This window comes from Trichomycterus rosablanca, chromosome 2, assembly GCF_030014385.1.
Source record: "Trichomycterus rosablanca isolate fTriRos1 chromosome 2, fTriRos1.hap1, whole genome shotgun sequence".
NCBI classification, from domain to species: Eukaryota; Metazoa; Chordata; class Actinopteri; order Siluriformes; family Trichomycteridae; genus Trichomycterus; species Trichomycterus rosablanca.
This window is the reverse complement of record NC_085989.1, coordinates 32,593,750-32,662,843: the sequence shown is the minus strand read 5'-3', so window position 1 is coordinate 32,662,843 and position 69,094 is coordinate 32,593,750. Positions and strand designations below refer to the sequence as shown.

Genomic DNA, 69,094 nt, shown 5'->3' with positions numbered 1-69,094 from the left:
CTCACTGTCCATTTTATCAGCTCCACTTACCATATAGAAGCACTTTGTAGTTCTACAATTACTGACTGTAGTCCATCTGTTTCTCTGCATGCTTTGTTAGCCCCCTTTCATGCTACTCTTCAATGGTCAGGACTCTACCAGGACCACTACAGAGTAGGTATTATTTAGGTGGTGGATCATTCTCAGCACTGCAGTGACAATGGCATGGTGGTGGTGTGTTAGTGTGTGTTGTGCTGGTATGAGTGGATCAGACACAGCAGCACTGATGGAGTTTTTAAACACCTCACTGTCACTGCTGGACTGAGAATAGTCCACCAACCAAAAACATCCAGCCAACAGCGTCCGGTGACCACTGATGAAGGTCTAGAAGATGACCAACTCAAACAGCAGCAATAGCTCTAACGTCTACAAGGTGGACCAACTAGGTAGGAGTGTCTAATAGAGTGGACAGTGAGTGGACACGGTATTTAGAAACCCCAGCAGCGCTGCTGTGTCTGATACACTCATACTAGCACAACACACACTATCACACCACCACCATGCCAGTGTCACTGCAGTGCTGAGAATGATCCAACACACAAATAATACCTACTCTGTGGGGGTCCTGGCCATTGAAAAACAGGGTGAAAGCAGTCCAAAAAAGTATGTATACAAATAGATGGACTAAAGTCCATTGATTGCATGTAGAACACAAAATGATATTAATTCTACCATGATGGTGTTTCAGTAATAACCCATACAATTTATATCTGATCCCTCTGTCTAAAACAGACTAACTGAAATAACATTGAAATCAATTAAATATAGTCATTTATGTTTTACAATTACTTTTACTTGTAAACACTGAGCTTAAAGCAAAAGAATAAAACCTGGACAGAGTGTTAGTCAGATCAAGACAACACACTCTCCTAAACCTAGAAGCAATGTAAAGCAGTCATTACCAAGTTTTACTAGTTTCTGCGTGCATTCACTTTTATTTAAGTGTCCTATTCAGTTCAGTAAAATTCCTCACGTGTAAGAACAGTCTTAGAAACACTATGCTTAGTTATAAAAACAAATGAATTTGGGTTCTTATTCCTCTGCTGCCATCTTGTGGCTATATATTTTGTGTTTAGACTGAAAACATGGTGGGTCTACAATAATTTCAGATTTATTTCCACCTTTAACATGACATGTAATCTGTGCAATTTAATTAAAGAACAAACTGAAATAATTAAGAGGGGAAGAAATAAAAATAAAAAAGTAAAATAATGTGGTGTAAATATAAATGTGGCTGTGTTCAGAATGAACCAATCACATTCAAGCTCATGTTAAATAAGTCAGTGACACCAGCCATCAATTAAAGTGACTCTGCTAAACCCCATATAAAGTTCAGCTTTGCTAGAAGGATTTCCTGACATTCCTGACTTTGTTTTAACTTACACCAAAAGCTATAGTCTGTAAAGTGCTTACAGAGTATCAACAGGATTTCATTGTTGAAAGGTATAAGTCGGGAGAAAGGTACAAAAACTACCAAGGCATTACACATACCATGGAACACAGTGAAAGGTGACTTACGTCCTTTAAATGTTAACAGTATGTGTGTATAACCTACAATTACAAAATGATAAAAATGACTGGGGAAGTATTGTTTACCCATTTAACCCATTTAAGTTCTCGATATCAATGCTGTAGACATCTGGCTGGACAAAGTCACAGCAAACACCTCAAACATTCCAGCTAGTACAATTGGTTTGATAATCTGTAATTGGCAAGTTCATGAAACCACAAACTGGAGCACTACAGCATATTTCTGTGCACTTGAACTAACGATAAAGGTAAAGAAGTATCATGAACATGAAAAATACAGAAATACCAGCTACACAGTGAACAATAAACAATGGACTGCACGTCATTTATCACCATTTCTACTACCTATGCAAAACTCATCTGTTTTTTATTTATTTATTTATTTAGTATCCTTTATTTAACCAGGGAAATCACATTAAAATTAAAAGTCTCTTTTACAAGTGAGCCCTGGCCAAGACAGCAGCATATAACACAAAAATTACACAATCAACAACATAGGGAGGATATATGCACATGTATACATTTAACAAGAACAAGCAAATGTATAAAAATGTGTGACTTTTACTTTAAATTCAAAGAAATAAACTGCTTAAATTTAAAATGTTTCTGTAAATCCTTCCATACAAAAGTTGCACTGTAACTAAATTCTGTCTTTCCAAATTCCGACCGAACTATTGGAACTTCCGATTGTATATAGCTACTGGATCGTAAGTCATACAAAGACTTGTTTAATGATAAAAATTTAGACAACTATGGTGGGAGCTGACCAATAATTGCTTTATACACAAAAATGACCAAATGTACTTGCCTGTTAAAAAAGAAGCACAAAAATGCATATCTGAAATATGTTGTTCATTACTGTTCAAACTTTCTGACAAGCCAAAATAGCTCGAAAAATTGGTTTCTAAAAGAAAAGGTGATTGTGCTTGCATGGCCTAGCCAATACACAAAAAAGATTGTATTTGCTTTGGTCTCGTCTGGTGTGTGCAGTGTTTTGAATACTTTTTTAGACCCTGTGTAAATCACCCTTCTGCACCCCTTTCTTTAGCCAAATTTGCAAATGTTTTAATAGAAGGCCCCATGATGGATATTAACTGCCCATATTCCCTCAACTGTGTTGCTCTGGTAATGTGAGGTGAACCAGTGCTGTCAGGAAATTAAAGGCTGGATCTTATGTTGTCAAAACATATTTTATTATTGGCATAAAATAGTTGGACATAAAAATCAGAAAATGTGCTGTATTAATTTCAGTAATCTACTAACAAGTGGTGCCAGTCTATTCCCTAGTGTGAAATGCTGTCATACAAGTTCTGAATCATATGTGATAGCATGATGAATTATTCTGCAAAAAGTTATTCTTCATTTTTAATGGAATAAAGAAATATATGAATGAACTAAAATGTACCTTACAGCCTGCACACCAAAACCACCTATAAATATTGGGAAAATCATTATGATAAAATGTGTGCATTGCGGACTGCACCAGGTTCTACGAAACCATCTCTTATTTGTCGTCTATGCAAAGCAATCATTAGTCCTAATGATTTCCATCAGGTAGCCGCTCACTTTTATGAATCCCCACAGTTTGCAACAGATATTTTAGGTTGAAAACATCATTTGGTCTCATCCAACTATGAATTCATTTAGATGTAGAACATATAGTAAAAATAGACTTATGAGTCCATATTGTTTTTTGTTTTTTTTCTATTGCTCAGGAGTCCAATTTTTGTTGGTCATTTTGCATTGCCCTTTAATACAACAGGTTAATAAATGACAGCACTGTCATGAATTTCAGTTTGTAAGGTTTGTGATATGCAATCATTGTTCAGCCTTGTTTGTAAATGTGGTCATTAAATTATGTGGTTATTTTTATAGCTGTACCTTTGGGGCAGTAAGCAAAAACACATTTAAAGTGTCATTTTGTTGCATTAATGCAATGCATTTTTGTTCATTTGTATTTGTGTATTATTTTCAAAATCGATGCCAGTGTGTACTGATGCAGTTCTGGAGGCAATTAATTATTACCTAAGATGTACTGTACAATAAAATGCTCATTTTATTCATGTTCACTGCTACAGCTGAGTAACACTTAATGGTCTCAACCAGATGCTCAACAGGCACGAATGGACAGGGAATCACCTTACAGAATAGCATCTCCTACTGTTTGGTCAAGGTGTCTCGGAGGAGGTATGTACTAGCCTAAGGCTTTCTTTGGCCAGTCTGGGTGTCATGCCAGTGTGCAATGCTGAGCAAATTCAGAACATTGAGAGCCAAGAGCTACAAAAGCTACATGAAACAGTGTTTTTGTCCAGGTCTGGAGCCTTACGATGAGTGTAAATATCAAAAACAGTGTCTTTTGTAAGTGTATGTAAACATTCGACTTTAAATGCATATTGAAAGTGATGCCAGTTGACTTCTAGGGTTGGATGGAGAAATGTGGGCTAATGGAAATCCACTCAAAGTTTCTACCATGAACAATGCACTTACCAAATGTAAAGTCAGCATTATGTCCTCAACTAAACTAAAGATGATAGTGCCCAGAACCTTAAGTGCAATACAAGACTATCTTGCATTAGCCCCCTTGAACTATTTTTACTACTTTAATCTAGATACTATGTATTGTCTAAATCAGGGGTGCCCAATACGTTGATTGTGCACAGTGCACGTTGGTAGATTGCGCCTCATTCAAATAGGTCAACGTGATTGACATGAAATGTGGCCACTATTTCTTTAATTTGCGGTTTGTTACTATAGCTACGCCTCAGCCCACCTAAAGCACCGGTAATCTAGAAAGTTTTCATTCATCAGTAGCCATTTTAGCATTTTTCCTTTTGTAACCTACACTGTTTGTGAAGATGAGTGTGCAGCCAAGCACAAAGAAACCAAAACGGTTCGATTCGGGCAAGATCACTGCAAAGACGGCTGTTGGAGAAATTTTAACTCTACAATCTGACATTCATATGAAGGCATTTAGTCGCTTGCCCTGTAAAGCTGAATATCAATATAGGCAACTGAAGCACATTTTAAAATACAGTGTATCACAAAAGTGAGTACACCCCTCACATTTCTGCAAATATTTTATTATATCTTTTCATGGGACAACACTATAGAAACAAAACTTGGATATAACTTAGAGTAGTCAGTGTACAACTTGTATAGCAGTGTAGATTTACCGTCTTCTGAAAATAACTCAACACACAGCCATTAATGTCTAAATGGCTGGCAACATAAGTGAGTACACCCCACAGTGAACATGTCCAAATTGTGCCCAAAGTGTCAATATTTTGTGTGACCACCATTATTATCCAGCACTGCCTTAACCCTCCTGGGCATGGAATTCACCAGAGCTGCACAGGTTGCTACTGGAATCCTCTTCCACTCCTCCATGATGACATCACGGAGCTGGTGGATGTTAGACACCTTGAACTCCTCCACCTTTCACTTGAGGATGCGCCACAGGTGCTCAATTGGGTTTAGTCCATCACCTTTACCTTCAGCTTCCTCAGCAAGGCAGTTGTCATCTTGGAGGTTGTGTTTGGGGTCGTTATCCTGTTGGAAAACTGTTTTCGAAGGGAGGGGATCATGCTCTGTTTCAGAATGTCACAGTACATGTTGGAATTCATGTTTCCCTCAATGAACTGCAGCTCCCCAGTGCCAGCAACACTCATGCAGCCCAAGACCATGATGCTACCACCACCATGCTTGACTGTAGGCAAGATACAGTTGTCTTGGTACTTCTCACCAGGGCGCCGCCACACATGCTGGACACCATCTGAGCCAAACAAGTTTATCTTGGTCTCGTCAGACCACAGGGCATTCCAGTAATCCATGTTCTTGGACTGCTTGTTTTCAGCAAACTGTTTGCTGGCTTTCTTGTGCGTCAGCTTCCTTCTGGGATGACGACCATGCAGACCGAGTTGATGCAGTGTGCGGTGTATGGTCTGAGCACTGACAGGCTGACCTCCCACGTCTTCAACCTCTGCAGCAATGCTGGCAGCACTCATGTGTCTATTTTTTAAAGCCAACCTCTGGATATGACGCCGAACACGTGGACTCAACTTCTTTGGTCGACCCTGGCGAAGCCTGTTCCGAGTGGAACCTGTCCTGGAAAACCGCTGTATGACCTTGGCCACCATGCTGTAGCTCAGTTTCAGGGTGTTAGCAATCTTCTTATAGCCCAGGCCATCTTTGTGGAGAGCAACAATTCTATTTCTCACATCCTCAGAGAGTTCTTTGCCATGAGGTGCCATGTTGAATATCCAGTGGCCAGTATGAGAGAATTGTACCCAAAACACCAAATTTAACAGCCCTGCTCCCCATTTACACCTGGGACCTTGACACATGACACCAGGGAGGGACAATGACACATTTGGGCACAATTTGGACATGTTCACTGTGGGGTGTACTCACTTATGTTGCCAGCTATTTAGACATTAATGGCTGTGTGTTGAGTTATTTTCAGAAGACAGTAAATCTATACTGCTATACAAGCTGTACACTGACTACTCTAAGTTATATCCAAGTTTCTTGTCTATAGTGTTGTTTCATGAAAAGATATAATGAAATATTTGCAGAAATGTGAGGGGTGTACTCACTTTTGTGATACACTGTAGCTACAAAGCTGTTTTAAAAAATGATGAGGTGAACTTTTTTAAAAAGTAGATCTTGATGACCTGTTGACCTGTTGAAAATAGTAGGCCATGAAAGTGTGGGCACCCCTGGTCTAAATTTATGTCTGCTTTGTATTTTTGCTAATTTACCTTTTTGTCTAAATATTTTGTATCCTCTAAGAAAAATCTGTCCGTAAGAAATCTCCTGAGCAACTATTAAGCAATATTTTTACCTCACATCCTCATGTACATGCTAAAGCTGCACATAACCATTAAAAGTACTGTACCATTAAAGAGCTGTAGTTTGAGAACCATGGACAGCAGCACCTTGGCCACAATGTTTTCCACCACCATCATTATTCCATTTTCATTGGACATTTTCAACATTTAGGAGACACTGTAATCCAGAGTGACTCACAGTACCCTAGTAAACAGTACCCTAGTAAACACTTTCCTACTCTAGTTTAAGTAGAAAACAGTTCAAGAACTCAAATCTGCTGAAAACCTAAAAACAAAAGTATAAGTAGAAGTGTTTTTATTTAATAAATAGTGTAAACGATTTGTAAGTGCTTAGTAAAGAAATGGGTATTTAATCATCTTTTAAAGAAGGTGAGAGACTCAGATGTTTGAACAGACAGAGGAGGTTCATTTTACCATCTGGATGCTAGTACAGAGAACAGCCTTGATGTCTTTCTACCCTAAGTTCTGAGTGGTGGATCAAGGAAAGCGAGACCTGTGGCCAGAGTAGTAATTCTGTCATAACAGATGAAATATGCCTGATTAAGACTGGAAGATGACAATCAAAACTGAAATTATTAAATGACAAGTTTATTGTTGCACAAAATGTACAAAATAACAAGCAAATGGACAGTCCTTTTCACCCCCAGTTAACCTGCCCCTGTTCTAATTCACCAGTATGAAGTTGGAGAGCTGGATTCTATGAGTAAAGCAAGTCAAATAATCCAAACCAGATGCATGGAGACAACGCACATCCAATTCAAAGTCACTGAACAATTGAAAATGAATAAAAACACTGTATTTACACAACCTCATCTGAAGTTGTACAGCATGCCATCTATTTATTTATACAGATTATGTTGGTAAACATACCCCTGTATAAAAAAATATACTGTAAGATCAAATTAGGTTAGACTAAGGGTTATAGACATCAAAAGTACAACACTGCATTTGTATCATCTTTTTTAAATAATTTATTTTTTTAAATATCTACTGATTTATATGTTTTTTTTTATTTGAAAGTTTTCTAGTTAAATTTAAGCACATCAGTCCCACAAGCTTTTTACAGCTGGTGGAAAATCCTTCGCTTAGTTACTTATTTACACCACGACCTTCTGGGTCCGATCTGCTCTACATGTTTCAATGTGTGTTTGTGAGTAATCAGAATGATCTGGCTTTTAGATAACAACACTTTGACGTGTCTGGGTCTCAAAACTAAGTGCAGCAGAGGTAAAATATTTTAATGATTTTTTTTCTGATGGTATGGTAACATTATGCTGATATATTTAACCAGCTCAGAACAGCAGTGAAACTGATATCAATTTTACTGTCTATTTTTAATGAGTGCTGCTAAGTGACTAGCGTAAGTGTCTGATCATTTGATCATGGGCCTATCGTTTTACGTATTCAGTCCACACAATCTGTAATGGACCACTAATAAAGTACAGGCCTCCAAATGAAATGAGGTGGAACAGAATGCAGCAGTGAGAGCAAAAATGTATAAAATACAATTTCATGGCTTACATAGAGTTCTTACAATCACGAGCCTCACAGTTTTCTGGAGCAAAAAGACTCCCAACTTAGTCACGAATACCTTCTGCTTATGAACCAGAACCTAGTCATTCTGTCTGGCACTAAACAGCTTATTCAACAGTGCCTTTGCAGATGGCACTAAAAAGAAGCTCACCATGTGCTTTTTAAATACATAAAGCCGAGTAAGGCGAGTTTTATAGTTACTGGTTGATTTTTCTAGAGAAATAGCATGATGTGAGCTTTTTAAATCATTGTAACAGGTACTTCATAACATAACATAATAGAGTGCCATACTTAAATTCTGCAGTATGCAATGAGTTAAGCAAGTATTAAAACTTAAATAGAATTGAATGCATGGAAACTGTGGCACTATAAACGCTATACACTATACAACATGAAGCCATTTCCAAACTCTTTAGAATTCTGGGAATTCCATATGTGCAAAAATAATCTGCAGAAGTAGATAATTATAGGAACATTATTTTTGTTTACTGAGCCTAGGAGTTTATTACATGAATTTTAAAATCTGATAAGCCATGGATTTTTGCACTTTAATATAACTACATATATCTTTATATCTCTATAATATTTTCTCATGTTTTTAGAAAATCAAAGACATGATGAATAATTGACAATATAAATACTTTTTCATTTTTCTTTCTCTATTTTTCAGGTTATTGAAATGGACATTTTTCATTTCATTTTTGTAAACAAGGGTGAAACACCCAAGAATGCTTGTTTTCATAGTTTGCTCTGTCAGTAACTTCTATCTTCCAGTTTTCTTTTTCGTTCTTGTTCAGGGTTTTCATCCCTTAAGATCTGAGCATCTTCTCTTCTCATTGTAGCAGAGCACGGATTTGTTTTGAGGTGCTGTCATCGTTTAGATGTCTTGTTGTATACCTGCAAGAAATGTTAGATGTTAGAAGGTTATTACAGAGTACACTAAATTCACAACAAGAATTGTTTGGTATTTAATGCTGCTACTAAGTATGAAGTGAATGCCATCTATGTGGGTATGATAATAGGACCCACAATTCAAGTCAAATTCAAGTCGTCAAATTTATTTGTATAGCACTTTTTACAATAGACATTGTCTCAAAAGAACTTTACAGAATCCAGGACCAACAGACCAAACAAATCCCAAGGGTGACAGTGGCAAGGAAAAACTCCTTTAAAATTACAGGAAGGAACCAGACTCAGCAGAAACCCATCCTCCTTGGGTGGCCTGGAGAATAATTTGAATGAATATGATTTAAAAGTTATAATTAGTGAAAATAATAAACAAGCAATTGTAGTTCATTATTCAGTCCAGTCTGTAATAAAGTCCATAGTAAGTTCTGGACTCTTTTGTGCAGACACAGGGAAGCTAGCACATGCCTCATTCAATCCGCCAAGGCTTTGGGCCTACAGAAATCAGGCTTCCGAATAGAATCAAATGGTGCAGACATGCAATGGAGTAGACACGTCTACTTAATTGATTTAAATCTTTGTTATATGGTCACATTTTCAGGTTACTGACAGAATTTAACAACCATGTATATGTTGCACAAACAATAAATAACAATTGGGTTATAAATCCTCTAGTTTTCATAAAACTTTATAGTCATGGGTGTGGATTCGTAGATGGACAGTAGAGACATGTCTGAAGAGAGTACAGAATTACTTTTTACATACGAATAAGGTGAAACTATGTTTATGTACGACTGTCAGTATCGTAGCTCCTACTGTTTCATTATTTGTTTAATAGTCATGTCATAGTTTTAAATCACTGCACAAGATTTGCTCTTTTACAGAAACTAAAGCTTTTAGTATAATTAAATGTAAAAATGAATTATGGGTTGGGAGAATCTTTGCTAGAGTTGTTTCTAATTCCCAACACTGTTGATACCAAACATTTCCTCATTGTAAAATAAGGACATCTTACATTGACTTTAAAAGCATAAATGTGTGTTGTGTAAACCACAAAGATGCATATGACGCACACACTGACACATTTGTATTTACCTCAGTGCATTCAGCAATCCCTCCACACTGTTTGAAGGCTGCTCTTTCAACACCTTTATGCAGCCCTTCATCTGCACAACACACACACACACACACACACACACACACACACAGAAAAAGAGGGCTTAAAGAAAGGTCAGTCCCTTCAGATCCTCACTCCTACTGTGGTAGTAAGGACCAAATTCTGTCAAAAAGTGCCCTAAAACAATATATCCATCAAGGCCTCGTCATGCCAGGTTTTTGGTTGTGAAATCCCATGTGTAAAATTACAGTAATGTCAATATGATTCCCAACAATAAGTTTGCAATACAAAATCTAAATTTGCATCTGTAACCTATAGCACAACTGTGTTCTGAAGGGGCGATGCTTTATGTTTGTACATAGTTAATCAAAAATGACAGAAGCGCTTACTATAGCAGTATACCGGCTGAGATCAATGAATAACCCGACCACAAATTAATTAACAAAAATGTAGTCACATGGTTTGCAATCAGTCAGCATGCTGAATTAGATTAAAATGTGAAAAGTCTATCATGGTTAAGTGTTTTTATTGTTTAAAGGGAGCAAATTGCTAACAGAGCCTTGTAGATGTGAGACAAACTGCAAGTTGCATTGCATTTATAAAGCTTATAAAAATAAACATAATAAATATTATAATAAATTTCCAAATGACAAGTTATGCATAACTGATATGCTAAGTCTGAGCTATAGTGGTGGACCATTGCTAGATAAATTTAACATTTTTGTGACTTGAATATACAACGATGAGGCGTAACATTATGACCACCTTCCTAATATTGTGTTGGTCTTCCCTTTGCTGCCAAAACAGCCCTGCAACTGTGATGGACTGTGTATTCTGACAACTTTCTATCATAACCAGCATTAACTTCTTCAGCAATTTGAGCTACAGTAGCTCGTCTGTTGGATCGGACCACATGGGCCAGCCTTCGCTCCACACGTGCATCAATGAGTCTTGACCGCCCATGTCCTTGTCGCCAGTTTACTACTGTTCCTTCCTTGGCCCACTTTTGATAGATACTGACCACTGCAGACCGGGAACACCCCACAAGAGCTGCAGTTTTGGAGATGCTCTGACCCAGTCGTCTAGCCATCACAATTTGGCCCTTGTCAAACTCGCTCAAATCCTTACGCTTGCCTATTTTTCCTGCTTCTAACACATCAACTTTGAGGATAAAATGTTCACTTGCTGCCTAATATATCCCACCTACTAACAGGTGCCGTGATGAAGAGATAATCAGTGTTATTCACGTCATCTATCAGTGGTCATAATGTTATGTCTGGTCGGTGTAACGTTCCTGGTATGACCAGGCCTTTACTTTACATCACTGTAGAGAAAGTACCGCAACGTTTAAAAAATGTGTTAAAATGTGTTAATAACTTATTATTATGTAGTCATGTCTTACATCAATCTTGGAGGTTTTAGCGAAGGCACCCACAGGGTGAACATGATCGTAGAGGATAATGACTCCCACCATAACACGCATGCAGAACAGCATAGTGTCTGTGTTGGTGAAACGGCAGCGGTATTCCCTAGAAGAAAAGTCAAACAAAACCAACATTTAAGGAAATTTTTTTGTTGTTTGTTTCTGTGACCTAAGTAAAAAAAAATCCTGAAATAAATTCAATTTCTTAAAGACGTCATATAAAATAATGTCTTAAGCCTTGGTTGTCTTAAGGCCTTGGTTATCAGGTAAGTTTTTAGATACTAGAAAGAATTTACCTTCGTATTTGGTCCCCATGTTCATGTTAAATTTTAGTTTTATTTTATTTTGTAATTTAAAAGAATTGACCAGACTCTGGTCTTCACTGTGGTTCTTATTGGATATGAAATTTGAACAGTAATTTGGAAGCAAAGAATAACTTTCTACAGATAACTTTGACAGCAAAGAAGACAAACCAATGGATCCTCAATTAAATTGTAACTAAACCTTTACTTAATGCCCATATTTGACGTTTTATGCTTGCAAAAGTTAAAAGAGGTGAAAGAGGAAGAGGACAGCCATCAAAAAGATGAATGCATACAATAAGAGGAACAATTACTATTCAAGCATGACTGCCCCTCTGTACAAAGCATGGTACATAAGGAATGCCTATGGCCTGTACTGTACCCTGACTTTAACCCTAATGAACATTTTTTTAATGCATTTTCTACCTTTTCCCCCCAATTTAGTGTAGTCAATTAGTCTTCCACTGCTGGGGATCCCGATTGCATTTAAGGACAGAATATTTGCCTGCTCACACCCCCTGCAACGCATGTGCAGTCTTTGCGGACCCCTTCTTTTACGCCCGGGCTTCGGTGGATTTGCACAAGAGGCTCATCCACTTTCTGCACAGGCGCCTCGGCCTGCTAACCAGGGTCCTTGCACAACATTTGAAGACCCCACCCCACCCACTTAGTCTGGTAATTTTCCCACCCAACAGACACGGTGGCCAATTTAGGTCTGCTGCAGGCACTGCCAATTGTGTCCGCTAGATGGTGCCCAGCCGACCGGTAGCAGAGCCGAGATTCGAACTCTCTGTGCTGGTGTGCTAACGGAATATCATGCTGTGCCACTTGGGCACCTATGATTATTTTTTTTTTTGACTAAAGGGATAAAAATTCATGAAGAGACACAAACAGTTTCAGGAAGTATAGACTGTAATAGCCACAGATAGTGGGGCAGCTCCATATTAATGTAGCAATGGTTTTGGGATGGAATTGTTTATGTGGAACTGATCATTAAACAACATTTGGACCTATACTATACTCCTTAAGAGCCTCAGTATTCCTCATTATTTGATTACCTTTGAACAGAAATATAGTCTTTGACTAATTTTGTGTGTTCTCTTAAAAATGAAGTACTTACGGAGTCTCCAGCATGACCCGACACACACAGGCCATAGTGCTTAGGCAATCGGTGGTGTCCTCGATTGGCAACGTCTTGTTCTACAAAAGACGTACATGATTAATGTTATACTATTAGGAGCCCTCAGAGAACAATAGCATTTAGATTGTATTATTATTGTTATTATTTAATTCATAGCTTAAATCATTTTGACTATACACTTTAAAGTCCATTAGTTTAGAGCACTTGCCTCTGATACAAACTTAGTTGTGGCATTGCTTAAGGTTTTCAGCATGGGTGTGGCTTCAGCATAAAACAGAGACATTCGATTGGCCATTTCGTTATTGACTTCGTTCTCTGCTTCTAACTGCATGAAGGAAATATTGGTTAGTGTGCAGGTTCATAACTCCCAACACGATTCATTTACATAAGCAGGTCTAGCTCAGCAAAAACACACACACAAGAGGACACTGCAGGTGAAAATTCATTATGGCACAACATCTACATAAAGCTCATTACCTGCTGATTGTTCAGGCGATTTCTGCTTATAGTCCTCCTGTAGTAACTGAAGTCATTCTGAATGGCTGGATTTGTCATCTAGGACAGACCATGTAAGTCTTTACTTTCTAAATTCACACCACAACAGCCTCAATGCATCTAAAAAGCACTTATTGTCAGTCAGCTGAGAGTAGAAAAGCGTTTTCTCACCTTTAGCTCGTCAAAGCTGAGAGTGAAGTGCAGGATCTCTGCAAACTGTTTAGCTAGAGCCTGTTCTCTCTCCAGGTGTTGCATGGGAGCATACGGTGGGCTTGTTAACGCCTCCAGCAGGCTACGCAGGGCATTTTCTGCAACATCAAATGTCATATGTCATATAAAGTTCAGTCATTTTCTAAGAAAAGAAGGAAATTCCGACTGATGGACAGACATTTTGAGTCTTTGGGAGCTTTGACTTCTGCAAATTAAATTTCAGTGGCATCTTTTTTGTAACAGAATGATGCTCATTCTACAAGTCAAAAATGAAGTGGCATGCTTGTTTTTTGACAATGAAGTTTGTGTTTCTATAGCATATGCTCTTTCATCACAAAACACAGGGTGGTAATTAAATAACAGTTGAATGTTGCTCTGTGCAAGATGTTTGATAAGTCTTTTATAGTTTAAATACATTTAATACTGTTATTAGCAAACAATGTGTTGGGCATTTTAATAACTACAAGCGTTCTTTAAAAAGTTTCCGCACTTTTTTTTTAAAACTCTATTTATTAAGAATTTCAAAAACAAATTACATTACTTTTCTACATAGTCACCTTTACCATAGTCATACATTTTCTTCCCATTTTCCTCCCAATTCAGTCAATTTGTCTTCCGCTGCTGAAGGATACACGATTGCATTAGAGGGAGCATGTCGCTGCCCACGCCTTTTACGACACGTGCACAGCCCTCCTCTTCTCGCCCTTGCATTCTGCACAGGCGTCTCTTCCGGCAAACAGGGTCCTTAAACAGCGTATGAAGATCCCACCCACACATAGTCCGGTCGTCCGGCCCTAGCAGATACTGTGGCCAATTAGTATCTGCTGCAGGCACTGCCAGTTATGCCCACCAGATGGCGGCCAGAGTTTCGAAACGAGGAGTTCAGAATCACGGCGCTGGTGTGCTAGCGGAATATCCCGCTGCGCCACCTGGGCGCTTCGTACCTTTTTAATGCCAGCAGCAAAAAATGTTTTTGGTTGATCGTGTAGCCACTGATGCACTGCTGCTTACACATTATCATCATCACATGAAAATCTTCTTCCCCTTAAAGCTTCTTTGAGCAGTCCAAAAAGGTGGAAATCAGATGCTAGCTAAATTCGGACTATAAGCTCTCAGTTTCTCAGACACGACCAATTACTACTCATCCCACCCTCACCGTTTCCAACCAAAATTTGAAAGTGCGGAAACTTTTTGAAGTTCCCTCTTATTTAAGGTGTTCTCATATCTATGGATAAACTTAATTTGCATTATTCTTGACCTCAAACATTTAAGGGGGTCAACATTTGGACCATTATCGATGTTAATTTTGTGGTATGAATAATTAGTGCCACCCGGATCTCATGGCCTTGTGATAACTGTTTTTTTTAATTAATGTAAACTATCAGCTTACATTGACATGCCTTAATTCCTTCCCCTCATGCAATATGTAGCAGCTATTCTATAAATAACAAGCTGATGTGTTTTATCTGGAGGCCTGCTGAGAAACTTGACCCCTTTGAGCTGTAAGCTGGGGTCTGGATATGCAGTGAAAGACAGAAGAAGAATAGGATTTGCTTTGAAGAGAAGGGCGGTGGCTAGCTGTGTGCTTTTTAGCAGTCTCATCAGATTGGTGTGTTCGATTAGACATAGGTTTGCTTCTATGGTCCAGATTTTATTTTATTTGTTTTAAGAACATAATGCTTCAAAGTCATGACAGACAAGAGATGGTAGACTAGAAGATATCTGTATTTGAATGTTAAATTCTTATTGTTAAGTATTGGTTGTGAAAGCTCTGCATCCTCTGCACTCAGCCAGATGCTGTAGCCATGGTGATGCTTTGGCCAGGCTCATGGTGCAGGTCCTACACTCTTTTCTCTTTGCCAGAGAAAAGGCACATGCTCCGAGCATCTCTGCACACTGTTATCTGGTTGGCCCAAGCTGTGGGCACACAATCCCACTTGTCCTTTCATCCAAAAATAAACAGCAATTGGCAAAGGAGGAATTTAGCAGCCACTCACCTAACCTGAGGGAAAATTCATAAAATCGCTTAAGCTTGGCCACCAGGGGGCAAACAGCATTCCAGGCTTTCTCCTGAAGCTGGAGGTCATTCGGGTTCTGAATAGCCTGCAGAATGAGACAAACAATATTTAGCCTAAAAGCATGTTAAGCGACCGTTACATTGCCATATGCTTAGATGCTGCTGTGTCCCTACTCCCGTGTCCATGTGATCAGCAAAAACATTAGTTCATTTTTAAGGTGACATTCTTTCTTTAGCATGTCGTTAGTAATACTGTCAGTGAATAAACTTGTAAGCATGCAGAACAGCAGGACGAGAAATTATAGAGCAGCATTCACTTTTATAAGCACCTTTTCTTCAAATAAAATAGAATGCCTTTATTTGTCATATATACATATACAGATGTACAGTAGAATTAAATTATTTCTTCGCATATCCGAGCTTGTTTGGAAGCTGGGGTCAGAGTGCAGGGTCAGAGGGTTAAGGGCCTTGCTCAGGGGTCCAACAGTGGCTGCATGGCAGAGCTAGTATTTTGAACTCTTAACCTTTCAGTTGATATCCCAAAGCCCTACCCACTAGGCTACCACAGTCCCTAGTCCCTACCTGTTCTACCCTATTTCCTCCTTACCACAGTCCCTACCTGCCAAGAGTAAAATTGGTAAGGTAGCTAGTTTTATTTTGCTTTGTTTTGTGTGTTTTCATATTTGATAAAGCAAATTCAACTTAGACACTGATTTTTATCTAAATATGCAGTACAACAAACTATTTCATTAAGCAGTGTGATAATTGTTGGTGCACTCACTCACTTTCCTAACCACTTATTCAATTTGGGTCGCGCGGTGGGTAGCTAGAGCCTATCCCAGCTTTTAATGGGCGCAAGGCATACAGTAACACCCTGGACAGGGCGCCAGTCCATCGCAGTGCAGACACACACACACACATACACACACATACACACACCCATTCACCTATAGGGCAATTCAGTGTCTCCAATTAACCAATTAACAAACCCAGGACCTTTCTGCTTTGAGATGACAGTGCTACCCACCGAGCCACCGTGACGCCCTTTGTTGGTGCAAAGAAAACATTACAATTTTTTAATAAATAAGCTTTGCGTATTGGATTGAACTTTGAGTTTAAATGGGATCTTAGAAAACAGTGGCTACATACATATAAACTATATAAGAAAGATTATGCATGTTGTGTTATGGACAACAGTGCTGTATGGGGGAACAGACATCAAAAGCAGTGAAAGTCCTTAGTCCATGATAGTTAAATACTCCTTGCTGACTTTTAAAACTTTGTTTTTAAATGTAGTTAAATTAAAGTGTCTGCCATCTTTAATCTACATGAACTAAGAGCTTGCAACCAGACATATAAACCAAATACTGTAATAGAAAAAAAATTATTTATGTAAGTTGTACTGAACGGTTAACATTTCTAATACCATGATGCATCTTCACCTCTCTTATTTCTTGCCCTGCTCCATTGTACGACTGTAACTCTGCTAGTATCCCATGAGCCTCCTCTAGCACGGCGCTGACTTGATTCCACACAGCCGTTTCTGCCTCTGTAGGCTGGGCATCTGTACGAGTGAAGGGTAGATCAAACATGGATGTCAAAATTCATGCAAGTCAATATGAATTAAAGTCACTGCCAGTGTTCTATCTGATTAATGTTCGTCTGGCCACCTGGATTATTTATAACCTTATCGCTTGTATGTTCAGCCAATAGTTTCAGGGTTAACTGGCCCTGTAGTTTCATTATCATTGATTTACATTAATGGAAGTGAGCCAAAACCACACCCATTTCCTGGTGCTGAGAAAAGCTACTTAAAAATTCTGAAGAGATAGAGTTTCCACACAGGTTTTTTATTCTGGTCATGATATTGTTCCATTACCTCTGGTTTTGACATGCTGAAAGAAAGCTTTCCAAAGGCATTAACAGTTTTTTTATTTCTTCATTTTTTTTCAATCCACAGAGATTACATTGGTAATAACGTTGGTAATTTAAAACTTGGAATTCATCAGGAGGATTTAGATTATATGAGCGTGGATGGGGGATTTGCTGTAATTTGGAATTGCTTTCAGGAGAATATAGGGAAATGAGAAAATTAACAAATTCATTTTAAAAGTCTGCACTGGGCATGACTAAAACAAGACATATGTCAGTCATACAACTTAATATGCCCACCTTTCTGTTTATTCATATGAATTCATCTGCTTTTTGGCTAAATATGGCAAAACTAATGCTGGCTAATACATTTACATTTTCAGCATTTAGCAGATGCCTTTTATCCAAAGTGACTTAGAATTGAGACTGTATACATTACAAGCAGTTGAAGGTTAAGGGCCTTGCTCATGGGTCCAACAGTGGCAAGCTGGCAGATGTGGGGCTTGAACCAGTGAACCAGTTACTAGTCCTGTACTTTAACCGCTGAGCTACCACTGCCCACATGGTACATACATATACAATACATGATTTAAAATGTATTCAGTTTCCTAAGCATTTTGCACTTAAAAAAAGAACGTGTCCTTCTAGTTCAAGTATAGTCCTGACCTTTGCAGTGTGGTCGTACTTTCAGACTTTTTTTTTGATAACTCTGTTACAAGGTGTGTTAAATGCTTTTAAATAAAATTTTCTCTAGATCTGTGCTTCTCTTTCCTGGCTTGTTTTGTTGCTCTTTGACTTTATTAATACCATACAGTTAGACATGGAAAAACAGATACTGAGTAAAATATTAAAGTAATGTTGGTTTTTAAATTGTATTCTTGCATTTCCCCCTTTTCTTCCCAATCTAGTCATATCCAGTTCTCCAATTGTAACTTCTTTTTCCATTGCAGACTACTATCATCTGCCCCTTCTGCCACAAGTGCAGTTGTCGACCACTTCTTTTCACCTGCCAGAGATGCTTTTTGCAGCTAAATGTTTATATATATATATTATATATATCATTATATTATTAAACAGTATATAGGGCATCATTGCATTGTATATTAGACATACAGTGTATCACAAAAGTGAGTACACCCCTCACATTTCTGCAAATATTTTATTATATCTTTTCATGGGACAACACTATAGAAATAAAACTTGGATATAACTTAGAGTAGTCAGTGTACAACTTGTATAGCAGTGTAGATTTACTGTCTTCTGAAAATAACTCAACACACAGCCATTAATGTCTAAATGGCTGGCAACATAAGTGAGTACACCCCACAGTGAACATGTCCAAATTGTGCCCAAAGTGTCAATATTTTGTGTGACCACCATTATTATCCAGCACTGCCTTAACCCTCATGGGCATGGAATTCACCAGAGCTGCACAGGTTGCTACTGGAATCCTCTTCCACTCCTCCATGATGACATCACGGAGCTGGTGGATGTTAGACACCTTGAACTCCTCCACCTTCCACTTGAGGATGCGCCACAGGTGCTCAATTGGGTTTAGTCCATCACCTTTACCTTCAGCTTCCTCAGCAAGGCAGTTGTCATCTTGGAGGTTGTGTTTGGGGTCGTTATCCTGTTGGAAAACTGCCATGAGGCCCAGTTTTCGAAGGGAGGGGATCATGCTCTGTTTCAGAATGTCACAGTACATGTTGGAATTCATGTTTCCCTCAATGAACCGCAGCTCCCCAGTGCCAGCAACACTCATGCAGCCCAAGACCATGATGCTACCACCACCATGCTTGACTGTAGGCAAGATACAGTTGTCTTGGTACTTCTCACCAGGGTGCCGCCACACATGCTGGACACCATCTGAGCCAAACAAGTTTATCTTGGTCTCGTCAGACCACAGGGCATTCCCGTAATCCATGTTCTTGGATTGCTTGTTTTCAGCAAACTGTTTGCTGGCTTTCTTGTGCGTCAGCTTCCTTCTGGGATGACGACCATGCAGACCGAGTTGATGCAGTATGTTGCGTATGGTCTGAGCACTGACAGGCTGACCTCCCACGTCTTCAACCTCTGCAGCAATGCTGGCAGCACTCATGTGTCTATTTTTTAAAGCCAACCTCTGGATATGACGCCGAACACGTGGACGCAACTTCTTTGGTCGACCCTGGTGAAGCCTGTTCCGAGTGGAACCTGTCCTGGAAAACCGCTGTATGACCTTGGCCACCATGCTGTAGCGCAGTTTCAGGGTGTTAGCAATCTTCTTATAGCCCAGGCCATCTTTGTGGAGAGCAACAATTCTATTTCTCACATCCTCAGAGAGTTCTTTGCCATGAGGCGCCATGTTGAATATCCAGTGGCCAGTATGAGAGAATTGTACCCAAAACGCCAAATTTAACAGCCCTGCTCCCCATTTACACCTGGGACCTTGACACATGACACCAGGGAGGGACAACGACACATTTGGGCACAATTTGGACATGTTCACTGTGGGGTGTACTCACTTTTGTTGCCAGCCATTTAGACATTAATGGCTGTGTGTTGAGTTATTTTCAGAAGACAGTAAATCTACACTGCTATACAAGCTGTACACTGACTACTCTAAGTTATATCCAAGTTTCATGTCTATAGTGTTGTCCCATGAAAAGATATAATGAAATATTTGCAGAAATGTGAGGGGTGTACTCACTTTTGTGATACACTGTATACCCTTCCCCTTTTTCAATTGTAGGGCTGAATATATTGCTTTGTAAAACAAATACAGTGTAAGCAATTGAGGTTTAAGGGCCTCAGGTACCCAACAATGGCTTGGTGGTTGGGGGGTTTAAACCAGCAGCCTTCAGATTACTAGTCCAGTGTCTTAACTACTGAGCTACTACTTCTATAATAATGCATCAAAACATCATTATGTGAATTTTGACAATTATTAGATTATCATTATATTTGAATTGACATCATTAAGCAGATACTTTTATCTAAAAAGCTTTTATCCAATGTGACCATATACAGTCCAAGCAGTGGACACCTGGCGGTGGTTCGGCTTGAATCCACAACCTTCTGATTGCTTGTCCGGTACCACTGCACTACCAGGGTTCACTATTATTTATCATGGAGCTATTTACATTTCTTTTTTTTTTTAACATTTATTTAAAAAAAGCTATGCAATTCAGAAAAGTAACTCAGAATCAGAACCTTCATGTTATAATAGGGTGTAGCTGGAGATTTTAAATTGTAAAATATTAAAGTAAATATTATGCCAAATTAGTATTTTAGTCCTTAATACGGTCTGGCATAATTACCCCTGTTATATATCACTTGTTGCTTTTCTCTTGTACTCGATCTTTGCCAGTATGAGTGGACACAGTTGGGAATAGTGTCACTGAGCTATCAGCTGTGTAAACATGTGACACTGCTTACCCAAGTGTATACACACAGCCTCCCACATAAACACAATTTATTATGCATTCTTTTACTTTGGACTTTTAATCTTTGCTGTTTGTTGTATAATTAAGAATCTTCCTAAGGGCCTTTAATTTTAACACTTTAAAATGTATTCAAAATTGGTCATATTAATTTCAAGGTGAAGTCAAAATCTTAGGCACACTTGTACAAGACATTTACAGTATGTCAAGGCAGTCTTGGAATTTTTTATTTTGTTTATGAATTTTCTCCCACTTTCTCCCAATTTAGCATAGTCAGTTTGTCTTCTGCTGCTGGTGGATCCCCGATTGCAGTCAAGGTGGGCATATTGCTGCTCATGCCTCCTCCGACCTGCGCGGAACCCTTTTTCACTCATGCACTCTGCACAGGAACCTCTTTATCTGTCAATCAGGGTCCCTAGACAGCATTTAAAAACCCCACCCACATAGTCCGGTCATCCGGCCCTAGCAGAACCTTGTCTGCTGCAGGCACTGCCAGATGCCCGCTAGATGGCGCCCAGTTGACCTGTGGCAACGAGGAGTTCGGAATCTCGGCGCTGGTGTCTTAGTGGAATATCCTGCTGCACCACCTGGGTGCCAGTCTTGGGATTTTAATGTATGTTTTATTTTGATGTAAATAATTATTTGAAACACATACCTTTTAGTCCTAATTATTATCAAATTGTAGTTATTTTATACCGACTCAAAAAGATAAATATAAAATAATTTGGGTTAATTTGACTATTAGACCTGTTCATATGGGCACAAAGATGTCGCCAGTTTTAGAACATTTATTTTAATAATATTATATTGCGGCTACAGAAATGAGACCTCTGGTCGAGGGGTCTCCACATTTAGGTCATTGTTTGTCTATCCATTGGTGATCCACCCTCTGTGAGAATCCACTGCTGGCAGGTGAAAAGTAATGGCTTATGACTGCACAGATCAGTGTGATAGTCTGCAGCTCTGCTCAGGTGGTATACATAGCATGAGAGTTGCAATGGGAAATTGGAATTAACTAGATTGGGAGAAAAAGAGAAAAATGTCCCCCCTCCCCATGTTACAAAATTAATAATGTGTAGGCTGTCACAAGATGTCATAATAGTTCCACTGCAGAAACTGTTAATAAGGAAGAAAAACATTCAAATTATGAACTGTTGTAGAGTATTTGTAATTACAGTTTATACACTTTATCTTTCAGCGAAGAGAAATACAAGCTGTCAAAGCTGTTAATAGCAGACTTTAATTTGACAGCAGTGCATTGTTTTTGTTTCTCAGGCTGATGAGTCAAGTCATAGAAAAAGTCCAGATTGTAAGAACGGAAGAAGCCGTGAGACAGTTCACTATTTTTTTGTTGCACTGGGTGGAGCACAAAACAACACAAAAACGTACAGAACAGAGCATTACCACTTCCCATGTTCCTCTTACACAATATGTGTGGTTTTACTTTTAGTGTAAATGAATAAAGAGCACAATGATGTTGAGCTAGGGCTGCAAAAAGAATGCAATTTTTATGATCACAGTTGGTGACTTAATTCAGATAACAAAAGTTATTTAGCAATTTTTTTGTTTTAAAATATTTTAAAGAACCTTGTTATTCAAAGATTTGTAAAGCAGTGTATAGTTATGATTTATTAATGATTTTAAAATGATACAGGTTCACAAACATATTGTGAGTTACACACACATTGTGAGAAGTTAATGCTGATTGCTTGTTTCAGTATTTAGAATGTGGGCTTACTTTTACTAAAGTGCATCTTAAACAATTTTGCACACAAGCAACTTAAAAGAAACATTAAAACTATGAAAATCTTCTCCAAAATGGGACATTTTTAGTTAGCCATTATTAAGAGTATTTAATTTCATATTAATTACATTGATGTAAGGATTGAACACGTGAGTGGTTTCATTCAACTGAGGTACTTTTTCCGTCTCTTGTCTATATTTCTGTTACTGCCTTACACACACTCTCAAGTAATGATTTTACATAACCTTTAAACTTTAAACAATGTTTTAGCTTTTGCAATTACAACTGTTTAAGTTTTAGATTAAAGTCTGAGGCGGGCACTCAGGGGGAACAAAGATCTATTTCGCTATCCCACCACCACTGAGATCTGGTTGGGTGTCTACACAGACATGATTGCCTATGTCTGGGAGGAGGGAACGAGAGCTGGCCGAAGCCATGCGATAGATTAGTGCACTGTCCAGCGTGTTCCTGCCTTTTGCCCAGTGTTTCCCCAGGAAAACACGTTAATGCATTGGTGCATACACTAAAAATAGAAAAGTAGAAAAATAGTATTGGTGCATAAATATACAAACCCCATTTCCAGGGACAAAAGAACACTATGTGATTTGTTAATTCTCTTAAATCTTTTAAGCAGAAAGAGAAGATTTCCAATTTTTACTGATTAACTTAATTCTGTTTTGTAAAAATATACACATTTAGAATTTGATGGCTGCAACACACTCAAAAAAGTTGGTACAAGAAAGAAATAGAAGTTACAGTGGTTTGAAACATTCCACAATAAGCAGGTGAATTGGTAGCAGGTGAAGGAACCATGATTGGGTATAAAAAGAGGATCTATATAAGCAATGATGGGTCATGGCTCACCACTTCCACCACCGAAATTTACATTTACATTTTCTGCATTTAGCAGATGCTTTCTATCAAAGCGTTCTGAGACAGTATCCTATTCAAACAATTGAGAGTTAAGGGTCTTGCTCAAGGTCCCAACATTGGCAACCTGGCAGTAGTGAGTCTTGAACCAGCAACCTTTTGATTACTAGTCCAGTATCCTAATCACTAGGCTCCAACTGCTCCAACTCTGTGTAGAGTAAGACCTGAAACCAATGATGAATGTGCTTGAACTTTAAACCCTCGGACAGCATTGCATGCTTCTGTTAAAAATATAGCCATGTGGGCTCTGGAGTGTTGTCACTTAACACAGTCTCTTGCTGCATCAAGAAATGCACGATGAAACTCTAATTCTCCAAGAGTTTACATTTTAGCTTGCTTTTGGGAAATGCAGGCATGAAGTTCTCCTTATCAAAGACCAAAAGGACCATCCAGAATGTTATCAGTAAAAGATGCAAAAGCCAACATCTGTCATGGTATTGGGGTGCATCAGTGACCACAGCATAGGATACTTGAATATGTGTGAAGGTACCATTAACATGACGGTGTATATTGGGATTTTAGAGAGCTGCCATCAAGACTTCTTTTCTTGGGTAGACCATGATTATTTCAGCAAGACAAAGTCAGGCCTTATTCTGTGCGTGCTACAACGTGTCTTCATAGACAGAGTGCTTGTGCTTAATCTGCCTCCTATTGAAAATGTATAGTGCATCATGAAGAGGAGAATCAGACAACAGTGACCACAAACTTTGAGCAGTTAAACTCTTGTAGCAAGTCTTATTGATAAAAAAGGTGATGGAACACAGTGCTCAACATGCTTCTGTCACAACTTTGGTGAGTGTGTAGCAGGCAACAAATTCTAAATAAGTCAGTAAAAACACTGGAAATCTTTTCTTTCTACTTTTGTCGTTAACAAATCACAGATTCTTCCCAGTGTCCCAACTTTTTTGAAAATGCTGTTTGTAAATGTATTATATAATATGTTCAACATTATATACACCGATCAGCCATAACATTAAAACCACCTCCTTGTTTCTACAATCACTGTCCATTTTACATGCTCCACTTTGTTAGCCCCCCTTTATGCTGTTCTTCAATGGTCAGGACTCTCTCAGGACCACTACAGGGTAGGTATTACTTGGGTGGTGGATCATTCTCAGCACTGCAGTGACACTGACATGGTGGTGGTGTGTAAGTGTGTGTTGTGCTGGTATGAGTGGATAAGACACAGCAGCGCTGATGGAGTTTTTAAACACCCCACTGTCCCTGCTGGACTGAGAATAGTCCACCAACCAAAAATATTCAGCCAACAGCGCCCCATGGGCAGCGTCTTGTGACCACTGATGAAGGTCTAGAAGATGACCAACTCAAACAGCAGCAATAGATGAGCGATCGTCTCTGACTTTACATCTACAAGGTGGAACAACTAGGTAGGAGTGTCTAATAGAGTGGACAGTGAGTGGACACGGTATTTAAAAACTCCATCAGTGCTGCTGTGTCTGATTCACTCATATCAGCACAACACACACTAACACACCACCACCATGTCAGTGTCACTACAGTGCTGAGAATCATCCACCACCTAAATGATACCTGCTCTGTGGTGGTCCTGACCATTGAAGAACAGGGTGAAAGCAGGCTAAAAAAGTATGTAGAGAAACAGATGGACTACAGTCAGTAATTGATAAGTGGAGCTAATAAAATGGACAGGTGGTTTTAATGTTATGGCTGATCAGTGTATGTTCAGCAAAATCCAGATCCTTGGCATAGTTGTTATTATGCAGTCCTAGCTCTGTCTTAAAACTAATTTGATCTGTAGATGATAAACTGAGTTTAAGTAGCCTAAAGGCTGATTAGATAGCAGCCTTTCTAATGGTGTCTCATAAACATGGAGTTGGTGTAGCATCAGAGAGATGTTAGAGGTAAGGCTGGTACAATACTGGAGGGTCTTGAAAATGAGGATTGGTTATTTGGAGAGGAAAGAAGTGTTAGGGAGTAAAAAGGAGAACAGAGAAAAAAGACATTTCTGTTGCAGTCGAGCCTTTATTCTACTTTCACAATGAATACACAAACTCGCTTCTCTTGCACACTCACACGTCCACCCACACACAGTTTCCGGTCATACAGACAATTAACCTGATAATAGATAAAAGGAAAGTATTAAAGAGGAAAAATTAAGTTACAATGGGTACAATTAGCTTGCATACATGCATCCATCTGTCCAACTATGCATGGCATTCTTGAGATATGTAATGCCTGTTTTTATATAATAGACCTGTAAGTGGTTAGAGTATTGGTCAAAAGATCAGCACACTGAAACTCTTGAATGCCAGTAATGTATGCACAGAGGAGGAGGAGGAGACCAGGAAATGAAACCTGAGATGAACACAAACGGGGACAAACAATGCGACAAAACAGAAGCAAAACTCAAAAATAAGAAGCAGATGATCTCACGTTCAAAGTCAAGGAAAACTATTTGGCCATGCTCAAGTTCGGCGCAAGCCAGCACTTTCAGGAGATTCCCCATGAGCCCCCTGGAACAGAAAGAAGGGAGAGGTATGGGTGATGAAGGGTCATGGATATACATGTGGTGCATGTGCAGATATGTTTGGAATCGGGGTGCATACAGGGCGTAGGGTATGGATGGAATGGATTCAGTAGTGCTCATAAGACCTGGAAGGCTTGAGCTTGTGGTGTGATGTCATGGTAAACAGTGAAACGCGTTTTTCCTCTTCCAAACAAATGCATGCACCAACAGAACCTTCTCCAATCCATCACACAGCCTTCTCCAATCCAACCTCGGCACATCCACCCCGATCTCTCTCACACACTGACACATGACTCACCACACAGCCGTCATCACTTACTTTCAAAGTCCAGAAAAAAATGTGGACAGTTCTCTAAATCCTTGCCAAGGACCTTAATGAGGTTCCCCATGGCCGGCAAACCTGGCAAGGAAGAGGAAAGATGCATACAGTACAAAGCCGTATAATAATTTTTTAAACAGTTTAAAGACATTTCCACTTTACATTTAAAAATAGAAAATAAATAGGAAACTTTTAGTTTCACTTCTTGTACATTTTGGTAACCAACAGTAATATTAACAATAATAATAATAATAATGATACCCTTTATACTGTAAAACACTTCTTATTTGTATTCCAAAAATAATATAAGTGCCTTATAATAAACATTTAGAAAACATTTAGCAAATAATAAAGACTATATAAAGATATAATAAAGATATAAATTCTCTGACAACCTCATAAATGTTAGAATTATGTATGATGACATAAAAGACCCAATAAATATAAAACAATTTGTTTAAATTGTCAGCCTCATGTGCTTCCAGAGATATATAAGAAATAAATAGCTAAGAGCATTTACAGCTTACAACATGATTAGCAGGACTTTGTGGTCAGTGCAGAACAGAACTGAAAGCCGAGGTCACCGATTCTGCTATTTTATTATTTTAAGGTAAGGTCACAAGTGTCAGTGTTCTAAACTAGATGAGGTTTTTTTTAAAGACATAGCAGGGTAGTCTGCAAGCAACATGTTGCATTAGTGCAATCTGAAATTTATCAATGCATGTACCAAATTTCTTATTCTTCAATTGTAATATGCCATTTTTAGGATATTAACTTGGAGTTAAAAAGTTTACATACACTTGTAGGGTAGGTGTAAATTAAAACAGCCTCCAAAATAGGCATCATAAAACTCAACTAAAATGTATTGCATATTACATGGACAAAACACAGCAGAGGCAAAAGCATTTCCATTGCAAGGGCGCCTCTAAACCAATAGCAATCTAACCTTACTAAGCAAAAACCTTACTTGACTATGGACAGCATACCCCTACGCTTTAGCAGCTTTAATTCAAACCTGTTTAGCTGGTTCCTTATTTACATTTGATCCATCTAAACAAATTTCCTCTTAGCGTAAAGTAACAGTTTATACAGTGGGGGAAATAAGTATTTGATCCCCTGCTGATTTTGTAAGTTTACCCCCTTACAAAGACTTGAACAGCCTATAATTTTTATGGAAGGTTTATTTTAACAGAGAGAGACAGAATATCAACAAAAAATCCAGAAAAACCAAAAAAACATTAAATAAAAGTTATAAATTAATTTGTATTTAATTAAGGGAAATAAGTATTTGATCCCCTACCAACCAGCAAGAATTCTGACCCCCACAGACCGGTTATGTGCCCATGAGGCACACAAATTAGTCCTGTCCCTGTATAAAAGACTCCTGTCACAGAATCAGTTTCTTCCGTTCAAATCTCTCGACCACCATGGGCAAGACTAAAGAGCTATCAAAGGACGTCAGGGACAAGATTGTAGACCTGCACAAGGCTGGAATGGGCTACAAGACCATCAGCAAGAAGCTTGGTGAGAAAGAGACCACTGTTGGAGCTGGGAGCAGAGAAATGCTGGATATGACCCCAAGAACACCATCCCCACCGGGCATTTCTTTGCCTCCAAACACGGCGAGTGGAGTTGATGCCAAAGAGCTCAATTTTGGTCTCATCTGACCATATCACATTCTCCCAAGCTTTCTCTGAATCATTCAGGTGTTCATTGGCAAACTTCAGACGGGCCTGTACATGAGCCTTCTTGAGCAAAGGGACTTTGTGGGCACTGCAGGATCTCAATCCATTACGGCGAAGTGTGTTACCAATGGTTTTCTTGGTGACTGTGCTCCCAGCTCCCTTGAGATCATTGACAAGCTCCTCCCGTGTAATTCTGGACTGACCTCACCTTTCTCAGAATCATTCTTACCCCACCAGGTGAGATCTTGCATGGAGCTCCAGAGTGAGGGTGATTGACTGTGATCTTGTATTTCTTCCATTTTCGAATGATCGCACCAACAGTGGTCTCTTTCTCACCAAGCTTCTTGCTGATGGTCTTGTAGCCCATTCCAGCCTTGTGCAGGTCTACAATCTTGTCCTTGACGTCCTTTGATAGCTCTTTGGTCTTGCCCATGGTGGTCGAGAGATTTGAATGGAAGAAACTGATTCTGTGACAGGAGTCTTTTATACAGGGACAGGACTAATTTGTGGGCCTTTTGTTTAAACCTTTATTTAATGTTTTTTTTCTGGATTTTTTGTTGATATTCTGTCTCTCTCTGTTAAAATAAACCTTCCATAAAAATTATAGACTGTTCAAGTCTTTGTAAGGGGGTAAACTTACAAAATCAGCAGGGGATCAAATACTTATTTCCCCCACTGTACATGTACAGTGTATCACAAAAGTGAGTACACCCCTCACATTTATGCAAATATTTTATTATATCTTTTCATGGGACAACACTATAGAAATAAAACTTGGATATAACTTAGAGTAGTCAGTGTACAACTTGTATAGCAGTGTAGATTTACTGTCTTCTGAAAATAACTCAACACACAGCCATTAATGTCTAAATGGCTGGCAACATAAGTGAGTACACCCCACAGTGAACATGTCCAAATTGTGCCCAAAGTGTCAATATTTTGTGTGACCACCATTATTATCCAGCACTGCCTTAACCCTCCTGGGCATGGAATTCACCAGAGCTGCACAGGTTGCTACTGGAATCCTCTTCCACTCCTCCATGATGACATCACGGAGCTGGTGGATGTTAGACACCTTGAACTCCTCCACCTTCCACTTGAGGATGCGCCACAGGTGCTCAATTGGGTTTAGTCCATCACCTTTACCTTCAGCTTCCTCAGCAAGGCAGTTGTCATCTTGGAGGTTGTGTTTGGGGTCGTTATCCTGTTGGAAAACTGCCATGAGGCCCAGTTTTCGAAGGGAGGGGATCATGCTCTGTTTCAGAATGTCACAGTACATGTTGGAATTCATGTTTCCCTCAATGAACTGCAGCTCCCCAGTGCCAGCAACACTCATGCAGCCCAAGACCATGATGCTACCACCACCATGCTTGACTGTAGGCAAGATACAGTTGTCTTGGTACTTCTCACCAGGGCGCCGCCACACATGCTGGACACCATCTGAGCCAAACAAGTTTATCTTGGTCTCGTCAGACCACAGGGCATTCCAGTAATCCATGTTCTTGGACTGCTTGTCTTCAGCAAACTGTTTGCGGGCTTTCTTGTGCGTCAGCTTCCTTCTGGGATGACGACCATGCAGACCGAGTTGATGCAGTGTGCGGCGTATGGTCTGAGCACTGACAGGCTGACCTCCCACGTCTTCAACCTCTGCAGCAATGCTGGCAGCACTCATGTGTCTATTTTTTAAAGCCAACCTCTGGATGTGACGCCGAACACGTGGACTCAACTTCTTTGGTCGACCCTGGCGAAGCCTGTTCCGAGTGGAACCTGTCCTGGAAAACCGCTGTATGACCTTGGCCACCATGCTGTAGCTCAGTTTCAGGGTGTTAGCAATCTTCTTATAGCCCAGGCCATCTTTGTGGAGAGCAACAATTCTATTTCTCACATCCTCAGAGAGTTCTTTGCCATGAGGTGCCATGTTGAATATCCAGTGGCCAGTATGAGAGAATTGTACCCAAAACACCAAATTTAACAGCCCTGCTCCCCATTTACACCTGGGACCTTGACACATGACACCAGGGAGGGACAACGACACATTTGGGCACAATTTGGACATGTTCACTGTGGGGTGTACTCACTTATGTTGCCAGCCATTTAGACATTAATGGCTGTGTGTTGAGTTATTTTCAGAAGACAGTAAATGTACACTGCTATACAAGCTGTACACTGACTACTCTAAATTATATCCAAGTTTCATGTCTATAGTGTTGTCCCATGAAAAGATATAATGAAATATTTGCAGAAATGTGAGGGGTGTACTCACTTTTGTGATACACTGTATGTATTCTTCTGAACCAGCAGTTTTCTATTTACGGTTCACTTTGTAAACCTCCCCTCTGACACAAAAGTTAGTCACAGAAAATAAACATTTTAAGCAGAGATTCTATGATACTGTAATTAGTTAATAATTAACACTTTGAACACTTTAGAAACCTTTGTCATTAAAACAGTTGGTCAGTTTATCTACAAATGCAAGTTACAACTCTACTATGCAAAGCTTTATCCAAATATCAATATCACCCAGAAATGCTGCAGACTCTTTCTGGTGGACTGGTGCAAAGTGGAAATGTGCTGTATACCTTTTACATTGTTTATGAAAATAATGGCTACTGTGTTCTGGGTGCCAAAGAGGAAAAAGCCTATCATAACTGTAACCAATGCAAATTTCAAAAGCCAAAATCTGTTACAGTATGGGTAACCTGCACATTTGTAGGCTGAGGCATACATGTGCTTTATGGGGCAGCATTTGCTGTAATCTAGATGTTATCATACTTAATGTAAATCATAACTAATATAAATTAATTCTATTAAGTGATACTTTACTGAAATTTCAACAAATTCGGACACAGTTCCGACATGTTTAGCGTTCTTCTTTTACAATGTAATTCATATACAAACAGGAAGTACCAGTAACTATCCTCCTCTACCCTCCTATTATTTAGTTAGACATGTATAAATAATGCTGTAAAATCAGCACCTAGCTGAATTTTTTGTTTTAATAAATTTAGATGATTTATTGTTGTCTTCTAGCTGTATCCAAGAACAGATTTTTACCTCTGGCTCATGCAGGTAATTTATATACACTATGCATGATCAAAATTGCATGAGAATTGTCTGCAACATTGTAGTATTAAAGCTTCCTGAGCTGGAATGGACATACAAATAAGTGCACTGTGTTTATGTGGGGCTGTTTGCAACTTTTTACTGCCAAAGATTTTAATTGTATTAAAATAATGTTATTATGTTGCATTATATTTAGTATATTTCTGTGACTACTTAAGTTTGTTGCAATGTAGCAGTTGTGGATGTGTACTTCAAAATAATACAGTAACTAATTGTTTTAAAATTGAAATTGTAATAGTAGTTTCTTAGCAATTAATACTGAGTAATAATTTTCCTCTGTAGTAATGGTAACTAATATTAAATATTCTTTGTCAGTTATTGAGAGGTTAGTATGAAATGAGTGGATCTAGGGTTAACAACTCTCACAAACCACATATGGAACATAAATAATCATACAATAATTTTTTATGTGTTCTGGGCCATATGCTGCCCACGGGACACAGGTTGCCTGGAGTAATAAAAAACCTATAAATAAAATCCACAATAAATTATATAGAGTATACTCTGCTGGGTGACCTTTTAATAAAGTCACCTGATAGCATGGCCCTACTTTAGGCCATTTGAAAAGGTCACGTACCATAAAAATGTAATTAAAGCAGGGTTAAAATGCGTTCAGATTTCTGTATTTATAAGCTTGTAAAATGATGTGAATCTAAATGCACCCCAAAAGTAGCGCTGGTACATCTGAAGCTTTTATTATTCATAAAAATACTAAGGGGGTCCTCACATCATCAAATAACTAAGTTAGTAGTTATCACGCAGTTGAGAATACACTTTACAGAAGACATTTTTAATGTTGGATATAAAAAACACAGTCATGCTGAGGCAGAGAAGTGCCTTTGCAAAAGTGTGGCCACAAAATGGGAAGCATATAATTTATATATACTGTTTTTAGCAGACTCTTTTATTTGAAGTGACTTATAATTGTGACTGATTCAATGCAAGCAGAGGATTAAGAGTCGTGCTTAGGGACCCAAAGTTAGCAGCTTGGTGGTAATGGGGCATGAACCAGCAACCTTCTGATCACTAGACCAGTGGTCTTGATAATTAAGAAGAGTGTCAGGTACACTCATACAGCCAAAAAAAATAACTGAATGTGATTTGAAGTTTGTTTTTGTTAATTTTTTGACAGTATCTTAACAAAAATATAACAGAGAACCAAAACTGGTCTTTGAAAAAAGGCACAATAAAGCCCCATTTCCATTATATATTAATACAAAAATAAATGTTATTTTTAGCAGCTACTTTGATATTCTGTACCAAAAACGTATGCAGTGTGTGGTTAAATACGTACCCACACACATACATGCACACCCAGTACAATACAGCGAAAGCATCTCCTGACCAGTTTATCACTGTCTCCTGGCAACTAGCTGTATAGGTCTGTTTCCATGGCTGTATCATTCACTGCTCTCCCTCACCCTCTCATGGCTGAGACTTTCATCAGCCATAAGCTTCCCCATCTGCACCTGCACTTATCATAGTGAAATAGTCGTAGGGCTCAAGCTGCCTTCTCCTGGAAAATGATGTCCATTAATGCTGAAGTCTAGGCTTATTGTTACATGTTAGGTTTAATTGTGGATGTACCAAATGTTTAACATTCTATTCTATTCTATTGTTTTGCGATTTGTACTCTATCGACACAGGCTCTTATTTTTATTTTATCTATAACATAACAGTAGCATACCTCTGTTCCAACTTTGTTTAAGTAAGTGGCAGGAATTAAATTCTACATGTGTTTATTTTTACAAAATACAGTTACGTTGATTAGTGAAAACTGATCATGTTTATTTAAGACTTTTTGGGTGAAAGTGGTGCAACAAGTAGTGTGGGTGCAGCACAGACATTGCCTCCAATCACTCTCTGTGTGGAGACCTTCCCTTTATATCCACAAATGCCTTACATTATTTCTGGACCCACCTAAACTCTGATAAGTGGCTAGTAAATATAAATTAATGAGTGAGTGAATAAATGTATAGCAAAATTCCAGCAATCAGTTTAGGTCTAATGTTACATGATATAACACAAAAGTGTAAGGTTCAGTTTTTCCTTGCCCACTAATAAAACTGAAACGGAGGTAGTTTAGCAACAACATGTTCTCAGTGAACTGACAGCTGTATTATATTATTTAACTAAAAGCTAACATTACGAGTTTTCACCTACCAGCCACCCAACTTGCCTCTCCCACCTTTGGTTTAACCGTTTCAGTCTTTGCTCTTCAGTCTTTTTGATAGTCTTGTGCCTCTTTCTCCTTTCTTCCTTTTTATGTGCTATTTTGCAAATTAGTTGTGCGTATATCGTAAGATCTATATCATTTACAAGCAGTTGGTTTGTGCTCAGTGTAGTCCTAAAAGCTCTGTGCACTTCCGCATGTATAAGTCGCACTCAGCATAACACTGTTTTTTTCACTTCTCTTTTCTGAATGCTATTTTAAACCACATGGTGTGAATGTGTGGTTTTTTTTTATTCTTTACAGTTCTGTGTGCTTCACAGTGATGCTGTACATGAGGTGTGGGTTATAGAGTGTGGCTTTAACTACTGTAGTTCTGGGGTTTATTAACTATGTAAAAGTTTTGTTAATTTAGCTTGTACAAAAAATGAGCACTACTAAAAGCTTCCAACATAACCTTTTATTGTAAAGTGGATATTTTTCTACAGTTTTTTATCTTTTGTTTTGTTTAAGTAGTTAGGTGAAAAAAAGTATTGTTATTAGTATTGATAATGTGCTAATGCCAACGAAAGCATACACCCACACCTAGGGACAATTGGAGTTAAAAATAGCAAATTCCAAGTAATATATATATATATATATATATATATCTATGAGAGAGAGAAAGCATACTTATATAAATAAATGTTGCAACTGTATGTAGTTTTTAGAGGAACTGTCTGAGTTCTGAGTCCGAATTAAAAGTACCTTAGCAATAAAGAGGAAGTTTTCTGGCTTGACAGTTTAAAAATTGAAATTAGAACAAATGCCTGCTCTTGTTAAAGCCCTTTACTCTGCTCTGCCATGCTGTGGTTTGTGCTCAGTGTAAATATTCACTGCATGCTTTCATACGCTGCTAGTGTAGAAACTATGTGTCAGCATGAAAATGCACTCAACTTGAATTACTAATTTTAAGTCACTAGTTTTTTAACCAACTCAACATAATTGTGTACTGCCATTAAGATTAATATTTCTACATTCCAGAAGGATTTTGAATCTTTATGGGCGAGACAAAGGAAATATGTTAAAAAGGAATAACATCCAAATGACACTTTCCTTCATATATCTGAATCTAAGACTTTTACAAGACATTCATAAGACCCTATCCTTTATAATATGTCATTTACATAATTGTAAATCATTATTGGTTAATTTCTCTGGTTTACTTAAAATGTTCACACAAAGTTTTATAAGTGTACACCGTGTGCATTTATAATATGTGTGCATCTCTTAATATTGCTATCATCTGCCTCTGTAAAATTTGCTTTTGACCAATCAACATCCTCTATTTTGGGACAAAGAAACTAATTTCTCTACATATAGGAGTATACATGTATTCAACTCACAAAAATCTGTAAATTGGGCATTGGAGAGTCCACATGGGACCACCAATCAACTTTTGAGCCATCTCAGTCAGTCTTCACCATCACAAAATGACTAAAGAGAACTTTTTAGACATGAATTCTATAAGCTTGTATCTCCAGCAGCTCAACTCTCACTGATCTCATTCTGCACCATCACAGCATGATTTGATAAGATGTTACCTGCAAGCCACATAAAACTAAACTCTGGTGTGATCTGCAGTAGAATGTGGAAAGTGCAACAGAATAATAACACTTTATCCATGATTAATGGATAAGAAAACTCATCTAATGCCAAGATCACTTCTAAGTGATGCAAGAAGTGGAAAGTCAGTGCCATCTCCAGACAACCAAAAACAACTAAGGACACACATTGAGACTTCTCCACCTACCTTCCTAAATGTTGTCATGGTGACTTAGATATAGGTAATGTTACATGTAAATGTTTTGTGTATTTCTCTATTGTTACACAAGAGTTCTACAGACTAACAAAGAAATAACTTATCTGAACAATCATATTTCCAACAAAATTATTACTATTTCATATCTACTTCATGTTATTGTGGTCAAATTAATCTTATTTTGAGTTATTATGGCCAGAGTACTGGTGTCATTAAAAGGATATAATAAATAGCAATTATTTGATATTTTGTCACACATTTACTGTGTTGCCTTTATATAAGAACGCTACATTCTTATACCTGAGTAAAAGATACTATAGGCCTACTAGCAGAATCCTATTTTACTCTTTATGCAATATGGCTTTTTTAAAGAAGAATGCACTGGCCACAGTCGGCTGGTGTTAAGTTCATACCTTGCTTGCAAGTTTTCTAAAAGTGCACTTCACTACATCCACTGGAGGCCCGTCTGCTCCTCTCCCAGTATCACAGCATCAGCATCCACCACCTAGGAAAGAGAGGGAGTAGTTACATTGTAACATCCAGCCACCTGAATATCTCATGTCATTTCCCCTGTGAGTTTGAGCCCTGTGTATCATTGGCTTTGTTTGTGCATAGAGCGTGTCTGTTAAACTACCTGAATTACTTGGATCCACTGCTGGTACCTCTGCTGTATTTACCTATTACACTTACCTGTACCTTGACTATGTTTACGCTATTGTGAATTTATTTCTTTTAAAAATATTTTCTGCAAATGGAGCCACAACTTTCTCTACAGAGTTGTTTTGGTTGCATTAATTTAAAGAATAGCAATAAGCAAAAATTCAAACATAAGAAATGCTGCCTCTGTTGCTTTTCTGTCACCGCAGATAGTCACCGTGGACATAACTGAGAAATACTGTTAATGTCCCAGCTTCATGCTTCATTTCATTTACACTTGCAGATTTATTTTTTTAATAAATGCTTCTTCCTAGTTGCAATGGTTTTGGGCATGTAGACACAAAGAGAGCATTCATAACTTCTGACAGACAATGACCACAGGCAAGGATCAAACCCAGGTCCCAAGGACCCATGTTGCCATGTGGTCCCACTCTAACCAGCCACATACAGCTTTCAAATGGCAATATGAATATATACATTCATACATTCACTGTAAAAGTCCAATTACACACAGCAGTGTATTTGTTGGAATTTCCATTTTTAATACTGTGCCTTCTGCAATTTTCTTTGTGTTCTGCAACATGACTGTGTTAAGGAACTGTGCCATTTCATCATAATGCCTTAACATCATAATTAAGAAAATATCACTGAACTGCAGCCCAGCACAACGTGAGTTTACAGAGATACACTGCCTGGCCAAAAAAAAAGGTCACCACCTGGATTTAACTAAGCAAATAGGTAAGAGCCTCCCATTGGATAATTACTGCATGGGTGATTATGTATCAGCTGGCAACAAGTTATTTAACCCTAACAGTGAGTAGCTTCTCATTTGTTAAACAACCATGTCGAAAGACACATCCTGTGGTCGTGGAAAAGATGTTAATCTGTTTCAGAAGGGTCAAATTATTGGCATGCATCAAGCAGAGAAAACATCTAAGGAGATTGCTGAAACTACTAAAATCGGGTTAAGAACTGTCCAACGCATTATTAAAAAGTGGAAGGACAGTAAGGAAACATCATCTTCGAGGAAGGAATGTGGTCGGAAAAAAATCTTGAATGATCGTGATCGGCGATCACTTAAACATTTGGTGAAATCAGATCGTAGAAAAACTACAGTAGAACTCAGGGATATGTTTAATAGTGACAGTAAGAGCATTTCCACACGCACAATGCAAAGGGAACTTAAGGGATTGGGACTAAACAGCTGTGTAGCCTTAAGAAAACCACTTGTCAGTGAGGCTTACCGGCAAAAACGGCTTCAATTTGCTAGGGAGCATAAAGATTGGACTCTGGAGCAATGGAAGAAGGTCACGTGATCTGTGGGGGCAGTGCTATGATCTGGGGTTGCTGCAGTTGGTCAGGTCTAGGTTCAGCAACGTTATGTGCCCAAAAAATGAGGTCAGCTGACTACCTGAATATACTGAACCATCAATGGATATAATGGATATTCCATCAATGGATTTTTTCTTCCCTGATGGCACGGGCATATTCCAAGATGACAATGCCAGGATTCATCAGGCTCAAATTGTGAAAGAGTGGTTCAGGGAGCATGAGACATCATTTTCACACATGGATTGGCCACCACAGAGTCCAGACCTGAACCCCATTGAGAATCTTTGGGATGTGCTGGAGAAGACTTTGTGCAGTGGTCCAAATCTCCCATCATCAATACAAGATCTTGGGGAAAAATTAATGCAACTCTGGATAGAAATAAATGTTGTGACATTGCAGAAGCTTGTGGAAACGATGCCACAGCGAATGCGTGCCGTAATTAAAGCTAAAGGCGGTCCAACCAAATATTAGAGTGTGTGACCTTTTTTTTTTGGCCAGGCAGTGTATAAAACTGCCAAAAAGTGTAGTAGTTTTTACCTGTTTGTTTCTATTAGTAAAGCACCAGGGATGGAAACCCCTAAAAGCCCTTTTATGAAAGTTCAATGTACAAACTCAACTTCCACATAAATGATTATCACAATCATGGATTTGTATTAATTAAAAGACCTTACAAAATCCAAAACATCATACATATTAATCATCCTTGTTTAGCACTTTAGCCAGCTTTGGCAGTTATTACAGCCAATATTCAGACCCATGGCTTCCAATGTTTTGGTTATTCATACTGTAATAATTGGCTACAATTGATGACTTTTCTGTTCCCATATAATGTTCCCATGTTAAAAGAAAAGTGACACTGTTATGAGCTGAAATAAGCCCCTGCCTCACAATTGGCACCTTAAAGCTTGACTAACCTTTGCTGTGTCAAACATCCCCCATACAAGCGTATGTGAACTTTTAAGATGAAATGTGCATGAAACTCAAGTGTATGCAATAATGAGGCAATCAGAAGTGGCAGGTCATTTTTTACATCTAAAAACAAACATGCACACACACAAAGCCCTCCTACAAAAAAAAGAAGCAACGGCAGTCAGTAAGCTGTATGCATAATGCAGCAGTGTTCACCTCATAAATCTGAAGGAATATGCATCAGGGCACACAGAGAGCTAGTTGCCATGGCATATATGCAGCCCACTGGCCTGATGTGCGCTGGACTCACACAAAATGCACCAAATAATCTGCAGCACTCAGCCACCATTGTTATAACAAGAGTAATAGAAATAAATGTTTTTTATGAAGGTAATGAGGGATGCATTGTATTCATACTGGGTGTAAAAGTGCATCTGTTATTTATGTCTGACTCGACTTGACTCTTTGTAGCCTGAATCTCAAAACAGCCTTGACATGCTTGACATGAGTTTCTCTATTGCCAAATGTACTGATGTGTATTGACTGGTTGGTATTGTTAATGCATGACAAGGGTCACATAGGGTCATTAGAGGGCAAAAACAGCTTCAAGATCTTGACTCGTGTATAGATCAAATGCTATAGGGCCTGTCATGAAAGTGCTTAATGGGGGAGAATCACAAATGATTAAATAACATGACGTGACTAGTCTTTAAGGTGGAAGTCTGATGCACAACGTTGCATGGCACAGCAGGGTCAGTCTGAATCAACCTTCAACTTTGATATTGGCAATATTTTAATAGGGTCTAAGAGATGTGCACTAGAATGTCCAATATTTAATAAATATTCCAGTATTTCTAAATCTATTCTTTATTCATCACATCTGAAATGTGAGCAATTAGAACACACAATAATTTAAAAACAGATAATAATACACACACAAACTGACTCCCTGAAAAATAATCAGGATGATTACTAGTCACTAAAGCACACATAAGCACTAATGTTAACTTTCATAACTTTTATTAACAAATGTTAATAAAATATTAATTCTATGGATAGTCATTTGGCTCACACGAGGAAACAGATGCTGTTTTATTAAAGTACTATATAACTTAGAGATACTGGAGCAATACAGAAAAAGTAATTTGATTAGTTGAGATTTTTTAAAGGTTTTGTGGTAAAAATCCAAAAATCATATGATCCAAATGATACTTAATGATTTTTCCTCATTTTATGGAAGCTGCAAATAAACAATATTTCTATATTATCATCGTGTTCCCAGCTAGAATACATGAATAAAGGCAAGAGATTTTCATATCAAGAGTTCAAGAGAGGCTTTATTCTCATTTCAGCTATATACAAGTACATTGAAACTAAACAACATTCCTTCAGGACCAGTACAAAAGTGCAAGACAGTACAATAAACAAAAGTATATACAATAATTACAATAAATACAATATATGTTTTTAGTTTATGTCTGGTGTTGAGAGTACAGCTGACTCTATTACTCACACACATACACAAAAACACATATTTACATTCTCGGCATTTAGCAGATGCTCTTATCCAGAGAAACTTACAGAAGTGCTTCCATATTAGACATTACCTTTCTCAGGTTTAACTAGACAACTAAATGAATAAGAGTGTTAGTAAGTAAGTACATGTCAGTTTAAGTGTGTAGTAAAGAGGTGGGTTTTTAATCGTCTTTTGAAGACACTGAGAGACTCAGATGTTCGGACAGACAAGGGAAGCTCCTTCCACCACTTGCGTGCAAGTACAGAGAAGAGCCTTGATGCTGGTCTTCCTCGAGTTCTGGGTGGAGGATCAAGTCGAGCAAGGCTAGTGGCTCGAGGTTGCGTGGTACAAAGCAGGGTTTTATTAGACCTCAAAGGTAGCTTGGGGCTGGTCCATTTTTGGCTTTGTAGGCGAGCATCAGTGTTTTAAACTGAATGTGTGCAGCTACAGGAAGCCAGTAAAGAGAACACACACACAACCCTTTACAAAATCTTCCACCTCTCTCTCAGGTTAATAAGCTGCCCCTACTACATAAAAAACTCAACATTTAACTGATAATGGGTTTGAATTATTAATGGCATGATTACTGTGGCTGATCATTTAAATGAAACCTTTTTTAGTAATGTAAAGGCTTTTTTGTGGCAGCCATAATCAAAAGAAGTTCTAGAAGAGATGAGAAAAAAAGTTATTATAATATAGAAGTACAGAAAGGTACTTTCTGAATAGGAAAGTAATAAGCTTAAGGAATAAGAACCAATATCTCCAAATAGGGAGAAAAATTGGAATAGTGTTGAATGGTTCTAGAAGTGGCCAGCCTGATAAAATGCATCATAGAGCACATCATTAACTCGCACTGATCCCAGAGGACCTTCTGTTAAACTGCAGGTCTCACATCACTATCAGAAAAAGAACAGGCAAAAATTCTGATCCATAAGAGTTGCCAGGTTAAATCTCTGCTAACTAAGAGAAACATAAAGGCTCATTCATTTACATTCCACAATAAGTACATCAGGGTCTGCGTGTACTGCCATAATTGACAGAATCATGAATTCAGCTCTCGATCATACAAAACTGAAGGTAAATGTCTGGTCAACAGTGATCAGAGGCTTAAGTACAGTTGACTTATGCAGCAAGACAACAAGCCAAAGCACTACAGCAAATACACCTCTAAATGACTTAAAAGAAAGAAAATTAAAATTTGGAGTGGCCTAGACAGGGTACCACCTCAAACCAGTGGTAGCCTAGTGGGTTGAGCTTTGGGTTATCAGTTGAAAGGTTTGTGGGTTTGAATCACAGGTCTGCCATTAAGCCATTGAATGGCTGACCCTGTGCTCTGACCCCAGCTTCTAAACGAGCTTGGATATGCGAAAAAGAATGTCGCCTAGGTACTGGATTAGTAATCGAAAGGTCGCTGGTTCAAGCCCCACCACTGCCAGGTTGTCACTGTTGGGCCCTTAACCTTCAATTGCTTAGACAATACACTGTCACAGTAATGTAAGTCACTTTGGTTAAAAGCATCTGCTGAATGCTGAAAATGTAAATGTAAAACCCTGTTAAAATGCTGGGGTAAATTAAAGTGATCTCCAAAAAGTGGGCCAAGACTACTTCATAAGTTTTTATTCAGTTCATAAAATGATAATTTTAAAACATTTTTTGTTCTCTTTGCCTAATACATTTTGTATGAGGATGAGGTGAACTATTTAGTGTGACTAATGTGCATAAACTGAGGACATCATGAGGTGCTACATACAACATATGATGTTTGTAGATAGGTACACAACATTGGCAGCAGTGAGTCCAAAGCTAATCAGAAGCATGCGCTGGTGCTGAGTAATTAGCATAAAATACTGCTTAATAGCTTTCCATTCTTCTTAAATGTCTACAGTACTGTCTTATTCATTTTGATAATTAGGTTTTCTCCTAATTCGCTGGTAAGAGAAGTGCTGATTATTTTCTCTTTCTGTTCCGTCTATTGATCCTTCTGACTCTCTATTTAAGGTATAAAAAACACATTTTATCTACTGTGCTGTGTTTTGGTGAAGCATTAGCTTAGCAGAGTGGGAGGGAAGCTACTGTAGACAAAGAACACAGATATGTAGCTGATGGGAAGTGGCAGTGTCTAGACTTGGCTGCTCCTGAATACTCCAGACTGGTAAAGCGATGCTATAGCGGATGGTGCCGTACGTCACCATTCACCACCCTTCCCCCACACTTCCTCTACACTCAGTGGCTGAGACACAATTGCAAATTGGTATTGAAGCTCAGGGCTGACAAAGGAGGAAGAGGATGGAAAAATGGGTCAGTGGTCTAATGGTTCAGCAGATTTCCATTTTATTTCTTTGATTTTGATATTTTACACAAAATGAAAGGTATTTTAGTCAAAACAGTATATTAATATATAATAATATTAATAATGTATAATGAGATGTAAATGGGTTACTAAAACAGTCACACTCTGGCATGTTTTTCTTGCCTTGCATTAACTATTGAACAGTGTAATGGTATTTGAACAACCTTTCAAAGGCTTTCTATTTCTCAGATAAGACATTTGTAGAGGATAGGATACTTGGGCTTTTGGTAAGGAGGTATTTTACAATATCAATGAAATAATGTATTTATTTTATGAGGATTTTAACGTCAGGTTTTACACACTTTGGTTATATCCATGACAGGACAGGTAATTACTGCTTACACAAGATTTAACAGTTCAAGTTTTAATGTCAAACACAGTCACAATTTTGTATCTCCAATTCATCTCACAAGTTTTTGGACTGTGGGATGAAACCGGAGTTTCTGGAGGAAACCCACATGCAAACTCCACACAAAAAGGAACCGAACCGCTCTACCTGGGAATCGAACCCAGGAACCTCTTGCTGTGAGGTGACAGTGCTACCCACCGATCCACCATGCTGCCTTATATGTGAAAGAAAAAGAATGGTTTAAATAACAGTTATTCTAAGGCCAGTCTACATATGTTTCAACCTATATCTTCCTGTTGCACTGGTCCAAGGTTTGTCAGCAGTGAGCTTTCAGCTTTGACATTTAGATGTTATAAATTGCTTTCCTGGTGATTCTTGAATCAAACTGTGGTGTGAACTTAAGTTTAACAGTTAAGTTTAAAACAACAAAAATCACAAAAACAGCACAAATGTTGAGGTGGAATAGTAAAGACCCATTCTGAGCTAATGATGGTGCTCAGAGTTGTGCAAAAACCTTTAGGTCTCCAGGCTGTAAGTCACCAATTAGCAATTCATTGACCTTGACAATTGTAACTCAAAAGGGCAGTTGTAGCCTAACAGTTAAGGTTCTAGACTAGTGATCGAAATGTCACTGGTTCAAGCCCCACCACTTCCAAGTGCCCTTGAGTAAGGCTCTTAACCTTCAATTGTTTAGACAATATGTACTATCACAGAACTGTAGGTCGCTTTGGATAAAAGCATTTGCTAAATGCCGAAAATGTAACGTAAATGACTTCAATCCAACACTTCTTAAGACTAACAATGGGAATTCCTAGCATGTGAAAGCTGTTTAAAGGAGTGTTTGTAAGAATTTAAAGCACATTTGAAACATATGTATTATGTCCCAAACCAAAAAGTATTACAATAAAAAGCATACCAACTAGTACCAACTAGTGTAACAGTCGACGTTAAAAAAAATGGTTTCTGTTGTTGCCCCAGGCTCAGAGATGATGGGCAATAGTCAAGTAATCAACACAGGGGGAAACTCTACTAGTCATGTCAGAATTTGAGTGTGTCCTGGATGAAACACCAAAGGGAGTTTGGGAATAAAGTGTTTTAACTCAGTTCGAAACCGTTTACTAGTAAACATTGATGTTTACTTGAATACATCACAGATAGAACTGCTACTCGAACTGCTAAGCGATTAAAAAGATGCTATATAGAAGCAACACTACATTTTCTGGTGGTGAATTTGATGGTGAATGTTGTTCCTGTTTAAATAAATTTCACCTTAAATAACTCCACTACTTTATTTTACGAGTAGCAGAGCAGTCTGCATAAACCATACATCTGAATTTATTCTTATAAATTATTTTATTTGCACACAGACTTTTTAAATCCATAAAGTTATGTATTCCTGCCACAATAACGGGGCTGTTTCAAAATGAAGCCTTTGTTCAGAGACTGTGTCTCTTTTTTATTAAACTACATTAACTCTAAAGAACTTGTTTTAACTCTGACAAAATGGTCCTATTATCTGAAGATTTTAACTCTATATTATGACAAAGCTGCAAGCCAAATGTACCTGTGAGCTTTGAGCTGATTAGTCCTGCTTGCATATTGCAGTGTCTGCTTTACCATCCACCATTTTGATGCAAGGTTCTTCGCACTGTTCTGATCCAACATGAACATCCATAGCTTTTAACCTGTTCTTAAATTTCCAATGTATTTTTGACATAGTATCAACCAGCCTAAAGTGAGACACAAAAGCTTCTATGTCTTACATTGTCTTCAGCCAGGTAACCAATAAACAATAGTCTTTTGTGTGTCCACTACATTTCTCCCTGTCTCTTTTATTTTAATCAAATCGACTTTCTAGCTCTATTTAAGAAGCACAACTACTCAAGGTCAGTAGCTAAAACATGAACTAGCTTCTGTTCTACACTGTGTTGTTGATGTTTTGCCAATGTTTAAGTCAGTCATTGCTTTAGTATTAAGTAATAGTAAAGTTCCAGTCTAGTACTATAGACACCTGTTCAGGGTTAGCACCATAAGGACATAAGGGTAGTTAAAGGTTTCAGCACTGTTTATTGCTGATAGGAAATATATACCAACTTACACAACATGCATACACAAACACCATAAGGTTGGTGTTTTAGCCAGATGTAGTAATTTTTTTCCCCCCAGTCTCGATTTTGTCATTGTCAGTTTGAACCCCGTAGCTGAGTCCCTCTGCTCTGCAGCTACCAACCTGGGAGAAGTAGGGTTCTTTTGAAATACATAACCCCTGTCAAAGCATCTTTAAACTGTTGCTTGTGCAACATTACAGAATTGATGATTACACTTGGAGGAAGCTGCTCACTGCCTATTTCACCCATTGTTTGTCCTTTTCCTTTTTGGTTGTGGCTCTTTAGCAGTATTGTTCTACCTTGGTTAAGCATCCTGCACATTGTGCTTAACTTTAAAACCTTGCAGATACAGGGCTTTACCTGACGCTTTAGTGGAAAGAAGTGACCCACATTGTTATACCTTTTTTAAAACATAAAATACAGTAGTATATATACAGTATTTAACATAAGTATACAAATAACAAAAATATTTAGCTCTATTTTGTCCAAAAGCAAATTTAAAAAGCAATTATTATACTTTACGATTTCAAATTTTTTGGAAGCTTTACAGCTTAAAATGTGAAATATTATAAAACTAATATATGTGTAATATTTGAATGATTTTCCTCCATCATATGATTTAAAAATTATGTTGTGACCCTTTAAAGCCATCGCTGCTACTAACACCAAGGAATATGTTTCTTTCAACTCTAAAGTGTATTCTAAATTGATACTGTGTATAATTTTAATTGAATATGTTACTGAAATATTTAGGTTTAGTAAATGAATGTTTTTGTACATTACCATTGTAACCAGGTTCTCCACTAAATCAATAATTTTAAGTCATATTTTATTTCTAATAATCTAGACGTGCTGTTTTTTATCTGCCATAATTAAGGGAAAATTATTATTAAATAAATTATCATGTTTGGCAATTTTTATAAATGAAGGAGAAGAATGCATTTATTTGTCATACATACATATTCAGGTGTACAGTACAATTAAATTCTTTCTTCACATATCCCAGCTTGTTTGGAAGCTGGGGTCAGAGCGCAGGGTCAGCCATCGTACGGCGCCCCTGGAGCAGAGAGGGTTAAGGGCCTTGCTCAAGGACCCAACAGTGGCTGCATGGCAGAGCTGGGATTCAAACTCTCAACCTTTCAGTTAATAGTCCAAAGCTCTATCCACTATAGGCTACCACTGTCCACAGTGAGAAACTGGCATTATATCATAAATCCATAAAAATGCATAATTTACCCCAAGACTACATTATTTAAGCTTAGTTTTTAAAGCTTTTTATAATAGACCAAAAATTGTCTTTATTTTTAAATAAAAAAGTAACATAGTGCAGCTTTAATACTGGCCCAAATACTATTAACCAGTTTGAAAAGCATGTACCAAATTATTATGCTGGGTTGACCCACTTAAAAGTGTGTTTGATGATTTCAAAGTGTGTGTTTGGGTTTGTTTATTTCACTAAATGCCTTATTTGGTTCTGTGCCAGCAGCTTATTCCTTAATCCACCACATGTTTATCTGATGGTGCAGTGGCATGGCTGACAGCCCCCCCCCGGGGGCCTGCCACTCGGCTGCTGTGGGCCTTAGAGATAGATGAAGAGATGAGAAGCTCTGCTCTCAAATTTTCCTTCAACCTCAGACTCATAAAATTAGTTTAATCTAACCCTTTGGCAGAGCAAGAGAACATAAATACATTAATGTTAGCAGCAGGCTAGACACCACAGTGCAGGGTAAAAAAGAGCATACAAATGAGCTTATTCTGCTTCTTATCGACTGAACTGTGTCCCTTACCAATAGTTTTTAGTCAAATTTAAAGAAGGAATCATTTATTTCTCTTCACAAAACATGCTTTAGATATATTTACTGCAAAATAACAATTTTCTATCTATTTTTTATATCAATTTATATATAACCCCGTTTATATGTCAATGCATCCAAAAACAAGATTTTTCTGGCCTTACAGTGGGACCAAAAGACCACTAGTGAACATTCTCCTATGTTGCATTTTTAATACAATGTTTTTCATTACAAATCGTATGATCAGCGTAACAATTTAACGGAAAAGATAAACCTTTAAAAAATACATACTAACCCAATTTTTTGTAGTATTTATTACTACAGAAAAGCAATTGGATGCATTTGTGTGAAACTGACCATTTCAATTCCTTTGTACAAAAAGTCATACATCCTTGATCTTTTAATTGAAGTGCATGCTCATGTACATATGGATTTAATTACTCACAACAAACAATACTTTAAATGTTTCATTTGGTCATTGCATCAGTATTAAGTAATGATAAAGTTCCATTCCAGTACTATAAACACCTGTTCAGGGTTTGCACCATAAGGACATAAAGCTAGTTAGAGCTTGCAACACTTTTTTTTGCTGATAGGAAATATACCAACTTAGATGCATACTCAAACACCATACTAAACTAAACTATATTGAATATTTTAGCTTTAAGCTTATTACATTTAATACATTTGCAACTGTTGTTCACCTATTATAAATAATGCTATTGATATAACAAGCCCACCTATCTTGAAGACTGGCAATATGGCTTGTTTATGGTCATTCCATAAATGACAAATATGCCCTTAATTGACACCTGTGCCTCCTTAATTGTTAATTTGCTCCAGGTGGAAGTGTTTTTATTTATTATGGTTTCTTTCTCCTAATTTTGCCAATCAGGTTTTCACTTAAGAGAGACCTGCATTTCTTTTGTAGTGTACTTTACTACAAGATGAAGTATAGTATACAGTACACTATACCATATTGTGTACTTTAGTGTATTTAAACCCCTTTTGTTGTAAAGCATTTAGAGTAGCTACCAATTTACCTGCTTATTGTGGAATGATTCAAAACACTGTACATTCAATATTCTATCAACTTTTCACTTATTTTGCTTCTGTCCCAACTTTGTGGAGTGTGTTCCAGGCTTCAAAATGTGTTTACAAACTACAATTAAGTTTTCTTTCTACTTTTTGTCAGTTAAATACATATTTAAGAGAATTATCAAATCACAAATCATTTTTTGAAATTTCCCAAACTTTCTTGAAATGGGGGTATTTAGATAATTTAAGATTGTCCCTAAACACTTTTATTGTATTGTTTGCACTGTCTATGTTGTACCATGATCCTGGAGGAACATTGTTTCATTGTAGTATTATAGTATATAGCTGAATTGACAATAAAGCCTCATAAACTCGAACTATTAAATTATTAACAACACCGATTTTTAAGCTTATTTTGATGATACAGACTACTGCCACAAACACTATTACAATCCTTCAGTGGTTCCTCAAGAGTACTTTAAATGGTTAATGGTTCTAGGTGGAAAAATTTGTGCAACAAATCGGATGACTAGTAGCAGTAGTTCCAGTAGGACTCAAACCCCAAGACCTGTAGCACTCATCTGCTCTGGAAGTCTGCGACAAGTCTGAAGATTAGTTTGATGCTGAGTCATTGCCTTGCATCAGACATAGCTGGTAAGGTAGCAGGCCATTGTTAAGTTTCCTTGGTAATACTATTGGAGAGCTCTCTTTATTAAAGTACTAATGCATAAATCCCTATTTCGAATCCCACATGGGTAGTTACAGTGTATCACAAAAGTGAGTACACCCCTCACATTTCTGCAGATATTTAAGTATATCTTTTCATGGGACAACACTGACAAAATGACACTTTGACACAATGAAAAGTAGTCTGTGTGCAGCTTATATAACAGTGTAAATTTATTCTTCCCTCAAAATAACTCAATATACAGCCATTAATGTCTAAACCACCGGCAACAAAAGTGAGTACACCCCTAAGAGACTACACCCCTAAATGTCCAAATTGAGCACTGCTTGTCATTTTCCTTCCAAAATGTCATGTGACTCGTTAGTGTTACTAGGTCTCAGGTGTGCATAGGGAGCAGGTGTGTTCAATTTAGTAGTACAGCTCTCACACTCTCTCATACTGGTCACTGAAAGTTCCAACATGGCACCTCATGGCAAAGAACTCTCTGAGGATCTTAAAAGACGAATTGTTGCGCTACATGAAGATGGCCAAGGCTACAAGAAGATTGCCAACACCCTGAAACTGAGCTGCAGCACAGTGGCCAAGATCATCCAGCGTTTTAAAAGAGCAGGGTCCACTCAGAACAGACCTCGTGTTGGTCGTCCAAAGAAGCTGAGTGCACGTGCTCAGCGTCACATCCAACTGCTGTCTTTGAAAGATAGGCGCAGGAGTGCTGTCAGCATTGCTGCAGAGATTGAAAAGGTGGGGGGTCAGCCTGTCAGTGCTCAGACCATACGCCGCACACTACATCAAATTGGTCTGCATGGCTGTCACCCCAGAAGGAAGCCTCTTCTGAAGTCTCTACACAAGAAAGCCCGCAAACAGTTTGCTGAAGACATGTCAACAAAGGACATGGATTACTGGAACCATGTCCTATGGTCTGATGAGACCAAGATTAATTTGTTTGGTTCAGATGGTCTCAAGCATGTGTGGCGGCAATCAGGTGAGGAGTACAAAGATAAGTGTGTCATGCCTACAGTCAAGCATGGTGGTGGGAATGCCATGGTGTGGGGCTGCATGAGTGCAGCAGGTGTTGGGGAGTTACATTTCATTGAGGGACACATGAACTCCAATATGTACTGTGAAATACTGAAGCAGAGCATGATCCCCTCCCTTCGGAAACTGGGTCGCAGGGCAGTGTTCCAGCATGATAATGACCCCAAACACACCTCTAAGACAACCACTGCTTTATTGAAGAGGCTGAGGGTAAAGGTGATGGACTGGCCAAGCATGTCTCCAGACCTAAACCCAATAGAACATCTTTGGGGCATCCTCAAGCGGAAGGTGGAGGAGCGCAAAGTCTCGAATATCCGCCAGCTCTGTGATGTCGTCATGGAGGAGTGGAAAAGCATTCCAGTGGCAACCTGTGAAGCTCTGGTAAACTCCATGCCCAGGAGAGTTAAGGAAGTTCTGGGAAATAATGGTGGCCACACAAAATATTGACACTTCAGGAACTTTCACTAAGGGGTGTACTCACTTTTGTTGCCGGTGGTTTAGACATTAATGGCTGTATATTGAGTTATTTTGAGGGAAGAATAAATTTACACTGTTATATAAGCTGCACACAGACTACTTTTCATTGTGTCAAAGTGTCATTTTGTCAGTGTTGTCCCATGAAAAGATATACTTAAATATCTGCAGAAATGTGAGGTGTGTACTCACTTTTGTGATACACTGTATATCTATGCCTTTAGTGCACACATTTAGTTAACTGAATTATTTTACCTTTGATAAACTGACATCATCATTTTTTAAAAGATATAATTCTGCATAGTCATTGCACTTTAGATTTAGCCTGGTGGTTAATTTTTACCGTTGCCATTGACCACCCTGTTACAATTAGGGCCTCTTTGTTTGTTAGCATTGACTCCAAGTACTCCTAGGGCCAATTTTCACTAGCCACCAATCCTGTACCAGTACTATTCCAGGCTGAAACTATCAGAAATTAATAATACTCTGGGCAGGAATATTTTGTTTTATTGTTTCCATTTGCATAAACCACAATTAGCAATGCTAAAAAGAAACATAGTTATTGATGATAAATTAATGTTCTACATTTAGGTGGATTTATGTTTGAAGGTTGCCTTTGAGCCATATCTACTGCCTACTGATCTGATCCAAACTGGGAGTACTTTGTTGCTTTAAACGATTTGTCATGAGACAAACAAAAAAGCCATAAACCTCAAATGCCAGATGTTGTATGCTGTAATAAGTGGTCATAACACTTATAATACTTGACATACACTAATGATCACTTGTCATCTTGTCATCAAGCATTTGGCATATCATAACATAATTACTGTCATGACTGACATTGACAGAAAGTGAAGCATGGATGTAAAACTGTTTAGGTACAATGAGTGCATTGTTAAATAGCAGTAAACATATACAGTGGTACCTTGAAACGCAACAACATTATTGATTCTGGGAGTGGCGTTGAGTTTAGAAGGTGCTGAGTTTTAAGGTATTTTTTTTCCCATAAGGATGTATGGGAAACTTGGTAATGCGTTTCATGGTCCCGTGAACTTGAATATATTTTAGGCTTATGTAAAATATATTTTATGTTTATGTAAAACACTGAAATAAAAAGCTGATTCTTACAATTTCTCAGAACCCCGAGCTGTAACACAAGTTTAAAAGTGAAACAGTGAGGAAAATCCAGCTAAACACAGATACATGTGGACACTTTTAGAGTGAATCTGATGGTTATTCGACACAAATGCAGTTTCGTCTTATATGCACACTTTGATGACATATTACCTCACTGCTCAAGCCACTCTGTTCATTGTTAATTTGAAATTAAATAAATACAATTAAAAAAAAAAAAACTGAACACATTCAGTTTAAGGGAAATGTTGAGTTTAAGGGTACAAATCTCTCAACGAAAGGCACTGAGTTTCAAAGATTTTGAGTTTGGGGGACGTTGAGTTACAAGGTACCACTGTAATAGCAGTGAATAAAAACATAAATAGCAATAGACACCAGGTGCACCTCATATTCCTCACTTACATTCTGCTAAAAAAAATTAAAACTGAAAAAGTGAAATACATCCCATGGCCTTCTCAATCACCAACTGTAGACCTCATTATAATAAAAGGAACCACAGATCCTTCAGGACTTGTATTATAGTATTCAGGATGGATTCATGCCAACATGAAAGCAAATAACCAGCTTTAAATTCTACTGAGTTTAAAGAATTATTTTAACAAAGACTAAAACTGTAGGTGCTTTACTTTCTTGCTTTTATATAATGAAAGTTGAACATTAATCGGTTAACAGTTATGACTGGCAGTTAGCTTTAATGTGGTATTAAATACTTTGCATTTTTAATGAAATGGGGCACACCAGAAATTACCATGTTAGCATCAGAATTAAAAACTATTGTATAACAGCAATTATAAAACGGATAGTTCCGGTCCTAAAATCTGATTGGCTGAGCCGCGTTCGAAGCCGTTGTAAAATTCCCGATAAACGCACACCTATGACCACCTCACATCATTCCATATTAATACGCCACTGAATAGAAAAAATTAATGTTATTTTCGCCCTCATGTTGCCTAGCAACACTGTTAATCGAACTATTTTGCGTCGCGGAAGAATGCTTTATTGTAAGTTTATACACAATAAATACATTTATGAATTAAACATTGTTGTATTTATTATATTTTATGTTGACCGCCGTTTTATAAAAGCAATAAGCCACTCGAGACCGTGCATTACTGTTACGATTTTAGCACGGGGAAAGAAGTTTAAAAACGTTTAAAAACATCATCCCCGTGCTAAAATCACAGTAATGCACGGCCTCTCGTGGCTTATTGCTTTATTTTAAAAGTTTATTTTCTTATCTTTCTGTTCTCCCTAATGTTTTTACTGGGCAATTAAAAACATTAAACAGCATAAAAGCAGCTTGCCTTTTGGATATAGCTCGTACATATATTTATAAAGACATTATAATGCATACAGAAATGTTCACAACTACCGAACTTTCATATAGTTCTCAATGTAATTAGATTAGAACTTTCATATACACCGATGAGGCATAACATTATGACCACTTCTTTGTTTATACACTCACTGTCCATTTTATCAGCTCCACTTACCATATAGGAGCACTTTGTAGTTCTATAATTACTGACTGTAGTCCATCTGTTTCTGTACATACTTTTTTTTTTACTTGCTTTCACCCTGTTCTTCAATGGTCAGGACCCCCACAGGACCACTACAGAGTAGGTATTACTTGGGTGGTGGATCATTCTCAGCACTGCAGTGACACTGACATGGTGGTGGTGTGTTAGTGTGTGTTGTGCTGGTATGAGTGGATAAGACACAGCAGCACTGCTGGAGTTTTTAAACACCTCACTGTCACTGCTGGACTGAGAATAGTACACCAACCAAATACATCCAGCCAACAGTGCCCCGTAGGCAGCGTCCTGTGATCACTGATGAAGGTCTAGAAGAACTACAAAGTGCTTCTATATGGTAAGTGGAGCTGATAAAATGGACAGTGAGTGTAGAAACAAGGAGGTGGTCATAATGTTATGCCTGGTGTAGTTCTCAATGTAATGAGTTTAGAACTTTCATATAGTTCTCAATGTAATGAGTTTAGAACTTATGTACTGTATAGTTCTCAATGTAATGAGTTTAAAATATATAGTTCACTAGCTGATGGCTCTCTAATACTGAAGAATAATTAATACTGGTGGCGTAGCATTTGCATAATGAGTTAAGCCTGAAAACTTTAACTGCAACATTTACATTCTGTTGGAGTGGCAATACTTGAATACCATGATTTGACATGCATGTCTCATTGTGGTCGACTGACATTTTTTAAATAAAATAAACAATGAAATTTAATTTCACTGCATTGGCAGATATTTTACTTATTTCAAGAATACATGGCCAGATTGCTCAAAATTGGTAACATCATAATGTTAATAATAAGAAAATGTACTTTAGGATACACTTCGTTCACCCCAGGTGGCACAGTATGGCAGCTATAATAGTGGGTGCTAAATATTTGTAGCAACATTGATGTAAATAAGTATAGAGGTATAGTATGTATTATCACAGTATCTATGCACTTCTAAGATTTTAACATACAGAATTAACACTTGTGCCTACACAATTCTTATAACACCCAGCAATGCAAACACATAGTCATACACACATGTACACACTGCAGTAGTGATAGTCAAAGCTTATTTCAAGGTTACTCCAGATCCCTTGACATCCCCCACTGCATTCCTCCATCCTGTTTGCTCCTGTTTCTTGCACTTTATACCGGCTAAGCTCAAGCTCACATGCAGGAAAAATTGCCATGATTTAATGTGTCCAGCTTAGTTCAGTTTTTTGTAAGTCTGCTGGGCCTTTTCTTAAACAATTTCAGTTTTATGTAGGGTAGTAAACATGTAGACGGTAATGAACATGGAAGTATGATATGCTACACTCCACAAGGTCTTTTTTTCCACTTAATAATGATGATTTCTGCATTAAAATATTGAATTATATAGTTAAGTCCAGTTTTCTCGTATGTGGACGCTTTGTCACTCTTCGATCAAAGAATTTCTTTTTTGTAAGTTTTCTTTGTAGCTTGATTGTTAGTGATTTTGGATTGGTGCACAATTGGTGTGGGCCATAATCATAATCACCAGATTTTCTTTATCAAAACATTAGAATTAGCTGTTAAAACCTATCATTGGCGCACCTTCAGGCAACCTAGTCCCATAAGACTTTAGATGGTTTAAAGGAGCAAGCTTTAGTTAGCCAGGTAATGCCATCTAGATCTAGACTTCTGGACTTTGCCCTTTATTGTATTATTGTATTGAATGTAAAATGTTTCCTCTTTTATATTGTAATGAATTTATTACTGCAATTATTGTTTGTTCTTGGAAATTTAAATAAAGCATAACAGTAGTGTATACTGTTTTTTCAGTCACATTGTGCCATTAGCCAATTCTGTCTGTTACATTTAATCGCAGGTCAGATGCTGGTATGACCATAGGTTACAAAAGGCATTACCTTCATTATGCTCTCGTATAAACTACAGCCTGCTATTGTTTTCTATTTTGACATTTACTATTAAATATGATTTTTAGCCTGTGAGATCCTTCAAGTACCTTTAAGCAAATCAATGTTTTTGGAGAAGTCCATTTTTTCATAATAATTGGGATTAGTCTTTGTCTTTTGTTTGATCTGTTGTTGACTTTATGACCTCACATCTGCTTTTAGTCTAGTCAAGGCCTACAACACTGTGCTGTAAAGTTCCACAGTTAGATGTGACATCCATGACACACTCTACAAAAGAAGAAGACCAAATAAAACTTTGGACTGCTGTTAGTAAACTAAATACAGTAGTATAGACATTTTCACATGTGTGAAAACCATAACCATCAGCTCAGACCATCAACTACTATTCTGCTTTACAACTAATAAAATTAGAAAGAAAAGATGTCCAGTGTTTTACTGACTTCAACTTCATTGTATTTTGTGAATAGAAACAAATAAGGAATCTGAAGCCTGCTACACACTCCAAAAAATGGAACTGCGGCATGTTTACTCCTGTGTTCTATCATCTTTGCTATTAATAAGACTGCAGTTGTTGCAGTTTCTTGTTTCAGAGGAGATTTCAGCTGCTCAATAGTCTCTGGTCATCGTTGTCTGATTCTCCTCTTTATGATGCACCATATTTTCAGTAGGAGACAGATCTGGACTTCAGGCCAGTTATGCACTTACATTCTGTGTCTATGAAGCGACAGAATGAGGCCTGCCATTATCTTGCTGAAATAATCTTCCTGGGAAAAGACGTTGGCCTGATAGCAACATGTGTCTCTCATCCATGTTGTGGGTACCAATGCGTCCTCATACCATGACAGATGTTAGATTTTGCATCTGTCACTGATAACAGTCTTGGTCTTTATTTTTGGCGCAGATAAATAATTTTTTTCCAAAAACCAAGGACTCATCTGACCAGGGCACACGTTTCCACTGTCTTTTGGGTACAGAGAAAGTAGAGGTGTTTCTGCATGGAAGTGATGTATTGTTTTCTCTTTCTGTGGTAGGTGACAATGGTTTTCCGAAGTAGTCCCGAGTCCAGGTGGCAATATTTATGACAGTAGCATGACAGCTTCTCATGTAATTTTTACATTCTATGAACAGTAGATGCTATAACTGCAATGTGTAAATATTCTATATACTTTGCCTCTATCCCAGCTTAATGTGTTTCTATTTATAAAATTCAATGATTAGTGAAAACAATGGAATTTTTGTCTTTCTAATTTTTAGTTAAATAAAGATTCAAAAGGATTAACAAATCACAGATTCTTTTTTATTGCATTTTACAAAATGTCCCAACCTTTTTTTGGTTTTGTTGTTAAAAAAATCAATATAGACTAATAAATAGTGTCTTGTATTTGGCTTATCTAATGCAAATGGTCATGGCTGACAACACATGCCAAAGGAAGGTAATATTGTTGTTGGGTATCCAGGTTTGAATCATACTTTCAGTTCTTCTCAGTGAGATATTTTGGTTGTACTGGCTATAGGATTTTTCCATTTACAAGATGTAAGGTGCGCCTAGGTTTAAGCAAATGAATATTTGGGAATGTAATGGCCTCTGTTGGACACCCTGTATGTTTCCAACCAAATTATTATTATTATTTTGAACATATAAGATCCCTTATTGCAGTGTTACACAATAATCCTGTTGTATGTAAGCTAACTAATGGCACATAATTATTGCCATTAATATGCCCAGTTAGGTCTGCTTTCCAAAGACTGGTAAATAAATGACCACAGATGAGAAGGACGGTGGTTAAATAAAATGTAAATACAAAATGCTTAATATATATTCTATACCTTTTGTTAAGATAGCAAGGGTTGTTCACCCCTCTGTGGTCAGCATTTATGTGTTCCTAGCAGCAGTGTGATTTTAAGACTGTTTGAAGACACTAGTGTAGGCAAATAAATATGAGAGATGATCATAGTGAAAGGAAGACAGACTGCCGCTAGCAGGAAAAGACGGCACTGGAAGGAAAACCACAAGCAATCATGTTTCCATGGGTGAAGGAAAGAGAATTTGGGTAAGAAACCTACATCATCGATGTCAGCCAATCAGAACGCTCCTATCAAATGATCAAAGGGAGTGTCCTAGCAACAGACGAGTAAATGCCTTTTCAGTGTCTGGAGATTTTGCATTTGAAAGGTACATATTTAAAGAAATACTTTCCTGAGCAGCATTAAATTCATATTAGCAAGAAATAGAATGCATTATTTATTAGTAATTATTAATACCTTGGCACAGGTCATTGCAGGTAAAAAAGCAGGTGATTTTTCAGCAGTCAGTAAATGAGATAAATATCAGAATAACATATCAGAGAGATTAATATGTATTTGTATATATCTATATGTATTTTATATAGTGGACACTGTGTAGGCTGAATGCCCCTGGTGCTGTGTTCAATGCTTAAATGTATTCCTGCACATCCACACACACCCACAAACACCCCCACACACATATATTTATCATTACATAAGCTCTATTACATTTTTATGCTTGAAAATCTTTGTCCAGAAAATATGTGCAGCCAAAAGCCTTGTGTTTCCACATTTAGCTATATAACCACATTCTCCTATATTTTTATTCTGACATCTTTCCCTTATATCATTGGTGATGTGAATACTTTCCTCTTTACAACAGAAACCAGTCAATTACTTGGTAAATAGGATCTCATTAATTTTTTTTTCTCCATTTCGCTCCTTGTATGCTTCTGTTCTGCTTCTATAATTCCTGTTTGCTGTAGGTAAGTGTGAGAATGCCTGAACACAAGGCTGAAACACACCCACACTTACAATAATTGTACCCATATGCTTCATGTTCCTCTAAATGTCATTTTAAACAATGGTAGAAGTGGATATGTTGCGTAAGTGATGTGTGGAGAGAACACTTGAAATGTGTATTTTCTTGCAATAATTATGATTTTAACAGAACTGCTGCATTGATTTGATTTTAGCAGCATAAATGTATTATTATTATTATTATGGCGTTCCTAGTTGTAATAATAATAATGTAACAACATTTATTATTTTCAAATGCTAAAATTATTCCCCAATAAATCGAATCCACTGTGACCCTGACCAGAATAAAGCAGTGGTAAAACAGCCAATAAATGAATGAAATATAAAATTATAGATGTGTGGAAAAATTATCATATATTTTGTATGTTAACTTTATCAACTGTATGATTTTACAGCAGAAATAGAATCACATGAATATTATGCTATTACGGTAGAATATTGGTTGTCTTCAGTATAACAGTGCATGACACCACTGGTGTATTGTGAACTACATGAATGTGTATGCAGTTAGGCACATGTGCTAATATGTTAATATGCCTGTTTGCGACCCTAAAATTCACTGCAGGGAAACAGGCAAAGCATCCATTGACCGACCTCTGTGCTGTGAAAAAAGCACGCTCCTCACTTTCCCTCTCTTTTTCCGTTCTTCCCTTAATCCCTTCCTCCGTCCCTCCCTGCATCCTTCACGTCTGCATTTTCCACCTGGCTGCAGAGAATGCCGGCATGGCAACAAAAGCGTCTGCCATCCGGTGCCATGTGCAACCACCCTAGTGCCAAGCTACAGCATCACTTTGGGAAAATGCTGCCCAAGATAATACAGTAGCTGAAAACAAGAAGCTGAAACAATAGAGGAGAAAATGGAGAGAGAGCATTTGTGATGTTGCTTACCGGCAAGATGGTTTACAATGGTGCTCCTGTTCTGTGTTCAGTTAAAACAGTAGATAAAGAGGCGCTAAAGGATGAGAACAGACCCCTGAAAGATGGACACAAAGGAAGAAAATATCAGCACCTCCCCTGCGCGACTACAAGCTTCCCTGATTGCACGACCAGTGCCTGTTTAAACCTCACTCTGAGTGTAGGTATATTTCCCTGAATGCTCTCTTACAATCTCTCTCTCTCTTTTGCTTTCTTGCTTTCACTGACTCTGTGGTTAGGACGTACTGCTCAGCTTTGAGAATCAGAACGCTGTGTACCATCATCCTCCCTCTCTTTTATTCTCTCTCTCTCTCTCTCTCTCTCTCTCTCTCTCTCTCTCTCATACTCCCACTCTTACAAAGACCAGCACCAGCCTATTCTCTTCACACCCCCACCCCCCTGACAAAAAACCAAGCCTACAGGCGTGAGTGGGGGAGCCTGACTATGTGTGAGTATCCATGTGTGTTTATGGTACGTGGGGTCTTACTCCTTACTCATGCCACGCTACATGCCAAGGCAAGAAGCTGTGATGCAACACCCAGGACCATCAGACGTGATGGTTGGAAATGCAAATGATTTGTGTCTGGCATGTTGTGTGTTAGCAGAGAGGCTATTGTTAATTCTTGCTGTAATGTCCCTTTAATAAAGGATCCCTCACATGCATTTTGTTTTAGCACATTTTCCTTTATTATTCTCCCCATTTTGGGTTTAACAGTCACAATACTCAAAATAGTCAAAATAACAATACCACTTTTCTGCTGGTACAGTGCTACGCTTGAGTTGAAGCTGGTGCCCATACTTAAAGCACAGCCAAAGTTTAATGATCAAAGTGATTGTTTATTAATGTGGACGATAACCTGACACCAACAAGGACATGAGGAGAACATGCAAATCTCAAATCATTAATTGTAATTTCACAGATTAAAGACACTGTAGATTAATTAATTTACAGTGTTTCATTATACTGTACAACCCTGTATTGTATAATGACAATAAAATTGAATTGAAGTTGAATTGACCTGAATTAAACCCTGAACATTTAAAACCATGCTGCATGGCACCAATTATACCAGCTGTGCCATTGTTCCCCCTTCATTCATTTAATTATTGTCTGTTTTACCAACAGTTTATCCGAGTCAAGTGGGTCTAATTCATTGGGGGCGAAAGACAGGAAGCACCCTAGACAAGTTGCCAGTCCATCACAGGGCAGACACATTAGCTAATTAGTAATTTTAGTAGCTCTGATTAACCTGACTGCATGTCTTTGGACTTGTGAGAGGACACATGTGGACTCAGGGAGAACATAAAAACTCCACACAGAAAGACCCTGTCTGCCTGGCTGTGGAAATAAAACCAGGCCCTTCCTGTTAGACACCAGCGCTACCCACTGCACCACAATGCCACCTTATCATTCCACCTATTAATTTTAAAGTTTTTGTGAAAGTTTATGATTAATGTATTCATCATAGTAAAAAAAAGTCACTTCTTTCAGCATATATTCACACATTATTGTATTTAATTACCCTGTTGTTCTAAGCAAACTTGCACATGGTAACATTACTCTTTTCACACACTACGCAGGTTTTGCAGGTAATGTGAGTGCCTGAGGACCTAAGTTTGCTTCTTACCTCCATTTACTATCTGTGAAGAGTTTGGCATGTTCTTACCATGTTTATGTGCCACTTTGTCCAGAGTTAAATCCGGTAGCCTAAAGCCCAGTGTTTCCAGATGGCATTGGAGCCATTCTGACCCTCGCCAGGTTAAAGACGTTTATGAAAATAAATGTATGACTAAATGAACACAGTAATTAGCAGGGGTGGCCACTAGGGGCGACAGGGCACCAAGTTAGTTAAAACATAATAATATAAAAATAATCATGTGTATTTTTACATTATTAACACACAAACGCAAAGTACTAAAGCTGGAGGTAAACTCCCCCTGGGTTAACTGTGTTCTGCTTTCTGTTGAATTTGAATTTGTGTGAATGTTCTGTGTTAAGGTAAAGCAGTAGGTAAAATGGAGAAACCAAAGGGTTACACAAATAAGCTGTGTAAGTACCTCTAGGCATCTTGGTAAAAAGCCCCAAACATGAAGACAAACTTACCCTGGGTTAACTGTATTCTTTCTGCTATTTGCATTTGAGCATGCCATATTTTCCAGTTTTGCTATTTCTAGAGTGTACATGCTAAAATAAAGTCTAAATATCAATAGCATAGATAATATGTTGTATTTAATTTTATGCATTTGCTTTTAAAATGCTGTTTATTTTCTCATCATGATTCATGGTTGCAATATTTTATTATTTCTATCATCAATCATCCAATTATCTTTTTTAAATAGACAGAAAATTGGATGAGCAATAGCAACTTAGTAGACAAGGGCTATGAGTGTAGAAGGTGCAGTGCAGAAAGGTAACAGTGGTGTAGTAAATTGCATTTTTGACTCGGTTTAGGTGCACAGCTGGTGAATCAGATGTGTATTTGCATCCAGCTCATTTATGATTCATGGTTTTATAATAACTATCTTGACAGCATGAATCCGATGGTAATAAGCCATTTACAGTAGCCTCCTGCAAAGTTATCATCTATCTTACTCATATAGAAGCAACTACGTTTTAAAACATGATTTGTCCTTCAATATTGATCCTGATTAATTTGTGTGATCGTTGATTTGTATTGTGAGTGATGTAATCCAGATAATTTTGATCAACAGTAATTTCTGTTTGCTGGACTGTGATGTTTTATGCAAAAATATGAACTCCTGGTTCTGAAAGTTCGTGTCTTTTCTTTTTTCTGAGGACTGAGTTGTCACACATGGTCAGAGCAGCCAGTTCCCAGTTCTGCGCTATCCCTGATTTATCTACTTTCTCTGTTGCAGGTTGCAGATGTTTTCTGTCTTATAATTTATACTTTGTTCCCATTATTTTGGCCACCTTATTCCGTTGCACTTGTCCCAAAATCTTTTTAGCCCCATTGATGTTAGCTGAGCAAAAGTAAAGTCAGCCTGTTTCATAAGGGACTAAACTAACAGGTTCATCTCCACCACTCACAAACTACACAGATGTTTCTTTGTGAAAAATCCTTTTTCTGTGTTTGGTAACCAGATCTTTCTTTAAAATGAGATAGGATGCTCCACTCCTCACTATTAGCAAGCAAAGATGGTTTGCACCTGGTTTGGGGGTGGACTGAACCATTTCATGTAAACAAAAGGGTGAAGGGGGCAATATGGAGGCAGACAAGAAGAAAAAAAGAAGAAGTTACATTGTATTAATGTATTAATGTTTTCAAACCCGTCAGTCAAAGGCCCTTAGAATCCTAACCCTTGCCCTCTTGCTACCAGTGCTTGACATGTGAAAGACAATTGAAAGAATCAAAATATCTTTGTACAACTGGAACCAACTGCCAAACATTACACCAAATAAAATAACTTTTTTTCTTTATTGTGAGGAGTTTTATTTTTTTACATGACTTTTTCATGACCTACTGTTAATGATGACAGAATAATATGTAACTATAGATGACATGATAGTGTCATGTTCAATACCTGGAGTTTGCCATTGTTGGCCTTTTCTCCTATTATCCCATATATCCCAAAGATAATAAACATTTTACATTTAAATTATGTCAACTTATGTTATCAAAATTGCTTGTGTATCAATAAATGTTTTTTTAGACTTTCTAGCCTATTTATAGTTTACAGCATTTATAGCTTTATCACTCTGCTGCCAGTGTTTTATTGTTAACCAGAGTATTTTTGTCTGTTTTCACATTTTAACAGTTATCTGCTAAAGTTGGATGGAATTATTACCACATAGGCTCTGGGAGTACTTTGACAAACCATCTTTAGTACACACCATTCACTGTTGCATCCACAGACTTCTCTGGGCTTTCAATAAATACACTAATGCAGTGACAGGAAGACTATATTTTTGAAGTTCTTTTCCAATTTAAGAATATAGTCTAAAGGGAGCACACCATCAGTAACCCAGACCTAGAACAGAACCAGAACTACTGCTTTAATGTAACTTTTGACCTAGTTACAATTTGATTACATGGATGCATATTAGATTGAACAGTGAGTTGAAATCATAATGTTTTTTTTCTGTGTGGTGATTTATTTAAAAAGTTTATAATTGTGAAAGATGCCACACACTTTAAATGTCACCCACTCCTCTGGTGTGATATTACAAAAGATATTAAACCTAAGTGAATCACCTATAGTGGATAATGGCTGTACGTTTTCTGACAGAAAAACTCCCACTGTAAAATGTGTGCATGATAAATGCTTTCAGCGTGTCTAATTATAACTGTAAGGCTTGTTGATTTGGTTCAGCTTAGCATAGTAGAAGAATATGCAGTCTACTTCTAGTTTTAGCTTTGAGTCAGTTTCATACAGTTATACTTAGTATACACTCAGTTGCCTACGTATATGCAGTTAACATTTTCACACACTTGTAAAGGACATGAATGTAATGGCAGTCTTCATATTTTAATTATTACTCTATTATTTTAGTGATGAAGTTATTTTGTAATTTGATAGTCAATAACTATACTAAAGAAGTGCACTTCCTTGGTATCTGCTAAGATCCTCTGCATCTGATAAAATAACCACCGTGGACAAAAGTTTGCATTTATTTTAAATAAAAAATCAAAAAAGTAACATGGTTAATTGTTAATTGTAAATGTATGTGGACACCCCTCCTTATTATAAAATAAATAATATGCTTTCAGGGGCAGCGGTAAAAGCTCCAGCACTATCACTTACATTGAGAGTTTGAATCTCAGCTGTGCTATTAGCCAATTAGACATGTACACAGACATGATTGGCTATGTCTGAGAATGGGAGGTGCACTAGTCATGTGTGCTCTCAATGGTGGTCCTAAGTTCAGGTAAAAAAGAGGATTGTATCCTGTCCTTCTGCATTGCCATTTTTGGCCTGTCTGAGGAAGCATGGAGGCGTAGATGATTAATGTGTCGGTTTCTCTTAACTGACAATCACCTGCGCCTTGTTAACATTAATTTGCTTCAGTTGGGAGTCTTTCTATATTTCATGGTTTCTCTTTTAAAAATTGGCCAGCTCCTCAGTTTGGTGTGCGATACAATCACTCTTTTATCTCTTTCAGGGAACACACCTGGTTTCACAGCATTTTACAGTTCTTACAATTGAACCGCCTTGGGAAAGCAAATTTCCCCAAAGGTGGGGTTATGTCCCTTTTCTTTTCTTCTCATTTACTGACTCTACCAGTAGATGAGCACAGAGCTTGGATGGGTTAAAGTGCTGCTTGTTTATTCCCATCTCTTGTGTTTAGTGTTCCCTACCTTTCCTTTTTTCCAAGACATGGGTTGTCACAGGTAGTTGGAGCATTACATTTACATTTTCAACATTTAGCAGACGCTCTTATCCAGAGCTTTGATGCTCATCTTCCTTGAGTTCTGGGTGGAGGATTAAGTCAAGTGAGACTAGTGGCTTGGAGGTTGCGTGGTACAGAGCAGGGTTTTATTAGACCTTGAAGGTAGCTTGGGGCTGGTCCATTTTTGGATTTGTAGGCGAGCATCAGTGTTTTAAACTGAATGTGTGCAGCTACAGGAAGCAAGTGAAGAGAAAGCAGCAGTGGGGTGATGTGGCAGTGTTTAGGTTGGTTAAAAACCAGCCGAGCAGCTGCATTTTGAGTTGCAAGGGTTTAATAGTGGACATAGGAGCACCTGTCAGGAGGGAGTTGCAGTAGTCTAACTGTGAGATTACAAGTGACTGGACAAGAATCTGAGTGGCTTCCATGGAGAGAAATGGACGAATCTTATTTATGTTGTAGAAGAGGAACCAGCACAATCTTGTCATGTTGGCTACATGACACCAAGGTTTCGCACATCATCAGATGGTCTGATCTGGGAGTCATCAAGAGAGATGACTAGGTCCTAAGTTGAAGATTGATCTTCAGGAATAAGTAACAGCTCTGTCTGGAGCAGCCTATCGTATTGTCAGGTCAAGTCAGATTTATTTGTATAGCGCTTTTTACAACAGACATTGTCTCAAAGCAACTTTACAGAATCCAGGTCCGACAAACCAAAAACCCCTGCTGAGCAAGCCAATGACGACAGTGGCAAAAAAACTCCCCTAAAATTACAGGAAAAAACCCTGAGACGAACCAGACTCAGCAGGGACCCATCCTCCTTGGACAACCAGTTCTCATTTCTGAGCTATCACTTTATTTGTTGCAGTCTGTGGATATTTTTACTTCTTTCATTTCTTGCCGTTATTATGGCCACAGCTTTTATTTGAACATATCCCCTTTTTTTGTTAGTAGCCTTTTAGCCACTGTATTATTTTACTGTGTTATTAAACATCCTGCAGTTACAGATGCAGGGCTTCGCCTTGTGCTTCAGTAGTAAAATGCGACCCACCCCATTACAGGATACAACTGGTTTACCTACAGTTATTTACAGCAATTACATACAGTCATGGCTTGGCAGTAATTTTCTCATATAATGCACAGTATGTTATTATGTTTAATGTGTTTTTGTTTCTGTTTCTGTTTTGGCCCGCTCTGCAGTCTGATATTGAATCAGCAAATCAATTGCTTAAAATCCATCCACAAACTTTAGCTCAATTCTTAGTCCAAAGTCAACTAAAATGGACAGAATAGTAGAATATCGATTAAGTCTTTACCTGACAGGATTGGTGTTGTTTTCAGGGTGATTGGAGGCATAACCGAGTATTAGAAAAGAAGTAGTTTGTCTAGGAGCATTGATTTTTAAACAACTGCATACCCTGGACTGCATTATTTGACTTCTACCATAAATAACCAATAGTTACACATTTATCTTTGTTAACAAACAAAATGTCATCAGTTTTGTCCAGGGAGTCCAAGCTAGTTGGTCATTAAGGTGGGTTTTTATCAATTTCTAAATTATGATATTGACTTTTTTTACAATTTGGAGGTATGCTGTTAAGATGACAATTACCAGTAAAATCATGGTTAGCACTATAATGAAAACACATCTGAGTTTACTATCACTATGCAACTGACACATCTCTAACAATAATTAAAAAGAATATGTTCTGTAGTCATCAGCCAACAGAAATACACATGGATTAACTAATCATCTGTATATCCTCTACCTCTCTTGACCTCTCTCTCTTTTACTCCTCTTCCTCCCTTCCCCCATTCCTTCCTCCCACGATCTTGCTCAACCCCTTTTCAGCAGCCTATTTTTGGCCTTTCATTGGGATGCTTAAAGAAGCCGTGTTACTCACCACCATCATCACTACTTGCCTCCTCCAGCTCTTCTTTACACCCCTGTAACGAGCGTGCAGATAGTACAGTCCATCTGCACACATGCTCACCCCTGTTCACTGCTCTCACTCTCTCCTTATAAGGACAAAATGCATTGAGAAAGAAAGGCAACAGGGGCCATACCAGCTTGCGCTGGCAGGTGGGGGTGGGATGTAGCAGCACTGTCAAACAGAGATAGCGTGTAAGGGAAAGGGAGAGACAGAAGGATAAACTGGTCCTGAAAGGACAGCACCCATAGAGTCCCACTGTAAAGTACTTGTAGCCTATATTCCTTTTACAGGTTCTTTACAGGTTTACCCAGGTACTACCCAGCAAATTCCCAGTTTAGCAATATGAGTAAAGCACCTCATGTTACAGGAGGTGAGCACCTTGTGACAGAGGCGCATGGTGTGACCTCGCACCTGAGATATTAAAAGATTAGGCCAAAGGATCGATCAATAAGTGTAGGAGTGTTAAAAAGTCACACCAAGAGCTGCTCAGGTGCCGCAGCGGTAAAACACGCTAGCACGCCACAAGCATAAGTATGGTTAAACACATCTACTATGTGATAAAGAACTGTTTCACTTTATTTGAAAGGTTAGTTTTTCTCGAAAGTATTAAATGGGGTTGAGGTCAAGGCCCTGTGCATGCCACTGAAGTTAAGCATTAAACATTAATATTAAGAAAGAATAGGCCTAAAGCACAGAAGTGTGTGTCACAGCCTACGAATGGACAGGCGGCACGGTGGCTAAGTGGGTAGCACTGTCGCCTCACAGCAATAAAGTCATGGGTTCGATCCCAAGGTGGGGCGGTCCGGGTCCTTTCTGTGTGGAGTTTGCATGTTCTCCCCGCGTCTGCGTGGGTTTCCTCCGGGTGCTCCGGTTTCCTCCCACAGTCCAAAGGCATGCAAGTGAAGTGAATTGGAGATACTAAATTGTCCATGACTGTGTTCGATATAAACTTGTGAACTGATGAATCTTGTGTAACGAGTAACTACCGTTTCTGTCATGAATGTAACCGAAGAGTGTAAAACATGACGTTAAAACATCATGAGCAAGGTCCCTAATAAAACAAAACAATAAAACAAGCAAATGACCTACAGACTGCAGGTCCAGAACCCATGCTCTAAAGTGAGTAAGCACACATGTGGAGAATTCATTGCTTTCACCTCTAGAGGTACTGACTGAATAAAATAATTCTGAACTACACAATCCACACCCACACAGAGTTTGTTGTGATGTGTAACATTATAGTTATTACTTAATAATCTAATGTAGACAATCTTTTCTTTATCATTTTAATTCATGTACCCACTGCGTGTGTATGTGTGTGTATCTGTATGATAAAATAGGTGGGTAAACCAATGGCATGGTGCCACTGTAACTCACACTTCTTTGGCAGATCACAGTGACCGTTATAAATCAGATATTAGTGTATACCACAGGCTTGTCATACAGAAGTAAGCACGACACAGGCTATTAGAAAGGATAATGAGAGAGACATTACACAGTATAATACCTGCCTACTGAAAAAAATAATTCCCATATGCTGTTCTCACAGATCAGTAGCAACATAATCACTCTTTTGCAGTTTAGTTTTAATGTGCATATGATTTAGCTTTTAAAAATGATCCATACAGACTTTATTGACTGTTATCACACTCTATGTTTGTCGTTGGAACATGCTGATTGTGACTTAGCTGTAACAGAGCCTAACATGAAGCCTTGCACCTGCAATATTACAGAAAATGAACACAATTGAAAACACAGAGCTAGAAGGCTAGGGAATACAGGTAACAATAGTGACAGTCTAGGTTTATATCCTGGTTAGAGCTGTATGACAGGCTAGACAGTGCCTGCTCACCTCCACTATGCAGATACTAATTTGCATCCAACAGCAAATGTTGGGTTTTATTATTAAATATTAGGTGTTTTTTTAATCTGAAATAAAGCTGCTTCTGTAAAGATTTGGCAACCCTAATTATAAACTTTCATCATTAGTTATAATTACAGACACATCTGAGACACATGTAAATGTCACGTGTAAATGGATCACCAGAAATATCAAGTCTAATCAGTGATTTATTGTTTTCATATGCACGGCACGATGGAGGAGAAAGACGATGTGTGATGTGTAAATTAGTGCAGTGAGGGTTCTGGCATGCTGCTACGTCTAATTGTTTTTGTCCTTCTGAGATTTACAATGAACCTGCTACTGACAGTGAGCATGATTACTGTATTGCTCTAAATCTGTGTGCCTGTGTGTGATGAGGTTTCTAGATTCAAGCTGATTCAAATCTCTTACCACAAAACTCATGCAGAGCATATGAGACTGTTAAAATTGTAAAAGGGTTATCATCAGTGCTTAATAATTAAAATGTGTTTAGAAATATTATAATGTGAATTAAGAAAGTGTTAGTGAGTGAATAAATGTGCTAAATGATTCATTACTCTCTGAGACATATCCGTTTGCTACATTATGAAGGAGGATACACACACATACACTGATCAGCCATAGCATTAAAACCACCTTCTTGTTTATACACTCACTGTTCACTTTATCAGCTTCACTTACCATATAGAAGCACTTTGTAGTTCTACAATTACTGACATTGTATTCCATCTATTTTTCTGCATCCATTTTTTTAGCCTGCTTCCACCCTGTTCTTCAATGGTCAGGACCACCTCAGGGTAGGTATTATGTAGGTGGTGGATCATTCTCAGCACTGCAGTGACACTGACATGGTGGTGGTGTGTTAGTGTGTGTTGTGCTGGTAAGAGTGGATAAGACACAGCAGCGCTGATGGAGTTTTTAAACACCTCACTGTCACTGCTGGACTGAGAATAGTCCACCAACCTAAAAAATGTTCAGCCAACAGCGTCCCATGGGCAGAGTCCTGTGACCACTGATGAAGGTCTAGAAGATGACCAACTCAAACAGCAGCAATAGATGAGCGATTGTCTTTGACTTTACATCTACAAGGTGGACCAACTAGGTAGGAGTGTCTAATAGAGTGGACAGTGAGTGGACACGGCATTTAAAAACTCCAGCAGCGCTGCTGTGTCTGATCCACTCATACCAGCACAACACACACTAACACACCACCACCATGTCAGTGTCACTGCAGTGCTGAGAATCATCCAACACCTAAACAATACCTGCTCTGTAGTGGTCCTGTGGGGGTCCTGACAATTGAAGAACAGGGTGAAAGCAGGCAAAAAAAAAAACATGCAGAAAAAGGATGGACTACAGTCAGTAATTGTAGAACTACAAGGTGCTTCTATATGGTAAGTGGAGCTGATAAAATGGACAGTGAGTGTAGAAACAAGGAGGTGGTTTTAATGTCATGGCTGATCGGTGTATATTTAGAATACTAAGAGTGGCAGTAACCTTTAAATCTATTATGCATGTCATGTTATCAGTAAACAGAAAACTGAAAGCACATCGTTGGCAGTTAGGAACATTTTTACAATATAAAACCTTAAAAATTTAGTTAAGCGTTTAAGCGCACTACAGTGTGCTGAGAGGTATAAAAAATAATAATCTTGCTATATTTCTATGTATTTAGATCTGTATGTAGATGTAGATAGTATGTAGATCTGTTAATTAAAGGGTGTGTCCATAGATACCATAGAGAATCCAATCCATGGTGTCCATAATCCATGGTGTCATATAGCTGCTAGTTAAGCATTGTGTAATGTTATACTTACATTGGCTAGGGGTACAGGACAGCTGTAGCCTAGTGGTTAAGGTACTGGACTAGTAATCAAAGGGTCAATGGTTCAAGCCCCACCACTACCGAGTTGCCACTGTTGGGCCCTTGCGCAAGGTCCTTAACCTTCAGTTGCTTAGACAGTATGCACTGTAAGTTGCTTTGGATAAAAGCGTCTGCTTAATGCTGAAAATGTAAATGTAGGGGTTGCTCTAGAAATATCACAAATTCTTTTGGGGGGATTGTACCAGATGGGGTGGTGCATACAGTGTTTGGAGTGAAAGCCAGAGAGCATTGTTTGTAATTTTGTTAGCTATTTTTAATCAGATTTATTTAGTTTTAAGTAATAAAAAGGCAACACAAACTCCAGTGTGATAGTGCAGCCTGCATGCTACATCTACTTGCACATTACAGACCCTTTTAAGACAAC

General features: G+C 38.1%; 1 protein-coding gene across 5 annotated transcripts; it reads right to left on the bottom strand.

Annotated features, from left to right (window-relative positions):
• Nucleotides 1–8,490: 8,490 nt before the first annotated feature.
• Nucleotides 8,491–57,910, bottom strand: fam49al (family with sequence similarity 49 member A, like). 5 transcript variants are annotated; one of them, XM_062990731.1, is made up of 12 exons: nt 57,656–57,910; nt 35,549–35,640; nt 26,357–26,437; nt 17,006–17,127; nt 15,544–15,649; nt 13,508–13,644; nt 13,319–13,396; nt 13,050–13,166; nt 12,821–12,900; nt 11,378–11,504; nt 9,954–10,024; nt 8,491–8,849 (listed from the first exon to the last, which is right to left on the bottom strand). In XM_062990731.1, the coding sequence occupies exons 3-12, from the start codon at nt 26,424–26,426 to the stop codon at nt 8,786–8,788; spliced, it is 972 nt and encodes a 323-aa protein (XP_062846801.1). In that variant the 5' UTR covers nt 26,427–26,437; nt 35,549–35,640; nt 57,656–57,910; the 3' UTR covers nt 8,491–8,785. The 5 variants fall into 5 exon arrangements, with proteins under 5 accessions (XP_062846801.1, XP_062846800.1, XP_062846799.1 ...); XM_062990730.1 differs by lacking the exons at nt 26,357–26,437; nt 35,549–35,640; nt 57,656–57,910 and adding exons at nt 25,944–26,023; nt 33,328–33,409; XM_062990729.1 differs by lacking the exons at nt 35,549–35,640; nt 57,656–57,910 and adding an exon at nt 25,944–26,023 and having other exon boundaries at nt 26,357–26,470.
• Between the last annotated feature and the right edge of the window lie 11,184 nt (nt 57,911–69,094).

Bases quoted from the DNA above. Each gene is read 5' to 3' on its own strand.
- fam49al (XM_062990727.1), bottom strand. From the start codon at position 26,157: ATGAGCACTACTGAATCCATTCCATCCATACCCTACGCCCTGTATGCA. The intron at 17,128-25,943 runs GTGAGATCATCT...TCACTCGTACAG, and splicing joins AGTTTTCCTTGACTTTGAAC to ATGCCCAGCCTACAGAGGCA. The intron at 13,645-15,543 runs GTGAGTGGCTGC...TTGATGTTGCAG, and splicing joins TGAATTTTCCCTCAGGTTAG to AAAATGCCCTGCGTAGCCTG.